Below are 64,173 nucleotides of genomic sequence, written 5' to 3'. Positions count from 1 at the left end.
CCAAGCCTCAGACCATCAAGACAGTCGTAAGCAGGGATTTCAGCCTTGGGCACTGAATAAGGGACAAGAAAGGATAGTGGCCTTGGACACAGTCAGGCCGGATTAGGAAAAACTAGCGCACAGTCAGGTGAAGAGGGCTGGAAGAGCGAGGTTCATCTCCTGACTTGGACCTAGACCTAATGATTCAGCTTCCTCATTGTGAAATGGAACCTATAATAGTAATATTGGCCTGGTGGGTTGAGAGGATAGAAGAGAGCAAACTGGTGAGGTAAGGAGCAAAGCTACATTGCCAGACAAAGAGTTGGTAAAGCAGGCTGATAACCCCTAAGTTCATTCCTCAACACATCTGTTTGGGTGAAACTTGAAAAATACTTGGGGTAGACAAGGCAAAGGTGTTTTTGAGTTCAGGGCATAGGACTTTCCTGGGGTTTTCTCAGGGGCATTCAGCCCCTGGACTGGCCCAGTCCCACACTGACCACAGCATAACCCCTTTTCATCTCTAGCCTCTCAGGAATTCCCTGCCTTCTGCTCTCCTTCCCCCAAAAGAGATCTGGAAGGGGGCAGCATGGGTGTTGACACCCACCCCAGGGAACAAAGACTCAGGGGAACACCCCCTGTGCTCCCAAATGCCAGGTTCACACTAGGCTCTGACACCGGGGAGTGCCTAGAGCTCAATCACCCACAAGGCAAGGAGGTGGGCGCACCTGATAGGCAGCTACTGCCTCAGTCTCCCTCTGCAGCAGCCGACAGCTCTCCCAGCCTAGCTTGGCCCAGGGAAATCAAGTGTGTTTGTGTCCAGGGGGTGGTGGGGGGGTGAGGTGGGGGCCGGTGATCTCGATCTCCAGGGTCGCGGGCTGGAGAAAGAGAAGACCGCAGTCACATCAGCGTCCAGCCTGCCTCACACCCATCCGGATCTCCCTCCTTCCCTAGCCGCGCCTCCACTTCGTCCGCGATGCACACGCCCCGGCGACACGACTCTGGTACACGGGAGCTGACAGGCCCGCCGCCCCGCCCCGCCCCAGGGGAGCCTTTCCGAACCCTGGGGGGGTGGGGAGGAGGTGCCCGCCCCGCCACGTGACGCAGGCCGGGCTATAAAAGACCCGGCTCTATTCCCGGGTCCGGCAGCCACCTGGAGGCTGTACTGGCGCCGACACCTGGTCCTTGGCGCTGGGAGGTGCCTTCTACCGCCCTTCCCCGCGGCAAGCTCCCTCCAGGAAAGCCCATTTCATGGATGGCCCCGGGCCACCGAGGTGCTGGGTGTGGGGGTCGTACAAGCACCCGGGCTGCCTCTTCGCCACAACCTTTGAGAGGATTGTGAGGACTGGTACTTGGATGGGGCATGAGAAGTGGGGAAGAAAACAGAAACCTGGAAAAGTAATGACATTGACTTTTGATAAAAAAGTAATACATTTCCATTAGAGCAAATCGGGAAAATAAAGACAAGTTTACAGAGGAAAATGGAAATCTCCCGTAACTGCAGGGCTGTTTTCATCTCCAGGGCAGGTTTTCTGAAAGAGGCGGCAGAGCAGTCTGGGGCCCAGGACCCCTCAATGAGGATCCCCTCGGGGGATCCCAGCCTCCTGACCCAGACTTTACCAGAGTTTGCCAACAACTATCACGCTTGTGAGCAGTGTGGGCAGTGCCCAGAGAGAAGTGGTTGGGCCAGTTCTACTAGCAAAGCCTGAGCAAGGTACCTGCTGAGCCAGTGCCCTCTATCCCTGCTCCCCTAGGGCTGTGAGAAGTCCGGGGGCACCAAGACACCCCTGTCAACCCACCCATCATCCCCACACACACAACACACAGCAAGATCCCCGCCTCTGCTCAGCTGTGCTTTGCTGCTAGAATGCCTTTGCATCAGTGCATAGCTATCTAACAAGACCCCATGCAAATTGTCCCCCTCCAGGAAGCCTCCCAGATGCCTGCCCCTGACCTGCCTCCCAGGTGCCTGTTTTTAATGAGCCCTCCCCCATCCACACCTCAGACTGCTGCCCTACATGAATGCCTTTAAAACTAGGAAACCAGGTGCTAAATGAGCTGTCCAAAAGTCCATCCAATGGGATTGCCCTGCCACAAGGCATCCCAGTGGGGACCTCAGGCACCTCACCACCCTGACAGACTGCCACATGGTGCGGGGAGCAGAGGTTTCCAAGTGGGAACAACTAGCATGCAGCTTCCTTTCTGACTGGCTGTGTGACCATGAGCAAGTGCCAACCTTCTCTGAGCCTGTTTCTTCATCTGTAAAATCCTCCTCTTCCTCCACATTTGGAGCTGCTCTGAGAATGGTGAAATGTTGAGTGCAAAGGACCCAACTCTGTGCCCAGCACTTGAAACCTACAGCTGAGCTCCTTGTGCCCAATTTCCCCAGAATATGAGTTTTCTTGGCAGAGATGTGCCACCTTCCCCAATACCCAAGAGCCTATAGTGAGCAGAGGCAGAAGGTGGCAGGGGAGGAGCGTCCCCAAGGAACTAAGTCTCACCCTCAGGCTATTGCCCACTCCACCACCTTCACAAGCCTGGTTCCTGCCACTGCCCACAGGCTTCTGTGGGCACAGGCTGTGGCCATCTTGACCACAGTGGCTAGGCAGAAGGCCAGTCTGCAAGGCAGGCCTGGGCAGCAGGAATGGTGAGCTCTTGAGGAGAAAAACACAGCCAGTGCTCAGGCCAGCCCCTCAGGGATTGTGGGCACTGGGCAGTCATCCCAGGGCAATGGGGGGAGAAAAGGAAGAGGCTGGAGTTTCTGGATAGGAGGTGGCATTTGGCTTAAGGGCTAGGGCACATATTCTGTGTTCTCAGATGGGCCCCAAGTAGGACCTTTTGCAACCCCACTCTAGAAGGAGTGGGTAAGGAGCCAGGCCAGGTGAATCCAGCTACACCAGGCTTTCCATGGTCAGTGCTGGTACTGAGGCTTCAGCTTCAAGTTCCAGGCCCAGGATCTAGGACCCTGCTTGGGCACTTGCAAAGGAGATAAACTAGACTTTCAAGTTGGTCTCCAGTTTCACAAACTGGATGCCTGGGAAGTTCATGCTGATATCTGCTCTAGTTCCATCATGTTGCAGAGAAGCTCTGCTGGTCTGTCCTTCGGAAGGAAGTTGTTTTCTTATGTGGGGGCCACTCCTAAATTTGGGGGCACCTTTCTGGAGGGAAAACCAGAAGCTTGAACAGGGAATGTAGGGAAAATGCAAGTGGGTTTGTGTGCTGGGCCTTAGGGGCTACAGTGGGAATATTCTGTGAACTCTGGCTCATGTGTGTGCACCTGGGTGTCAGCTGGTGTGTATGCATGGGGTGGGTGGGTGGGGAGGGAAGTAGCTGGTGGGAAGGGAGTGGTGGAAACACCAAGTCTTCACTCTTATTCCCTGACCCCTTTCCTTCCATGTCATCCACATGAAGCCATTAAATACTAAATTCCACTGACTTCAGGGAAGCCACCAATAACCCCAGAGTTTGAGAAGGGGCAGAAAACAAACCATAGCCATTGGAAGTGCTGTATGGATATACATGGCACAGCCATGGTGCAAAGGAAGAAAAGAAAAAAAATGAAACACTCTTCCCTCTTAGCTCCAAGAGAGAGGGAAGGGAGAAAGGATTCCCCACCCAGGACTGGTTGCAATTGGACCTGCACTGGGTAGGCTTCTGTCCTGTCCCCCATGTTCAAATTCTATATGCTCAATGGTCCCCACCCCAGCCAGGCCCCAACTCCCTATGGAAGCTTATACAGGTTACTCTACACCTCACTTCCCCATTATGATTCATTCATTTGTCCCCACTACCACCACCCTGACATAGGCCAGTATCTCTGTCATCTGCAGTCTTCTCTACTCACGACCCCATCTCACCACCTCCAACAATTCTTTCTTCTCACAGCAGACATGTAATCCTACAGAAGGGTCAAGGACTGCTTACTCCCCCACCCTGCAGCTGACTATGGATCTCAGGGTAAAGGACAAAGTCTGGATGTGGCCACCAGGCCCAGTTTGGTTTAGCCCCTGCCTCCCCTCCCCTTCCCAGTCCCCCAGCTCCAGTTAGAGGAACTTCTTAAAGTTCCTACTAGACTGTATGCTACAATTTCTCACCCCTGGGCCTCTGCCCATGCCATTCCCTTTGCTTGGTATACCATGCTACCTAACTTTTCAGTCTTCAGGTAGGTCCTAGCTCAGTTACCACTTCCTCTAAGAAGACTTTACTGGTCCCATGTACCAGGTTAGGTAGAGCTCAGACATCAGGGCAGAGTGAGCCCAGAGAAACAACACCACCTGGCACTTGGAGGATGATACTTACACTTCCTCAACCACCCCTGTCCAGCTGCAGTCTCCAGGTCTCTAGGGAAGAGAAAGCGGGATTACTAGGAGCAAGTGCATGCAGGGCACAGCCAGGGGAACTCCAGGACTGGGGTTGTCTGAATGCTCCACATCTCCTAGCTGAGCCTTAGTTCTGAGGACACTTAGCAACGGAGGACAGGCCTGGTGTTCTGGGTGGACCTGAATGCACTCAAGTGAGGAAACTAGTATCAGGGGTGGGGACTGTGGCAGAATCGAGGTTACACAAGTCTCAAGCAACAGGCCTGAATAGATAACTGGGCAAGCGCATTAAGGCTGGGGTCTCATCCTGCCATGACTCTCATTTGCTGCAGCATCCTGGCAGGTCCCTGCCCTTTGAGGCCTCATCAGCTCCAACCTCATAAGAGAAGTGACAGGAGGGACATATTAAGTTATCATTAGGATAATACTGGCTCCTTCCAGAGATAGACTGAGCTGTTACTAACAGCTTTTTCAATTAATACTTGCAAAGTAAGGGCAGCCCCAACTTATAGGTACAGAAACCAAAACTCATAGAGGCAAAGTCACTGCCCAAGGCAACTTGGCCAATTAAGTGCCAGAATCAGGCCCCAGATCTGTGTGAGGTTGAAACTCTAGGCTTTCAGGAGGAAGACCTGGTAGCTTCAGAGGCAGTGGCACCTGAACCCCAGCTTGCCAGCTTGCCCTCCTAGATCAGCCTTCCTTGGCTGTGTGACCTCAGACAGGTAGCTCAGCTTCTCTGACACATGACGGAAGGATGCTGAGAGACCCAGCTCTCTGTCTCTCTCCTCTGTGGTCACAAGGATTAACTAATGATTGTGGGGAAGGAGAAGGAGGAGGATCTGTGTCTTCCCACATAGTTTATCTTTCCCTCCTTCCCAGGTACACATGAGGATCCCATGGGTTTATGGATAGGATTGGTTCACAAAGGATGAATAAGGAAGGATGCTGTGGTAAGGGCTGACTGCTACCCACTAGTCAGTTCTGACAGGTCATGGTCAAGATGACTTCTCAGGAAGCCAGAACAGTGGCAGATATTTTATAATACCTGCTTGGGCCAGGCCTAGGTGGCAGCCTGGACTTTGGCCCCTGTCCCTGCCATGGAGAGGATGGAGTCTGGCATATGTGAAAACATCTGGCAGGGACACTGGACTGGAGCCTTCCTGCTGCCACATGCCTGGTGACTGTCCTCAGGGTCCCTTCTTACCTCCCACATGTTTGTGGGGCTCCCAGCCCACTAGGCAGCTCAGGACTCCTAGCACCCTCAGAGTTAGACACAGCATTAGTGAAAGAGCCTATCTTTATAGGTTGTGTTGGTGGCCTATCTCTGGAGGCCTGGTCTGAGCTCAGGAGTTCTCTGGGGCCCTTGGGGGATGGCCTTCTTGCAGGGAGCTCAGCTACTCAGCTGCATGACCTTGGGCATGTCACTTCCTCTCTCTGGCTTCAACTCCCTTATCTGCAAATGGGGCTGTTAGCAGCCCTCAGAGAATATGATATGTAAACAAAAAGAGAGGTCTAGGCTGGATCAGAGTGAGCTCTCAACAGGTTATTGTTATTTCTGTTATGTGATTTAATTTTGTTTTTATCGGGGTGCATTTTGGGATGAGACAGGGAATTCTATATGGCCTGAAAACCTCTGCCTAAACTAACACTCTTAGAAGCTTAATGCAAACCATCAAACTCCTCATTGTATAGTCAGAAACCTAAGGTCCCAAGAGGCAGCAACTTGCTCAGGTTGCCAGCAACAGACTCAACTGAGCCAAGAACTTCTTCCCTTCCTGTAATCGTTATACAAATACCTACTGTGTGCTAGACCTTGTACTAAATCTGAAAAAGCAGGGAGGCGCCACAGCAGGGAGCCCTGGCCCAGGCCAGGAAAAATTCCTCTTTGGTTCCTGGGGGGTGGCAGAGAAAGTTGTCCAGGCAGAAGGAGCAACCTCAGCAAAGACTCAGACTGATGAGCTTGCTATGTCCAAGGCCAATTCTAGGGAACAGCCAGAGAACCTGAGGGCCTCATAAAGAGTCACATTCTCCATGGCCCTGGATGCCATGCAAATGCCTGGACCTGCATTTGGGCCTGTGTTGAAGATAATGGGAAATGAAGCTTTGGAAAAGGGTGTTTTCCAAGTAAACACTGGAGGGAAGATTAGGAGGACAGCTATTCTAGGTAGGGGAAAGGGCAAGCTCAGTGACCAGAAAACAGAAAGTGCAACACTTTTAAATAAGCAGAAAAATAAAGCTGTGACTCTTATTATTCTTATGAAATGTTTCCTGGGTCCAGTAGGGCCAATAAGGCAGGAACCAGAGTACCCTAATCCCCTTCTGGGAATGGTTCAGACCTGCAGGGCCAGAGGACGCAGATACTTGCACCTGCCCATATGCTCAACTTCCCTCCCCCAAGGCTGTGCCTGAGGCTGATGACGGCTGCTCCACTTGCCCACGTCAGAGGGCACGCATGAGTATGAGTCCAGAGACTTCACCAATCTTTGCCCTCTAACCTTTGCTCTGTGACCTCCCAACTTAAGGCTGGGCCAGTGGGACTCTGACCAGAAGACTCATAGAGAGGTGTGGATGTGGGTAGGAGTTTCTTTGGCTACCTCACTGATCCTTTCCTTCACGGTGGATCTCTGAGTTTCCTGGTGCCATGGTTCTAGTGTGTGCCCTTCAGCCCTTGAGGTTGAGCCTTTAGGCCCTGTTTGTCTTTGCTCCTTCCCTTGATGTGGAGTCACCCCCATGGGATCCATGTCCTTCCTCCTGATAGCTCCCGGTGACGATGCACACATGGCCTCCATTCTATAAGCACTAGGTACTAAGCACTGTAGATGCACAGTGAAGACCAGCTTTCCTGTGGTGTCACCTTGTGCCCACAGACAGTGCTCAGCAGCATTCATCAACTGTACATCTGCTGGCTTCCCCAGCACCCTAGGTCTCTACATGGCTAAGATCTGGGAGCCTCGACTGCTTGGAAGTCAGTCTAGCTGGGGTTGCCCTGGGCCTCACAGAGCTCCCTGCTCTGCACTGCACAGCAGAGCTGGCAGGGCCTGCCCTGGAAGCCCCTGCTGGGAATACAGAGACCCACCCACCCCCCAACTTTGCCAGGGGAAGTCTAGTGTTAATAGGTGGAGATGGGCCCCAAAGAATCAGGGGCAGCCTCACATGACTAAGGCAGATCCGCCTGTATTAATGCCCAATAGTATCCATCAGCACACAAACATATGCAATGTTCTTTCCTCCACCCAGAGCCCGACTCCCAGAGTAACACCCAACCCTGCATCAAGATGGGGGATTTTGGGGTAGAAAGTCACTATTACTTCCTTCTTCATCAGCCTGATAGTCACTTACATGATCAAGTGTTCAAGGAAGCATATGTGCATGCATTCTTGTGTGTGAGAGGCCCTGTGTCAGGGCAGCAGGGTGGGAGAGTGCAAGGGAAATCAGGTTCAAGCAAGCAAGGGTGTGTGGCCTCCAGAGATGGTTCAGGCTCAGGGACTGTCCTTGAGGCACCCTCATCCCAGTCCAGTGCACATCTTATGCATGTATAAGACCAAGGTCTGGATGGTCGGGGAGAGAGGAAAGATAGACAGAGGCGAGGAGGACAAGGAGAGTCCACTGTGAGTCCCCTGGTTCCTCCCATCTGCTCCACATTTCCAGCTCCACACTGTATGCCCAGAGATGATCCTCACCAGCTTTTCCAGCTGCCCCAGGCTCCCCAGAGCAACCTCTGCCCCCCAAATCTGGGCAGAAGTGGGTCTATGGAGACCAAAGAATCCTGAACCCTTGGGTCCTGCACTTAGAGGTTGAACTTCTTGGAAAGGCCTCCTCTCCAAAGAAGTCAACCTTTATCTGTGTCTGGCAGCAGCATGGGGCTTCAAGCTGCCCAAGGGCACTGTCTGAGCATCAAAATAAAACCTGACAATTGCTGCTCCCACCCAGTACTGCAGAGCTCTGCTAGAAGGTAATTATAGGTGGCCTGGGATGGCCAACTCTGCCCACAGGCCAGAACTCAGGAAGCACAGGGGCCACAGGGCTGCAGGGAGTCCCTTCTTACTCCACCATAGGCCTTTAGAATCCCAAGTCCCCGGCTCCGGGACTGTCCACCAGCCTACACACATACCAATCTTGGAAGGGGCCCCCTGGGAGTCTGGGTGGAATTTGCACTCTGCAGCGGATGTGGAGAGTGTGAAGTTGGTCTCAGGTTAGAAACACAATAAGAACAGTAATTCCAGGCCCCACATATCAAGTGCCTACTATCTAATAAGCCCTGAGCTAACACTTGACCTTCATTAACTCGTAAATTTCCCATCAAGTTCTTACAGTGTGGTACCATCATTAACCCTACTTTACAGGAGAGAAGCCTGAGGCCCGGGGAGGCTAAATGACACACCCATGGCCACATCTTTGGGAAAGCCAATCTGAGACTCAAACTGCTCTGAATTCCAGAGTTCATAGCCACTAGGCTGCCCCAAAAGCCACAGGAACATGGGCAGGGCAGTTGCTAACTGGCCTGGGTAGTCAGACAAGTGATGGATGTAGAGTTATAGGCAGCCGGCAGGAGGAGAGCATTTCCCTTCTGGAGGCTTGTTCCCCAACTGCAGGCCCAGTCTGTGGGGCCCTGGTGTGTGTCCAGGAGACAGCGAGAGGTTGGGGAAACAAGTCACATAGTCAGCATACAGAGTCTGGCTGCTATCTTCCCCGGCAACTGCCCAGATTCTCTCAGCCTGCAGGGAACATGTCCCCTTTCCCTGCATGCTCTGGCCCACATGAGATTCTCCTTTCTCCAGCTTGGGAAGCTGTGCAAAGACAGGGATCTACACAGAAGCTCCACTCAGGACCCCTCTGTGACCCTCACACTGTCCAGGGTCCAATGGGATGCCTGAGTCTGCTGGGTATGGAAGCCTTGAGTCCAGCTTCCTGCGTGCAAAGTCCCAGTGCCTGAGGCCTTGACAATATTAATCTGTGGAATTTGCCTCGGAAAACTAGCTCCTGCCTGCCCTTGTCCCTGGGCTCAGGGTTTCAGTCCACACCGCCAGGAAGTTCTTATGGGCATTTAACTTCTCACTTGCTGTCATTCGGTGCCATTCTCTTTTCCCTATTTCCCTCTGGCTCTTGCAGATACCGTAGTAAAGAGCCCACATGTTCATATTTCTTATCTCTACAAGCAGTAACTCCAAATGACTTCTGCACTGACCTAGTTATTAACAGTGAGCCTATACCCTTTGTTTAGTCCCTATTCTGTGCTCAGGGCTGAGGAGAGGTAAAAAGAGTGGGTAGCGACTTCTGCGGTGGGACACTGTACCCACTTCTGGGCTTTGGCAGCTATTGCTAATTGATCACAGTGTTTCTTGCTGAGCAGGAGGGATACAGCTCAGAATTCTCAATGTAAGTCCAGACACTGGGTGGAACTGACACATCAGTGGAAACCCATTTAGCCTCCTCTTTGTAGCCCACCTCCTGCTGAGGATTGAGGCCAGAGCTTCTTGTGCAAAGCTGTCCATGTCCTGTGCAACCTTGCACTGCCCCTGTCCTGATTTCTTTGTCCTCCTTCTCAACACCTGACACAGGATGGGGAGAAAATAGACAGGATCATCTGTCTTCGCATCTCAGGTTCCTAAAAGGCTGCGACGGCCTGGTTAGGGACTTGGCCCCAAAGGGTCAAGGTGACTTTGGATGGAAGGCATCTGGGCTGCTGTACCTTAGCCTCTTCTAGGGTCTCAGGAGGGACCTGAGACCCTCTCCAGGTGCACGTCTTCTCAGAGCTGATCGCAGGTCCTTTCTCCTGGGCACTTGCTCCCAAAGTGCTCAGTGTACATTCCTTCCTAGGCTAAGATCCTGACTGCTTCCTTGCTTTTGGCAGCCACAAACATGAGAATGAGCACTGCTTGCCAGAGCCAATGTCAGGGGTTATGTAGGCCTCCCTGAGCAGAAACAAAGGGTCCCTGACTCAAGGAGCATGAGGCCCCAGAGATCTCAGTGTATTCCCAGATGGATTATTGAGAAAGTATTAATTAGACTTGGCATCAGACAGGCAGGAGGTCAGTCGTAGCACTGCCACTCAGGGCTCAGTTTTCTTGCCTGTAATAACATTAGATCACCTGCCTCACAAACCTATTTAACAAGATAATTTATTCCACCCATCAACAATATTCACTGAACACCTACTATATACCAAGCTCTACATTCAGCTCCAGGGATTGTCTTGATGTTGACAATCAGAGAGAAAGCTGACAAGTCACCAGGAAATGATTGCACAGGGACCAGATGGGTGAAGCCTGAGCACTGTGAGAGCCAGAAGAACCCGGACCCCACCCAGGAAATCAGAGGGCTTCCTGGAGGAGGTGACACCTGAAGGAGGATGAATTAGCCAGGCTTAGGGAGAGAGGAGTTGCAGGAAGAGGGAACAACCTGAGGAAAGGCTAAGCAGTGAAGAGAGTATATATGAAAGTGCCCAGCACTGGACCTCAGTGTTTGCTTAAAAAATACAAGGCAGGAGAGGGCCTAGACAGACTAACAGAGGTGCTGAATGTGGGACAGATGAACTGGGTCGTGTGTGTCCAGGGAGCTGCATTATTTACTGTCCCAGCTATAAAATATTTACACAGTCTTCCTGATGATTATGGTGTTTGCTTTCCAACCTCCAGGCTCCTGGCAGGTAAACTATGTGCCCTGCAGCTCACCCTGGAAGGAGACCTGAGGCACCAATTCCAAGCACCTAACTGGGCCAGGAGGAGTACTCTGGTCCAACAGGCCCAGTCATTGGTAATCTCTGAGCTCTTCTAATGAGATGTGAAGTCCCTAACCTAGTCCCCAGGGCAAAGCTAGGAATCCAAGGTGACAGATGTCCAGACTGTGGGGAGAGCCAGATTCAGACAGGGCCCCAGTGCTCACTGGCTGTGTGGTTAAGCAAGGTGCTGGACCTCTCAGCCTGCTTTCTCCCCTATGAAAATAGTAGTAGAGTATTTTGAGGAGTGAAGAGAGATCACATGGCATAGGGTTTAAGCTCAGTGACATTAAATGTCTGCAAAGTGTAATATTAGGACAACCTGTCAACTGTTGCACACCTCAATTCTTATGAAGTGATTCAACAATGTTTAACATGGGAAGTGGATACATTTTAACTTGCTCAGGTTGAGAGCATAGGGCCTGCAGAAACCTTAGAAGGGCCTAGTCTCGGCCTCCCTGGGAGGGAGAGACTCCTCTGCTCTGCACCTCTCTGGAATCTTTCTAGAATTTTTTTTGTGATATTTCAAGAAAAAGGCCTAGTTGTCTGTTCACTTCTGGAAAGGAAAAAACAAGGAAGAGCCCTGGAAGTGAAAGGAAGGTGGTGTGAGGGGCTCAAGTGAACCTCTTACCAGGCCAGGTGGACCCTCCTATTCCTCTGAGGGGAGATGACCCTCATTCAGGCAGAGGTTAGAGGCCCTGTCAGCTGGAATCACTTCTGGCCCTGTGGGTGAGAGGTTGGGGCCCATGGCTGATGGGCTCTCAGACTCAAAGATTGGTCTGTAGGTAAAAGTGGGCACAGGACCAGATGCCTTCAGCCTGGGACAGTAGAATGTATAGAACATCAGATGGGCAGGGACAATGAGGCCAGCAGATTCCTGAGAGGCACTTCCTATGAATGTGGCCTATATGTGGATAAGAAATCAGCCCACACACAGGATTTTTTTCCAGGGCCCTCTATCAGCCTGACTGACCCTTCCTTTGCATAGATGGGCACACTAAGGTCAGAGAGAGAGGAGGGATCAGAAGCCACACAGGATCAGAATTGTCTTTTCTCTTCAAGTCTTAGATTCATGGATTTTCAGATAGCAAGGGTCCTCAGCCGTGGCGTACAGAAGGGTAATGCCTACCCCCCATCCCCGAACTATTTGCCTGGAATCATTCCTGGCCCTTCCTCTACTCTGATCTTTATGTATGGAAGAGGGGCCAACTTCTTTGAACTGCATTTCCCATGCTTCTGTGACTTGGTTTAGGCTTTGAGAATACTAGGGGAGAGGTGATGGGAGATAGGCAGAGAGACACTTTAGGCAGTGTTGCCAGCAGTGGCTTCATCTCCTCTGTGACCTCAGATTCTCCTGGACAGGTCCAATGAGGCTTTAGTTTCTTCTGGATGACCCCCAAGTATTGGTCAGTATAGTTTGGTAAGAATTAACGAATGAGGTCCCTTAGTACTACATTCTCAGACAGCTCTCCATAAAGCAGAGGGAAACTGGCACAGAGGTAGAGTGAATAAGACAGATCTCCGAAGGGACAGGGAGTTAGGAAGCAGAAGATGGAGTGCCATAGGCAAGCCTTTTGACACTGGACAAATGGCCTCACCTCTCTGGACTTCAGGATCTAATAGGAAAAGAGAAGCCATACTAGGTATTTCCAATAGAGGGAATTGAAGGTAAGGAAATTAACCTGTATTCTCTTACCTGGAGAGGCTATTCAGGGAATGAAAAGGCAGCCTAGAGAGTGGCACCAGCAGGAAGCCACCCCTCTTCACCAGGAGGGAGAGAATAAAGGGTCAAAGGAGGAAGGAGTGGTATGAACATGCCTCCCCTGGAGGGCCTCTCCCCCTCCCCCAGAACCCAGCAGCCTGGTGGATTTTCCCCACCGTATTTCTCAACTGGGTGTTTGTGGCAGCAACTTCCCCATTGAGTGCACTTCCCTTGTGTCTGCAGCTCTGGGTGCACAGCTGTCTGGAGAAGCTGCTGCTTCCTCCACTTGGTTTGTCTGTGGGCTAGAGAGGTCGGAGCGTGTGCATCACCCCTCTAGTGATGGAGGGAGAGGGGGAACGGGGGCCTGCAGGGCCTTGGAGAGAGAGCTGACTGATACTCTCCAACCAAGGCTCTAGATACCCAGGAAGCTGAAATCGCCAAACAGATTTCTAGACTCCAAATAGCACCAGCCTCTACTGAGGAGAGAAGCTTTTGAGGCCAACGCTTAACCAACCAGTGGACCCACAAACCTTTGCTGAGAACCTTGGTTTTATCTGACTTCAAACCTGTTAGGTGGGAAATATAATAAAACACCATTTTACAGATGGGAAAGTTGAAGCCCTGTGGGGTAAGTCACTTGCCCAGGGTCCCTACACTAAGATGGGTTTGGGCAGTTTTACATTTATTTCCTCACAGCCCTGTGGCGTGGATGTGGAAAATCTTTGGCGCTCACCATTTCAGCGTTAGGGGTTTCATGTGTTTGTGAGTGATCTCAAAGGCTGGGGATTTTCTGTCAGTTGCTAATACAAAGCCTGTATGGAATTAGCTTTAGGACATCCTTTTCCCCCCAACACTAACACTGCTGAGATGTGAATTTGAACCCTGCATAAGTCAAGCTGGTGGTGGGAGGAGTTACTGACTTGGAGGCTTAAATGAAGTGAAGTAGACTGAGCTCTTCACCAGCACCTGTGGGAAGGTTGGGGGCTATCAAGCTTTGGGGTCAGGTTACCCCCCACCCCTGCTGTTGTCTGACCTTGAGCCAATGCCTTCACCTCCTTAGCTGTAAGATGAGATAGAAGACTGCAATCATGCAGGTAAAGATCCTAATTCTCTTGGCACTCTGTAGAGGCTGTTAGGATAGTGATGTCAATCATGTCCCTTGCAAATGGTGACATAATTCAGGGCATGTGGTAGGTCACGAGGCCTGAGTTGGGAGGAGTGCCAAAGGCAGTCAGGGTAATCCAGGGCAGCCAGGAGGGTCCACTCCTTCAGATGGACGTTCTGAGCCTCAGGGAAGTCTCTGCCAAGCTGCAGCTGTATGAAGCAGACTCAGCCACCCGGAGCAGGAAGTCAGTGAAAAGTGAAAGGCAGGCAGGCAGAAGGGACTGAGATGTATGCTCAGGGGTTCTGACCTTTGGGGGTCACGAAAGCCTCAGTGAAAATGTCAGCCCTGATCCTTCCCAGAGGTGTGATTTTGTGTAAGTTACTTGAACAGGACCTCACGTCCCTCATCTATAAAACAGGGGAGACATCCACTCCCATCCCTTAAGGTATGTTGAGGAGGTGAACTATAATAATACACCTGAAAAGTACCTGGTATGTGCCTACACCTGCCAAGCACTTAACTAATGGCAGTAGTTACTATTATTTAACATCATTTAACAGTAGTTACTATTATTTTACTGAAGGTTGGGCCAGAGCTTCAGGGCATGAGTGAAGGGAGGCGGCTCCTTCATAGCCTCAACAGTGATTTCTGGGCTCCAGTCACCTCGAAGCCTACTTGCATCCCAGCTTGGCCCTCTCTGAGGGAGAATTCCTCTAGTTTTCACAGGGAGAAGGTTTTTCTTTTTGTCAGAATGGATTGGGGGACATGTGGCATTTTTTGCCAGCTCCACATGTTCCTACAAGGTTTCATAGGAAATGGGTCTGGATATCCAGCCCTGAGGAGCTGATGCCCCCGGTGCAGCCTGAGATATATAATCCTGACCTCGAAGTCTCCTGTGAAGACTGCAATCATGTAGGTAAAGATCCTAATTCTCTTGGCACTCTGTAGAGGCTGTTAGGACAGCGATGTCAATCATGTCCCTTGCAAATGGACACTCTGCGAAGGTTCTCCCTGCTGACCCTGTGAAAGTAGGCCTTGGGATCGTATCACCCTGCCTTCTTGACTTCACAGCACTTATCAGGATCTGGGGTTATCTTATCAACTTGGTTATTGGTTTACAGCCTACTTCTCTACACTGGGAGGAGAGTGTTTTGAGGCAGGGGGTCCTTGTCTGTATCCTAGAGTCCAGTTTTGTGAAGAGCACTTCATAGGTATTCATAAATATTTGCAGAATGAATATATGCTGAACAGGAAGGCAGAAGTTTTACCTTCATGGAAGGCACAAAAGAGCACTGACAGTGATGCAGGAGACCTGCGTCCCAAGCCTAGCTCTGTACCCAACAGCTATGTGACCCTGGGTCCCAGACTTCCCACATGTGCCATGAAGTCTTCAGATGATGAGTTCCAAGACCTCATGGTTCCAACATTCTATGCCCCGGGGGAAGGTTCTGACACATTGCAACTCTAGGAAGACTACTCAGCCACTGCATAGCAGGAAGTCCCCACAATGAATGCAACCAGGTCTGTTTTGAAATATGTTCTTATTGGCTGCATCTGAGCCATGAGTAAACTAAGCCTAGAGAATTCTCCCTTCCCTCAGAGCTGCTTTTCTTAGCATGTGACTTAGGGTCCCCAGCACAGGAGCACATGCAAACACGCACATTCATGTACACACTCACACACTCAATTTGCATGGATATACTGCTACACCTGCACACACGCACTTCTATACCCTTGCTCATAGGTGCACACCACACAACACAGGTGAACACTCACACCGAGGTACTCATGTACATTTCACATTCACATACACATTCACATTCGCACACTCTCACATATACACAGCTGCTTACCATACATACACTCACATGAACACATGCAGTCACACTCATTGCACATGGTCATGTATGCATTCACCTGTACCCACAAATGCTTATAGTCACACACTCATACTAGCACATGCTCACACACTTTCGCCTTATATACAAATGTACCAACAATCTTTTGCACACATGTTCATACACTCAACCTGCCTACGCACACTCAGAAATGTACATTCTCACAATATAGTCACATAATCACTTACCCACTCACATACTCATACATGCACACCCATACACATTCTCACATTTACTATCACAGATGCTCATGCATGAAGTCTTGCACAAACTCATTTAGTCACATACACTCATACACCCTTCTGTTGCACAAGCCCAGGTCCCACCCATCTGGCAGCTTGCCCCTCCAGAGTCAACTAGGCCTGGCCTCATCTAATGGCTGCTTTCTGCTCTCTTTGCCATATTGGTTCTATTTATTTTCTTAGCTTCAATGAACATATTTGGAGAAGAATCTATTTTTGCCTATCTGGAAACATATTTCCCCTCAGCTGTGAGACTGGCACATCAGTGGGAAGGCTGCTGGCAGCCATGGGGTGGGGTGGAAGAGTGGAGGATAGAAACCAGAGAGCCAGAGCTCTGTGGGCTTTGGAGCCACAAAGGTCTGGGTGCAAATGTCAGCTCTGCGCCTTACTTACATAACTTATCTTATGTAAGTTACTTCAACAAGATTCACTACCCTCATCTACAAAGTAGGAGTGACATCCAAGCCTATTTCATAAGGTATGTCAAGGAGGCTAAGTGTAAAAATACACCTGAAAAGCACCTGGCATGCGTCCACACCTGCCAAAGGCTTCCTGGGACTTTTTGGCCACCAAAGCAGGGGTTGCTGCCCCTGAAATCCTTTTCAAGTACTGCTGAACTCAGAGTAGTTGCTCCCCACCAGAGGTAGGTATGGCTGGGAGAGTCTATAGATCATCTCATCCCTCTCAGTTTTCAAATGACAAAAAAATAAATAAAGAAAAGTAACATGAGTTATATTTAGTGAACATTTCCTCTGCACCAACCTATGTTAAGCTCTCTGCATGCATCACTTCATTTCAGCCTCATAACCATCTTGAGAGATTGTGCTGTTATTCTCCCATTTCACAGATCAGAAAACTGAGGCTCAGAGGGGTCAAGGGACCTTCATATTGTACACATCACTGGGGGAAGAGTGTGGCCCTTTGTCTTCTGATTATTCGGACCCCTGCAGCCTCGCTATCTCCAGCACTCACCCTGCAGAACTGCCTGGAGATGACTGGGGTGGTGTGGCTGGCCCTGGCTATGGTAGTGTCTTTAAAGTGGGACTCCTGCACCCCTATGTTTATAGCAGCACAATTTGTGATAGCTAAGCTTTGGAAACAACCCAAAAATAGAAGATGTGGTACACATACACCATGGAATATTACTCAGCATTCAAAAAAGATAAACACATGCAATTTGCAGCAACATGGATGGAGCTGGAAGGGATCATGCTCAGCGAAATAAGCCAGAAAGAAAAAGAAAAATACCAGATGGTCTCACTCATAGCAGGAATCTAGAAAACCTAAATAAGGGACCAGGAAAAAGAATAACTATAAGAAAGAAAAAAATCAAAATCAACAAACAACTATGAACCAGAGACACACTTGGGGGGGGGGTGCGTGGGGAAAGGAGGGATTGGGGTCAAAATCAGGGGGTTGCAATTGTATGGGGAATAGAAAAATAAAAAAATAAAATAAAAAAGAAGGTATTATCTTGAGAGTGAATGCATTACACAAATAATTATAGAATAAAGAAGAATGCCATAAATCTTAAAAAAAATTAAAAAATAAAGTGGGACTCCTGGAGAGTAAATATGTAGGGGATGCCCTCTTGGTGCTCTGGGTGGCTGCCACACCCTGTCAGTTTCTGGCTGCCAGATTTTAATCACACATTGGCGTCAGGGTGGTACAGAAGTAAGTAGGCTGGGCAGACCCCTGGAAGGCTGCACTGCACGGACAGCCTCTAAAACCCGAGGCCTTTGTCCAGTGCCTCCACCCTTTTTTGGCTCAATGTCCCTTCCTTCAGACACATGCTCCAGGATGACAGCTCTGGGAGGCAGAACAGGGCACATTTTCATGCCCCAAGTAGAGCCCATGTGCCTCTGCATCCCTTCTCAGTACTCAGTATGTCAGCACACAGTAGGTGCTCAGTAAATGTGAGCTAAAAATGAAAAGAATCAAAAACAGGCAAAGGAACTGAATAGATAAGTCTCCAAAAAAATATACAAGTGGCTAACAAGCACATGAAAAGATGCTCAACATCATTAGTCATTAGGGAGATACAAATCAAAACCATAGTGAGATACAAATCAAAACTATAGCGAGATACCATTTCACACCCACTGGGACAGCTGTCATCAAAAAGAGGGACAATAATAAGTAGCGGTGAGAATGCAAAGAAATTAGAATCTTCATATATTGCTGGTGGGGATCTTCATATATTGCTGGTAAATTGGTACTGCTACTGTGCAAGACAGCCTGGTTGGCAGTTCCTCAAATGGTTTAACATAGAGTTGCCACAAAACCCAGCAATCCCTCTTTTAGGTACATACCCAGGAAAACTGAAAAAATGTCCACACAAAAATATATTCATAGCATTATTCATAATAGGCAAAAATAGTGAAAACAACCCAAAAATCCATCAGCTTCTAAATGGATAAACAAAATGGGCCATAACCATAATACCCATACCATGGAACACACTCAGCAATAAAAAGGGATGGGGGCCTCCCCGGTGGCACAGTGGTTAAGCGCTGAGTTGCGAAGCTGCCTGCAGCCTCTGCAGCACTGGGTCAAGCCTCTGCAGCACCGGTTCGATCCCCCGCCGCCGGGGAGGGTCCCACATGGCACGCAGACCTCTCCTGCAGCCCGCTGCTCCCCTCAGCAGTGTATCTTGGTCCTTCTGCCTGTTCTGTTCCTGCTCTGGCTCTGGTGAATTCTCTCACCCTCCTGCACTTCTGACTGTACCCCGTGCTTGTATAAATAAATAAATAAATAAATAAATAAATAAATCTTTAAAAAAAAAAAAAAGAAAGAAAAAGGGATGAAGTATTGACACAAACCACATCACAGATTACTCCAAAACGTTGTGCTAAGTGAAAGAACCCACAGGCAAAAGGCTAATTCTGTATGATTCCACTTATATGAAATATCCAGAATAGGCAAATCCAAAGAGACACAAATATTAGTGGTTGCCAGGAGCTGAGGAGGGGAAGGGGAGTGCCTCTAATAAGTATGGGGTGTCTTTTGGGAATGATGAAAATGCTCTGGAATTACATGGCGGTGGTGGTTCAATTCTGTGAATGGACGAACACTCCCTAAGTGGCACACTTTAAAAGTGCTGAATTTTATGTCACAGAATTACTTTTTTAAAGTGTATTTTAATATGTTTAAATGTATCTAACAAAAAGGTAAAAAGAATGGGAGTGAGAGGTAGAGGTCCAGAAATACTAAATGCTTTTCCATGGTCACAGGGAGAAATGTCAGAAAATATAATGAAAATATAATGAAAGAAAATATAATGAAAATGACATGTAACTCCTATTTGTGCTTGGCATTGTGACTGCATTATCTCACTTGATTTTCCATAGTTCATCTGGCAGGTATTGGTGTTATCTTCATCTGTAAAATGGGGATACTAACTCACAAGATTATTATATAATTAGAAGCCCACCTTATAAGATTGATGAGAGGATTAACTGAGGAGCTATATGGAGAGTGGGGGCTTGACTCCAAGAAAAGACTCTCAATAGTAATTGTTATTACAGTTGTGGGGGTCATGGACCCATAAGCAGAGAGCCTGAAGGCCAGCCCCCTGAGCAGCACCCTTATTTGTGATGAGGCATTTTCCCTGCTGGGTGTCAGCCACATGTAGATTTGCATGCATATTCCCACACAAGGCATGCACCATGTGTGATCTTACAATCATGCTTTCATACCCACACTCACATATAAACTCACAAACATGTATCGATTCATGTGCATGGACACATGCACCCACACATAGACTTTACTCATCAGAAAGCACACCCTTGCAAATAGGACTGCTTACACATACAAGTGCATACTCATTTTCACCCCACACATGTGAATACATGGCCTGAATTTGTACTCATTCACACATGCTTGCCCATGTGTGAGAAGAACTCGCTCTTCTTCTCAGGCCCACCAGCTCAGCACTGGCCACAGTCCAGTGGCAGAACTTCTGCACTTTGGCACGGGCAAAGCTAATTCCTGGGTTCTCCTATGGATTCAGCAAGTCCCCTGATTTGAACCTGTGGCCCATTCATGCTCACATCTGTTCCCCGTGCCTAGCACAGAGAGGTGGCTCTGGAATCTAGGCTGCAGTGAAGTGAACCAAGCTGAGGTGTGCACATAGAGGGTCACTCTCTTATTTCTGCACAAATCAATGCCTACTAACTCCCAAATCATGGGTAGGCCCCAGGACCCGAGGCCATGCTGTATACCCTTCCTGACACAGAATAGAATTTCCCCAAGACCCTCACACAGGCACCACTTCCAGCCCCTGCTGCCCTGACCACTGATGCAAGGCCCAATCCCAAGAGCAAGACCCCTTGAGGGTTGGACAAATTGAGGGCAGATCTCAGAACTTGCTTTGTTGCCTTAAGCAGACACTCTCCCAGTCCACAGGAGGCAGCTTCTCCAAGGTGCCTGAAGGTCTGCTTTTAGGCAGTGCTTCTCAGGGATTGGTCCACTGTATCAGAACCATACAGAGTGCTGGTTAATGCATATTACTAGGTCCCTCAACCTTCCTGCAGCAGAACTGCTGAGGTGGAGCCTAGGAATCAGCATTAACAATAAGCATTCTGGTTTAGTCCTGACTCAGGGTCTACAAGTCACACTGCTTGGGCCTCCCACATGGTGCAAGGGGTTGAGACACAACCTGTGAAGCTGGCCACAGCCACTGCAGCACAAGTTCAATCCCACGAGTTTTGCTCCCCCCAGGGAGCAACACACATGGCGCAGGAGACCTCTTCTGACTTGCCCGCTGCTCCCCTCAGCAGTGTATTTCAGTCAATCTACCTGTTCTGTTCCCCACTCTTATCTCTGGTGAACGCTCTCCTCTTCCTCCCACCCCCGCACCTCTGGCCAGTACCCCAACTCTTGTATGCATAAAAATAAAATAAATCTTTAAAAAATAAATAAATAAAAGTCAGACTGCTAGGTGTAAATTCTGGTACCATTTGCTAGCCTTAGGCAGATCTTTTAACTTTGCTGAGACTCAGTTTCCTGGTCTGTAAAATGTAGATGAAAATGGTACCTGCCTGCTGGGGCTGCTGTAGGAGTAAGGTGAGATCATGAAAGTGGGGTATAAGGAGCAGTGCGGGCTCCACACAAGTGTACCACTAGTAGACAGTGGCATTCTCACACCCAGGGACTTCTGAGTGAGGGGCAGAGTCTTTAGGTTCTTCTGGGCTTCAAAGAAACCTTGGCAGGACAGGGCCCTCGCCCAAGACGCCCTGCCACCTAGTGGCTAGTGTATGGGACCAAGTCTAGAGCTAAACCTCTACCCAGCTGATCCAAGGCCCTCCCTGCCAAAGCTTCCACCCTGCCTCCCCGCCCTCTGGTAGCCTCCTCTCCCTGCCCTGCTGCCCTGGGAGCCTAATTGGATTGGTGTCAACCCTGGCACTCCCTCCAGCTTTGTAATAAAATAGCTGGCTCGGGTCAGTTTTCCCTGGCAGGGAGGCCAATTGGCCCAGAAGGCAGGAGGGAGGGGACAGCCTGGGGAAACAGCTCCTTCAGTGATCACCAATTACAGTCTGTGTTCTCCAGGGATCACTTGCTCCCCAAACCAGGTGAACTCCAGTAAAGAACTCTTATTTGTCTTCCTTCCCTTCCTAGTCTTTCATCCGTGGAGTCAATGGAGATCACCTGGGATTAGCAAATTTTTTATGTAAAAGATTAGGCAGTAAATATTTTCAGCTTGTCATAGCTACATAGTAGCTGTAGACAATATGCAAACAAATGGGTGGATGTGACTGTGTTTTGATAAAACTTTATAGACGCTGGAATTTGAATTTCATGTAATTTTCATGTGCCATGAAATATTCTTCTCTTGATTTTCCTCCCCAATTATTTAAAAATATGAAAACTCTTCTTAGTTGCAGGCCATACAATAGTCGACAGTATGCTAAATGACTGTATGCAGGGCCTCCCTGATGATGCAAGGGGTTAAGATGCAACTTATGAAGCTGTCCGCAGCCACTGTAGCATGAGTTCGATCCCGGCCAGGGAACAACCCACATGGCGTAGCAGACCTATTCTGTCTCACCTGTTGCTCCCTTCAGCAGTGTACTTTGGTCAATCTGCCTGTTCTGTTCCCCACTCTGTCTCTGGTGAATCCTCTCACCCCCCACACCTCTGGCCTGTACCCCAGCTCTTCTATGCATTAATAAATAAATCTTTAAAAAAAAAAAAAAAGGACTGCATGCAGCTCAGCCCTCCGCACAAGACCACAGAGTGTGCCATGCCCAGTTCGTGCCAATACCTCTTACAGAGGGGAGGTCTTTGGAGAGGCTCAGCATGGAAGTGGGGGAAGCTCAACCACTGCAGCAGCCTTGCTAAAGTCCACCCCCCCCCCAATGTGACCTAAGTTCTCTGGGATTCAGATATGGGAATTCTTAGGTCTCCTTCTGGACCAGAAACTTTTTGAGGGCAGGTACATTACTCTTCATCCATTTGGAGTCAGAAAGGACCTGGATTCAAGTACCAGCTTGACCACTCCCTAGCTGAATGGTCTTGGGTAAATTACTTAACATCTCTGGGCCTCAGTTTCCTCATCTGTACTACTGACTTCCAGGGCCATTGAAAGGATTAATACCTCCCTGTACAGTGCTCAGACAGGTCCCTGATGGAGTCAGTGGTCAGTGCTCCTTGACTTTCATCACAGTTTCTTCTCCCCAACCCACCCCAGCCCCCAACATGACTATGAGCACAAAGCGCCTGTTGAGTCTCTCCTTGCTAAGTGCTAACATCCAGACTGAGAGAAAAAGGCCCCTGATGTCTTTCCCAGAGACCCCTGGGTGTACCCTGGACTCCTGAGAGACCTTGCCCTTTGGACTTAGCTTGGAGCAATTCTCCTTTGGTTTCTTTGTCCCCAGGGAAATGATTCCCTTGTCCCTCCCAGACCAGCCCACCTGGATGGCCAGGATTAGGAATGTGTGGACATGAAAAGCACTTGACTGGTTTTGCTACAGGGAAGCTACAGAGGAGATAGCTGCTTGGCTGGGGATAAGGGAGCAGGAAAATACCTTGCCCGGCAGCACAAGATCCAGGGAGTTTGGCAGGCTGCCCAGGTCAAGGCCTTGGGCATCCCCTCATTCAGCTGAATACCTTGACCCTCCAGCACTTTGCTCTCCTCTCCAGTTACATTCATCTCCCAGGTGGGTGCCCAGTTTGCACTGCATTCCATAACAGCATGCCTCCTTCCCCTCCAAGAGCCTCTTACCTTACTTGGTTTCATTCTTTCAAAGCACTCATTGCTATGTGAAAAATATTGTTTGTTAGTTTTTTTCTTTCTTTCTTCTCCATTCAACTAGAATTTGAGCCCCTTGAAGGTCAAACTTTTGTCTGCCTTAATCCTTATGACTGCTCCCACAGGGCAGATGGACAGATGTTATCTCCTATTTAATAGGTGAACGTACAGAGGCCACCTGGTTGGTAAGTAAGCAGCAGAATGAGGATTTAGGACAGGTCTGTCTGGCAGAAAGTTCACATTCTGAGCCCCTGCTGGATGACAGAGCTTGGTGAATCTGGCAAGATGGGGGATGGGAGGGGTGGTAGCACACAGGCCTTGAGCTCCTTAGTTTGATTCCAGCAGCAGTAACCAGACAGGAGGCATTTATGAGAGTCCTAGGAATATTCTCTGTCACTGCTGTAGAAGCAAAACAAGGTGGGTTGTATTCCTGAATTCTTGGAGTTCAAGGACTGCTTAAACAGAGGCACTTACTCTAGTCTCTTCACAGCAAAGCAGACTTTGTTAAGATCTATAAAGGGTTACAAAGTGCTTTAGAGATGCAGTCTTAGCCTGGGCTACTGTAACAGAATACCTCAAACAGGGTGGCTAAAACAACAAAATTTACTTCTCACAGTTCTGGAGCCTGTGAAGTCCAAGATCAAGTGTGGGCTGATTCTGTTCCTAATGAGAGCCCTCTTCCTTCTTTGCAGACAGCTGTCTTCTTGTTATATCCTCACATGGTAGAAAATTCCCCTCTCTCCTCCCTTCTTATATGGGTGGAAATCCCATTCATAAAGCTTCCACTTTCATGATTTAATCACTTCCCAAATACTCCACTTCCAAATACCATCACATTGGAGACTGGGGTTTCACCATCTGAATTTGGAGAGGACACATTTAGTCCATAGCAGGTACTGACTGTTGTAACTCAGAAGTCAGGAGAGAGTGGCCTGGGACAACATAGGGAGTACCATCAGGGATGGCACTTTGGTGGGAGGAGCAAAGTTCAATGAGAAAGGGTCTGTTTGAGGGATGGTAAGAGCTCCCAAAGGCTAGAGGCTAGACTTTGTTGGAAAAGGACAATGATGGAATGATAGGTGGTTGAGAAGATTGGCAGGGATCAAATCACAGAGGACCTAAAAGAGATTGAGAAAAATTGGGCTTCCTCTGTCTGCACAGTAGATAATAAAAACACCAACAGAACAGCTGATTATATATATTGGGCGTTTTATGGCAAATTTAAGATAAAGAGCCTGGGGTTCACACCACCCAGGTATACATTGTGTAGATTTGAACAAGTCACTTCATAACTCCGAGTCTTATCTTTGACAATAGGACTCGATTCTCAGCCTGAGGATTACACAAAGCCACACGTGAAAAATGCGGTCTTTAACGTTTTAACCCTAGTTTTCCCTCTGTAAAATGGGGACAATTCCTGCCAGCCTAACTCAGGGATCTCCGTCTGCGGTTTTGTAAGTGAAAGTCAAACGGTAAGAATCTTGAGTTAACGAATGAGTTCTTTAGCTTTTTTGGCAGATGAGGCCAAGATAGTTATTATTTCCTGGTTTTTAGGCTGAGGCCTCAGAAAGGGCTTCGGTTACTTTAACTGCGTTTCTTCGTTCTGGTCACAGTGTTTAACTTATTTGGGATAGGGAGGGACGGGCCCAGAAGATAACAAAGAAAGGGAATGTAGTGGCGCTGGGACACTGACGTAACCCACCGGCCCCACTTAAAGCGGTTGCCCCGCCTCTGCTGTGCAAGATCGCCAATCAGGAAGCGAACATCCAAGTGACGTAATCTTCTCGCGACAAAGTCAGAGGGCGGTGGCGTTTCCTGGTGACTGAGACCCGGTGCCGAGACTATGGGCAGCCAAGAGGTTCTGGGCCAGGCGGCCCGGCTTGCCTCCTCTGGTCTGCTCCTGCAGGTACTCTCTGCCCGGCAGGCTCCAGTCCGTCTGACAACCGGGATTTGCGGGGAGGTGGCCCTGGGGCCCCGGAGAACCCGCCCTGGGCCTGACCCACTTCTGGCCTGGACCCCCACCACGGAGGGGTTCAACAGGAAGCGGTGGTGGCGAAGAGGGCATGCCGGAACCCCAAGTTGGGAGCTAGCGTTCGGTGTCCCGACTAGGAAACTGCAAACCACTTTCTTTCTGAGCATTGTAATTGCCATATGGCAGTTAAGACATGGTTAGATCAGGTGACAGGGGTGCCTTTGGTGCTTTAGAATCTGATCTTTTTTACGGCGAGTTCATTTTCTCCGTATCCACCCCGGACCCTCAAACGCCTTTAAATTCTGACTTCAGAGGGATGATATGCTATAGCCAGGAACCAGATACCTGGACTTAGGCAGTCCGAGATTGGCTTCCTGGTTCTACCATGTGCTTGCTGCATGACCTGGGACAAGCAACTTCACCTAGACTTCAGTTCCTCATTAATTAAATGGGGATGATAATATTATCTAGCTCATGATGTTATGGTGAGGCTATATTGGGGTCATCGAGATAATTGCACTTACCACAGTACCTGACTCTTAGTGTACACTTAGTAAATGTTAACTGCATCTTCCTTCTGGCTATGTGACTTGGACAAATCACCTCCCCTTCTTGTCCTGGTTTGCATCATCTGTCAGATATAGTACATGCCAGTTGGTCCAAACAGCAGCTAAAGAGTCTTTTAACCCTCGGAACTGGTCATTCTTAGTCAAGTGTTTTAATTCTTCTGTGTCTCACTCCTGAGCCATTCAACCCATCTTCACAGATGTCCTCTATCTGCCCTCGCCTTTAATTTAGTGTTTTCATGGAAGTTAGGAGAAGGAACCAGAAGGGATTAGGCTTAAGTTTGGACCTTGTCACCTGTTAGAGACCGAACTTGGAAAAGTTGCTTGACTTCTCAGCATAAGTTTCTTCATCTTAAATGAGAACAATAGTACAACCCCACAAGGTTATTAGAAAAATTAGATGAAATGCCAGTTAAGTGCCTAGCACATTATATGTACTCAATGCTTTTTTTTTGGTATTTTTATTTTGGTAATAAAGGTTTTTATTATTGTAATAAAGATTTTTTTAAAGATTTTTCTTTTGTGGGGATGAAATGAGATAATCTATGTAAAGTTTGTAGACAAGCTTTCCACAAGATTTGTGCTTTACAGACATTCACCTAGACCTTAATTAGGTAAACCCTAATTTACTTTTTTTATCTTTTTTTTCCTATTTCATGTTAATCAAATAACTGCTTGAATTCAGTGCTTTACCTACATTATTGATTGACCTTTGATAATAACATTACTCTGGTTTCATAAAAAAACAAGTCATAGTAGAAAACACAATGGACTAGGCTGCTCATAAGATCAAGATAGGTCATTTTGTTGCTGTGTGATATAGAGCAAATCACTTTGCTCTGAGTTGTCCTTGCTTCCTGTGCATTTATTTGGTTGCTTTTAAGGATCAAGTCATTAACAGATGTGAAAGAGTTATTTCTGAACTATAAAGTCCTTTGCAAAGTTAAATGAAGACTGCTGCTCCACTGTGTGAACAAATATAGGCATTCCTTATTTACTGCTTTTTATTGCTCTTTGCAGATACTGCATTGTTTGTATTTTACAAATTGAAGGTTGTGGCAACCCTGTGTCAAGTAGGTCTCTTGATGCCATTTTTTCCCAATAGAATGTGCTCACTTTGTGTCTCTGTCACATTTTGGTAATTCTCACAAAATTTAAAACATTATTATATCTGTTATAGTGAGCTGTGATCAGTGATCTTTCATGTTACTGTTGTAACCTTCTGCCAGTAAAAAGATTATGACTTGCTGAAGACTCATGATGGTTAGCATGTTTTGTCAATAAAGTATTTTTAAATTAAGGTATGTACATTGCAGTTTTGTTTTTAGATGTAATGCTATTGCCTGCCTAATGCACTACAGTATAGTATAAACATAACTTTTTTTTTAAAGATTTATTTATTTATGCATACAAGAGCTGGGGTACAGGCCAGAGATGCGGGGTTGGCGGTAAGAGGATTCACGCAGAGACAGAGTGGGGAACAGAACAGGCAGACTGACTGAAATACACTGCTGAGGGGAGCAGCGGGCAAGACAGGAGAGGTCTGCTTCGCCATGTGGGTTGCTCCCTGGCCGGCCGGGGATCGAACTCATGCTGCAGCGGCTGCGAATTGCTTCATAGTGTGGTATTTAACCCCTTGCGCCACCAGGGAGGCCCCTAAACATAACTTTTATATGTATGGGAAACTAAAATATTTGTTTGACTGGCTTTATTGCAATATTCACTTTTTTGCAGTGGTCTGGAACCCAGGTTTGCCTAATAGTGGGTAGCATTAGCAACCTAGAGCTTCATTAGCTCAAATCTTTGTTCACACAAATTAGGAGATATGAATTTAGCCTGAGTCAGAAGTCAGTACATTTCTTAGACAGTGATAACTTAGAAGTTAACATAAGTGTGTGCATGTGATTTTGTAAAAATAGCCATCATCTTTAGGATTCTTTAGTGTTTAAATTCAGGCCTGTATCCTTTCTCAGATCACAGTGCCCACACTTGAAGTAGCGCTGCAGATACATTGTGTTCTGCAAGAATTTGAGAGCTTACTCAGTCTTAACTCTGAACCACCTACAGTGAAAGTATTAATGCCTTTTATGTATATGCATCTTTCAAAAGTGCTTTTACCTTCAGTCTCATTTGATCATTTTTATCAATTGTATGAAATAAGTAATCTCATTTGATAGAGGAGGAAATGGAGGCTTATAAAAATTAGAGCATAATAGACCTCATAGTTAAATGGTGAGTTGAGACCCTCAGCTGAGTGCTTTTTCCATTAAGGGCTCCATGAGTTAAACTTCCAGCTTCTAAGATGGAGGACAGAATTTGGTGTGTATGTGTGTATGTATTTGTATGTTTCTAAAGAGAGCTACAGAACTTTCATCAGACTCTCCATAGGTCACTTTTGAAACCAAAAAGGTTAAGATTGTGATACCTTGGTTTTGGAGAACCCAAAACTGCTCCGTGACACTCCTGGACAGTGCTAAACTATACCCTCCTTTTACAGTCATGCATTTTTCCCCCCGGAGATTTTCAGTCCAAAGTAGTCCATTGGAATACTTTGATTGAATCTTCCAGACTGCAGCTATTCATGGATAATTTTGAGAGTGCTTGACGTAGAATGATTTGTCATATGCTCTGGAGTGCGCTAAAGTTACACCTTGGTGCTGCTAGAATGCAGGTGGAGATGAGGCTTGCACCCCAGCCAGCATCCCCATTTAGCAACTTCATTTATCTGCAACCCATTCTTCTCTGTCTCATGGGAAGAATGCTTTGCTCATTTGGTTTTCTTGAATTGATGGGTTTGGAAGTCTCATGATACAGCCCTTTCAAATGGCAATAGCTGGACTCTGTCTTCATTTCCCCCTAGTTTACATTATCTCATTACCGCATTTGTTGAAAAGGTATTGCAGCTCCTCTCTAGAAATTGGTAAATATTCAGTAAACAAATGCGGCCCTTTCTGCTTCCTAGTTGATAAAATTGAAGTTGAAAGAGATTAAATGTCATTATTGTGGTCCCCAGATACTACTAGGGAGAAAAAGAAAGAGAAATTAGACCCTAATTTCTAGTGAGTCCAATAACCCAGCAGATCCTGCTTGCTATATGTGTACCATTTCTGAACAAGCTGAAGGGAGGGGCACTGTGAAGCACTAACTAGAATTCTTTTTGCCTCTTTGGAATGCCTGACGTTAAACTTAAAGAAAATCACTGAATCAATAAGCTAGGGAGACCGCCAAGGGTCTTCCTGGGTTCTTTGACCACTGGACAGGAGTGCTGAGAGACCCTGAGGAATGAAACTGCACAAGAAGTGCAGACAGGTTGAGTGTGTTAGAGAGTCTCACGGGCAGAGCTGCTGTGTGCCATTGCATCTCATTAGGGAGGCAGTCACATTGTTTTCATATCAGCACAGCAAACATTCCTGACATAATTTATTCCTATGCATTTTTCTTTATCTGTAGGTGTTATTTCGATTGATCACCTTTGTCTTGAATGCATTTATTCTTCGCTTCCTGTCAAAGGAAATCGTTGGCATAGTGAATGTAAGGTAAGAAGGGCTGGTGCCTGGCATAGTCCACAGCTCACATCCCTGGTCAGGTTTTCTCCAAATTCTGTACCTGTGTGTCACCCTCAGATTCAAGAAGCAAGGGCCTTTACCAGAAACTGTTGAACAGTGGGCTAAGGGAGGAGTGTGCCGGGTGGGGGAGGATGAGCTGGCGATGCTGCTTTTAATGGACCCATGGAGTGTTTTCCATTAGCAGCCTTCAAATGCACATTTCTCTGTCAGCTGTTCCGGTTTGCCTGCTCTTAGAGCCCAGGAGAGGAGTGGGAGTAATTCATTGCCAGCCCTGTCTCAGGTATAATCCTGTGTTCTTGTCCTGCTGACAGCAAAGGAAGCAAGAATTCTGCAGTTCGTGAGGATGTGCTTCATAATTACAGGGCTGGAACAGCCACCTTCCTTCCCCCTCTGTGACTTTTATAATTGGAAAATGGTGGTGGGGATGAGAGCTTGAGTTCTTGTCATTAGTGCCTTAGTGGCTCTTAGAAAGCTGATTTGCTTTGTCTTTTAGACATGGTTTGTTTTTTACTCTTGTCTCTTCTGTTCAAGTACACCTACACTTACTTTGTATTCACAAACAACACACAAGTATATGGAGGGTTGTGAGTGCTCAGAATAGCTCAGGTATCTCCTCATGTCCTGATAAACAAGACAGTATGTTCCATCACATCAACTTCACACCAAACATATGCACTTGGCTCTGTTCTTGGAGCTCAGTGAGGGACTCACATTTTGATATGCAAAGGAATCATCTGAGAGCTTTGCACTAGGTAAGGTTGAGGAGGGACCCAGGACTCTGCACTTTGGTGCGTTCCTCTGGTGATTTTGAAGTAGGGACCATACTTTTAGAAATACTGTTTTAAAAGGAGGAAGGAAGAGAACCAAATCCTCTTAGGTACTCAGACTTTAAAGCACTTTGGGTCCTTGCCCAGCCCATCTCTCCCAGATTGACAGGTCCTTACTTTTGCAGTCCTTATCTGGTCTTCCTCACCTGCTAAATGTGTGGTTCAAGCTCCTCATTCACAGTGTTGCACAGAATCACTGGATGATCCTTGGACAACCTCAGAGACTGTAGCCCTGGGCAATCCTCACTCTGGTTTTGTCTGCCTGTGAGGAAAGGAAACCTTAGCGCTTCTCACTGAATTGTAGGAAGGGCCACCTTGGTGCTGCCCACCTTGGAGGTGTACAGCAACCTGGACTGTAGCAGCCTTGTAGTGACTGCAGCCGTATTGTCAGCTTCTATTACTAGGGCCATTGGGTCACCAGTTTCTCAGGGTGACCAAGAGGTCCCCTTGCTGTGTGGGGCCACATCTCATGCTGACAGTCACGAGGGCCACCGTGGCAGTTTCTGTAACAGAGTAACATTCAGTAGGCACGTACTTAGATGTCTCTCGTTTGGTTCCAAAGTGTTGTTCAGGTCAATCAGCCTAGTGGGGGGTCCTATAAAAGCCCAACCCCTGCATCACCACCAGTGATTTATGATTGAGACTTTGTTTCTGGCCTGTTGCTGGCAAAAACTTAGCCATTCTCGCTATGAAAAACACTAGAATTTCTATCAATTCTGCTTTTTTCCTTTATAGGCTGACGCTGCTTTACTCCACCACCATATTCCTGGCCAGAGAGGCCTTCCGCAGGGCATGTCTGAGTGGAAGTGCCCAGCGAGACTGGAGTCAAACCCTCAACCTCCTGTGGCTAAGGTGAGCTGTGCTTTGCTAGGAGACTGTTGCACAAAAGCAAGTGTAGTAAGCGTTGCAAGCTAAATGGCTGAGGTGTAGCCTAAAGCTCAGTTCTCTAGTTTTGGTTTTGCAATGGGTTTCTGGAGCCTTGGTTTGGATCAGGAAGGGAGAGCTTCTGTTCAGGAGCAGCTTCTTGGCTAGTTTTCTCTCTGGATGACTGGAAGTTGGGAGGAGGGTTCAGGTAGGGGTTCTGAGCCAGCTTTCTAGCCCTGTTTTATCCAGCGGATTGTTTCCGCTGTTCCTGATAACCACTCTGGTCTCCACTGGGATTGTGCCATCTTTTTATTCCTAATATTCCCCCCTGTAGTATTTTCTGTGCTTTTAGCAACCACTTAGTCTTAGTATTTTTTGAAAGCCTTTTAGGGGTTTCATTATGTATTTCTTCAATTTTGTTATGTTGATTTCAGTTCTGAACTTTTAGAATGTTCTTGAAGACTGAGTACATCAGCTAAAAATTATAATGGCTTTTCTGCAATTAGATTCCTGCAGGGAGCTGGTGGTTGAGGTTTTTTCCCAATGCTGTCTTTGCACAACTCCTTATTGCCTCGTGGAAATGACTATCATAAGGGCTGGTAGGTGTTCATTTTATTAGGGAAATGACTACCATCATTTAGGTCTCTATGGTACACATATAAAGGGATACTGTGCATTGGACTATTGGTTATTTGGGGTGCAAGAACCAGCAATGTACCATCATTCAGTTATTCTAAGTGCAGACATCAGGCACGTACTTTCTGGAATCTGTTTATCAAGTCAGTATAACACAGTGGCTAGGAGTGAGGGCTTTAAAGCTAGGTCAGGAACGGTCCTGCTTCTGCCTTCATTAATGTTCATGACCTTGGCCAAATTATCCATTACCCGTCAGCCTTAGTTTTCTCATCTCTTAAATAGGGATAATAATGGAGGATCATTGAGATAAAGGAGTGAATCATAGTGCCTGGCATGTAGTAAATGCCTTAATACATGATAGCAATGTTTATTATGACTATTTTTTCTGTTACTATTTTAATATATATTTATTTTTATATTTAGTATCTTAAAAAAAACTTTTCTTTCTTTTTTTTTACTTTTCTAGTGTCCCCCTGGGTGTGTTTTGGTCCTTTTTCCTGGGCTGGGTCTGGTTACAGTTGCTCGAGGTGCCTAATTCTAATGTCGTCCCCCATTATGGAACTGGAGTGGTGGTGTTCGGTCTCTCAGCAGTGGTGGAACTTCTGGGAGAGCCCTTCTGGGTCTTGGCACAAGCACATATGTTTGTCAAACTGAAGGTCAGTTTCCCTTCTGCTGTGAATGGCAAATGGGAAGAATAAGGGAAAGAGTGTTTTCAAGAAATGCTTTTATAAAAGAGAATGATTTTTCAAACCTACATCTAAAAAGGTATTTGGAAAGAGGTAACATGGTCAGTTTAGTTCATTCACTTAAGATTTGTCAGATGAAGTGGGCTAAAGTTTACTTCTGCTGTTCTATTAATGAAAAAGTTTTGCTAATCTGGAAATTGTTTATTTTTTTTTTTTTTTTTTTTTTTTTTAAAGAGGCATGTATTTTCATTCATTCATTTATTTGTTTGTTTGTTTATATATGCACTGGGTACAGGCAGAAGCGTGGGAGGGTGAGAGAATTCACCAGAGCCAGAGCGGGGAGCAGAGCAGGCAGAAGGACCTAAGTACACTGCTGAGGGGAGCAGTGGGCGGCAGGAGAGGTCTGTGCGCCATGTGGGACCCTCCTCGGTGGCCGGGATTGAACCGGTGCTGCAGAGGCTGCGGGCAGCTTCGCAACCCAGCGCTCAACCGCTGCGCCACCGGGGAGGCCTAATCTGGAAATTGTTTAAATAATTTAAGAAGGCTACTTTTTCTGACTCTTTCTAATGATTTACTTCATGGTATGCTGATAACTTTTCATCTTTTAAAATATATAATTTGATTTATACAAAAAAGAAGTATAACATCTACATAATCCCTGCAGCATGATAGCAGACTGATGATCAGAGAACCTACCACCCAACCCAAGTAGAACTTCACTGACACTATGTCCAAATATGTGGCTCACCCCCACCCCAGTAACCCCTCTCTATTTGTCATTCCTTGGCTTCTTTAGTTTTGTTTTTTTTTTTTTTAAAGATTTATTTATTTATGTATACAAAGAACTGGGGTGTAAGCCAGAGGTGTGGGGCGTGAGAGGATTCACCAGAGACAGAGTGGGGAGCAGAACAGGCAGATTTACTGAAATACACTGCTGAGGGGAGCAGTGGGTGAGACAGGAGAGGTCTGCTGTGCCATGTGAGTCAGCTCCCTGGCCTGGATCCAACTGGTACTGCAGTGGCTGCTGATAGCTTCATAGTGCTGAGACTTAACCCTTGCGCCAGCAGGGAGGCCCTTTAGCAATGTTTTTAAAGTGCACTGTTCACCACATGTTTGCAGGTGATTGCTGAGAGCCTGTCAGTGATCCTCAAGAGTTTCCTGACAGCTTTTCTTGTGCTATGGTTGCCTCACTGGGGACTCTACATTTTCTCTCTGGCCCAGGTCAGTTATGACTTCTTTTTTTTAAAAGATTTTATTTATTTATACGAGAACTGGGGTACAGGTCAGATGCATGGAAGGGTGAGAGAATTGACCAGAGAAAGAGTGGGGAGCAGAACAGGCAGATGGACCAAAGACACTGCTGAGGAGAGCAGCGGGCGAGGCAGGGGAGGTCTTCCACACCATGTGGGTTTCTCCCTGGCTGGCCGGGAATCAAACCTGCACTGCAGAGGCAGCGGACAGCTTCACAGCTCTGTGCTCAACCTGCTGCACCACCGGGGAGGCCCTCAGTTAGGACTTTTAACTTTCATATAATGTTTCTTCACTTGGTCTTTCTTCTTGTTCCCATTGCTACCCAAATTTCATTTGTAGTATCTTGCATGCAGGATAGGCTGGAAGCTCTAGAAAGATGGTCTTGGCCCTGCTTCTCCACTGGCTGCCTTGTTCATCCTGCTCCATGCCCTTGACACCATTGATGTCTCCACTGGTGACCCTGCTGAGGGCCACATCTCAGTCTCATTGTCAGACATAAAAACTCTTTTAGACATTCTGTGGGCAAGCCAGTATCTAACTGATCTTTGATTGTCTGATAGTCTTATGGAGGAATGAAAAAAAGGCAGTGAGGGGGTGGGGTGGGATTCAAGTTGCATGTGTGTTATTTTTCCTGGATTTCAATTAGTTGTATCAGAATAGGAGGAAACTCTGTCAGGCCTGTTTTAAACTTAGATTAAAATTTCACATAATTCAGAGGGCATGGATCGAGTGTTTTTCAGTTACAGTTTCAGTTTTGGCAGTTTTGACTTCATTCCCATCTTTCATTTCCTTCTAGTTCTGGTTCATATTTCTAGTTCTAATAAAAATATAACTAGCATACAAATGCTAATTTTAAAAATGAAACCTAAGAGCAGATAGTTAGCAGAGCATCTTAAGATACAATGTGGTTTGTAATTGTTCTTAATGTATGGGAAGACAACTTAAAATTCTTAGTAATAATTTATGTGAAAATCTTTCCTGTGCCCTAGGGAAAAACTTCAAATATTTTTGTGAAATACAAAAGCTAGATATAAAATTACAAAATAAAGTATTTCAGGATAGTTATTTGTTAATTATTTTTACATACTTTTTAGATCTGGGATTATAGTTCTCAGCATTCATCAGTGTTTTTGATACACTCTTCTTAATAGGACACAAGGACCATAGTTATTGGTTGTCTCTTCCTGGAAAAGGCACTTTCATTATTATGCCTTTCTGATTATTATAGCTCCCACCCCCGGATATGTCATATGGCATGGGTCAGCAAGGGCAGTTCTGAGTTTATTTGCTTCCTTGTCATAAGACTTCTGAGAGCATTTCTCTCTGGTACATTCTCTGTCTGTGTGAGAGGTCTCAGAGCCAACAGCACCTTATAATAGCAGGTGAGCCCCACCCAAGGCTCTGGGATTCCCCTTTGTCCAGCATCCCTCCAGGGTCACGGCATCATATGTCAAGTTTTTTTTTTTAAAGATTTATTTATTTATTTATACAAGCACTGGGTACAGTCAGAAGCGCGGGAGGGTGAGAGAATTCACCAGAGTCAGGAACAGAACAGGAAGACTGATGAAACACACTACTGAGGGGAGCAGCGGGAGCAGCAGAAGAGGTCTGCGGGCCATATGGGACCCTCACCGGCAGCCGGGATCGAACTGACGCTGCAGAGGCTGCGAGCATCTTCACAGCCCAGCGCTCAACTGCTGCGCCACCGGGGAGGCCCCATATGTCAAATTAAAGGATCACTCTAGAATATACAAAGAACTCTTAAATTTCAACAACAGAAAGACAAACCACCCAATTAAACAGTAGGTAAAGAACTTGAATAGATGTCTCTCCAAAGAAGATATACAAATAAATGATCAATAAGTATGAGAAAAGTTGCTCAACATATCATTAGTCACTAGACAAATGTAGACTAGAACCATAATGAAATATTGCTGCTACTCATTAAAATGACTATCATTATAAAAAATAAATAAATAACAAAATAACAAGTATTAGCAAGGATATGGAGAAATTAGAGCCCTCATATACTGCTGCTAGGAAGGTCAAATTGTGTAGCCCCTGTGGAAGACACTTTGACAGTCCCTTAGGAATTTAAGCATAGAACTGCCATATCTTCCAGCAGTTCTACTCCTGGGTATATAACCAAAAGAATTGAAAACAGGTGTTCAAACAAAAACTTGTACATGGATTTTCATAATAACACTATTAACAATAGCCAAAAAGCAGAAACAACCTAAATATCCATCAACTGATGAATAGACAAATTGTGTGGTATATCTATACAATAAGATATTATCCAGCCATAAAATGAAATACCATTATGTGTGACAGCACAGATGAACTTTGAAAATGTAATACTGAGATATTGAACACCGTGTATTGTATAATTCCACGATTATGTAAAGTCTAGAACAAGTAAGTCCACAGAGACACAAAGCAGATTACTGGTGGCCAGGGAATGGAGAGTGACTGCTTAATGGATATAGTTTCCTTTTGGAATGGTGAAAATGTTTTGGAATCGAAAGTGGTGGAGGTGTTTGTAGAACATTGTGAATACACTAAAAACTACTGAATTGTATGCTTTAAAATGGTTAAAATTGTCCATGTTATGTTAGTGAACCAAGTATTAGAATACTTTGTGAAAACTACCCGCAGGGTCTTACTATTTTCCCTGGCTCTGGTGACTGAGAAGATGAACAGAGGTGGAGAAGGGGGCCTGGAGGAGGCTACTTGTCACAGAGGATGTTGGCCTCAAGTGGTGTGACTCACAGCAGTGCTGCTCTGTTTGAGGCAGGAAAGAAGAAAGATGTGGACGGTGGACTCTGTCCCCAAGCATGCTTGGGTGTGGAGAGCAGAGGAGCCCAAACCTGCTAAACTGAGAGTCCTCTTACTCCTTGCTCTGTGCCTTCATTTCAGGAGCAGCTGGGTGTTTCCAGGTTGGGCATTGTAGGTCCTGTTGTTGAAATTGTGTGCTCTCTGTTCTCAGGGGAAAGATGGTCGAACGGAGTTTGTGAACAGATGTGAATACACCTCTTCAACCTGCACACAAACCTCCAGACTGCTGCTTTTGGCCAGAAGCCATCCTTTTGTCGCAGTGGGGTGGAGGGAGGGGTCCTCATGTCACCACACCCTTTCCTTCTCTATCCTGTAGTAGCTCTTGCCCTGCCCATACACTGGCCAGAGAGGAGGGAGCAAGCAGCTCAGTTCTGCTTTGTAATCATAAGGTCACAGGTTTCCGGGGTTTATGGAAAATCCCCAGTGCTAGATGGCAGTCCCTGGATGTTAGATTAGCCCAGCGGGGACACATGGATCCTCACAGGGTGCTGTTCTAGGTGGAAAAGTCGATCCTTTGGCCAAACATGAATCTTTTGAGATCATATCTGACACTTTGGTGGTGACTGTACTAATAAATATCTGTCATGGAAATTCTGTTCTGCCTGCCCTGAAGAACTTCTGTGCTCCCGTCAGATGAAGTATGTACAATACTTTCCCCAGAGATGCTACAGTGGAGCTGGCCTTAAAAAGTGCTGCTGTTTTCCAGAGGGTGAGGTGTTGCTGAATAGAAGGTGCAGTTAATTAAAACAATTCTATTTCTTGATTGGCCTTGGAGGTCAAATTTATAGGCAAGTATTAATTATGCCTATATTAAAACAGTGTAATTTACCATACAACCCAGCAATTCCACTGCTAGGAATCTACCCAAAGAACACTAATTCAAAAGGAAATACTAATTTAAAAGGAAACCTGCCCTCCTAGGCTTTTTGCAGCACTATTTAATAATAACCCAGATAGGGAAACAACCTAAATGCCCCCAAAACAGCTGAGTGGATCAAGAAGATGTACTTTTCGTCACGCTCCCTTGCTTGCACTCACGCGCGCACATACATTCTTTCTTTCTCTCCCCCTTTCTATCTATCTAAAAAAAAAATTAACAACAAAGAAGATATGGTACATATATACAGTGGAATGCTACTCAGTGTTCAAAAAAAGATAAGCATGTTATTTGTGGTAACATGAATGGACCTGGAAGGGATTATGCTAAGCAAAATAAACCAGAAGGAGAAAGAAAAATACCGGATGGTTTCACTTATATGTGGAATATAGAGAAACCAAATAAAGGGTCAGACAATGACAAACTTTAAAACTAACCCTTGAAAACTGACCATAGATCTGAGGCATCCAGGAGGGCAGAGGAAAGAATGAGAGGGATGAGGAGAGCACAGGGGACCGTGGTAGAGGACTCTAGGTGCTTTGGTGGTGGGAGAGCTAGTGACTACACATGAGGGGAGAAATCCTATAATGTCCAAAAATTTAAGATGTAAAACTGTACTTCATTTAAAAAAAAGTATATTTCAAAACTTTTTTTTTTTTTTTTTGCAGCTTTTCTATACTGCAGTTCTTGTGCTTTGCTATGTTATTTATTTCACAAAGTTACTGGGTTCTTCACAGTCAGCCAAGCAGCAGACTCTTCCTGTCTCCAGAATGATGGATCTGTTACCCAGTGTTACAAGAGGTAGAGTAAGTAATGAATTTTCTGTCATCACTTTAATCACAGACACTGGTTATCTTTGAGGGTAAAGAGCTATAACTTCATTGTCGTAATAGTAAAGATCATTTGATAGTTCCTATTTACAGAGTACTTCCTGTGTGTTTCTAAATCTTGGCACTATTGACACCTGGGACTGGATAACTGTTGTGGGGGCTGCCCTATATATTACCGGATGTTTAGTTGAATTCCCTGTCTTTATCTATTGGGCGCCACTCCTAGTTGTGACAACCAAAAATATCTCTAGACACTGCCACATGGTCTTGTGGAAGGAGGAGGGGCAAAATTGCCCCAGTTGAGAACCATTGTGCTAGGCCCAAATGCTTTACTTACTGCTTATTATGACAACTCTGAGGCTGATGTTCTCATGATTCCTGCTTTAGGGTTGAGAAACAGGTTTAGGGACTAAATACCTGCCCTGGGTGAGGGTCAGAGTGAGAACAGGAGCCTGGAGTGGCTTAAGTCCCAGTAGAGTACAGGCTCCAACCACTGTGCTCCTCTCTCAATTCTGCTGTGTCTCTTAGTTTCCCCAGGTTGACCTCTAGTACAGGCAGTCCAGAGTGCTGACAGAGCAGGGTTGAACCCCACATGGTTCCTTGATCTAGTGCCAGGCCAGACTTTCAGGTGATCCACTTTCCCATCAAGACCTCTGAAGACTCCAGATGCTGATATGTACAGTGAGGCATAATCTTTTTCTACTCAACTCGTCAATGTCAGTGACTTTTATTTCCTGGCTCTTGTGGGGTCAGGGCCATGTCATGGGCTCTGGAGTCGTACTCATGATCATATGCCCCGGCGCCTGTCAGATACTTTGGGAACTGCTCCCTTGGGTGCTGACCTGCTTTCCCTTTGCTCAGACTTGCTTGCTGGCAGGATGTGGTGCACTTACTTGAGGTAAGGCCTCAGTTGGACTTCTCCTTATTTATCTTTTGTGATTACTTGGGGGAAAAAATGTAAAATATTTGGGACCTCATTCTCAGAATTACAGAATCCTGTTATATAACTTTTCAAGAAAAACCAACTATTACATAACAAAGCCAGGTATGTCCTCATTTGTTAGATAAGAGTTCTCTGATCAACTAGATCTTACCTTTAGCTTACATCAGCATGACAATTTTTGGATACCATTGTGCTGCATCTGCCAGCTTAGAGGAGAATTCAGGATTGTTTCCCTTAACTGCAGTTTCTGCCACCTGCCCATAGATTGGGTCTGAGAATATAGAAAGGTCTCCTGAGTACTTTCAGTGACCACCTGTACCAAGGATGGTCAGCTTTTCATACTGGGCCAGCCTCCATGCCCGAGCAGTATTTTGGAAAGGAGCTCAAGGGTCATTAATACAGGCAATAAGAGAGTAGGGCCTTCCCGGTGGCGCAGCGGGTTGAGAGCTGCACTGTGAAGCTGTCCGCAGCCTCTGCAGCATGAGTTTGATCCTTGGCTAGCCAGGGAGAAACCCACATGGCGTGGCAGACCTCTCCTGCCTCACCCACTGCTCCCCTCAGCAATGTCTTTGGTCCGTCTGCCTGTTCTGCTCCCCGCTCTCTCTGGTGAATTCTCTCACCCTCCCACGCCTCTAACCTGTACCCCAGTTCTTGTATAAATAAATATTTTTAAAAAATGTACTGCACAAAAGAAGAGAAAGGGTAAGTCTGTCAAGTGTGTATTTAACCTGTGATGGACACAGAATGTTTCCTTATGGGTCAAATGAAGATACTAAGAATACCTTCCTCCTAAGCTGGAAGTGAGAGGCAGATGAGATGGGCCCTGTAAGGTGCTTAATGCTGTTGCCTAGCACAAGTGTGTCCATAAGTGACAGCAGAGACCATCCTCTCCATCACCCTGCTCCTCTGAGAGCAGGAATAGCTCCACTGGACCCTCCTAGCGAAGCAGATTCTGATGGTATTGGAGTGAGAGCCCCAAAGTACCCATGCTCATACTATGGATAGGAAGGTGATTGCTGGGCTTCAGGGATCTTCTGTGGATTTGGGAGGCAGCAGATACAGACATGAAACTTGTAGAACTCTCTCCAAACCTCATGACTCTCATTTTTAGAGTGAGATTGTTGCTCTAATGACCTGTGAGGCCCCTCTCAAGACTTGTGAAAGTATTCGAACTTTGACAAGGAACCCTTTATAACAACTGCCATTAACTGGGAGCTTGCCCTATGATGCCACTAAAGCACCTTACATGGTTTTTGTTTTGAATTCTCATAGTAACCCAATGAGATAAATACCATTGTCTCCATTTTGCAGAAGAGAAAACTGAGGCTCTGAGGAGTTAAGTGACTCACCAGAGGTCACATAGCTGGTTTGGATCCACTGCTATCTGTGGACTAACCTTAATCTAAGTGTTTAGCCTCTATGCGCTGTTGCTTTCCAAATGAAACTGACTTATGTTCAAGGTAGTTATTTATTTACTTAAGGATCAAGATTTTCCAGACAGGACAATTTGCTAGGAAATATGTATATATTTACTTGTTAAGTAAAAAGAAGAGAGAGAGTGGGCCTCCCCGGTGGCACAGCGGTTGAGCGCTGGGTTGCGAAGCTGCTCGCGGCCTCTGCAGCACTGGTTCGATCCCCGGCCTCCGGGCGAGGGTCCCACATGGCGCGCAGACCTCTCCTGCCGCCCGCTGCTCCCCTCAGCAGTGTACCTCTTCAAGTCTGCCTGTTCTGTTCCCCACTCTGGCTCTGGTGAATTCTGTCACCCTCCTGCGCTTCTGACTGTACCCAGAGCTTGTATAAATAAATAAACAAACAAACAAATAAATAAATAAATATTTTTAAAAAAAATTAAAAAAAAAAGAAGAGAGAGAGAGAGAAAGAGAGAGAGATGATTGTGAATATAGTACATGACTCTACCACCAGCAACATGCCTAGCGATTCTTCGAGCAGATTTCTGCCTGTGGGGACTGCCTCATATGAAACTGCTCAGACCATTCCATTCAAAATCAGTTTGAGCAAATTGTGAAATTTCTTTCCTAGTCTTCTAGAATCTCATCTTCTTTAAAGATACTTATCTTTTAAGATACTTAAATTAGTGATACCTCACATAATGACTGCCTTTTAACGTTTTTATATGCTTGCTACTTCTGAGTGATTTCAGATGAGAGGTTTACTAATAATTAAGTAAAGCTGAGAAGTGTTGAGGTCAGTGGAAGGTGGAAATGTGAGCATGGATAAAACTGGGCAGGTTGATAGCCCTGGAGGAAGAGGGAGGGGAAGGTTTGCCATATGGGATATAAAGGTGAGGGAGGCCAGGGACAGGTATTCCCTGGTGGCTATTCCATGTGGTAAGAATGTGAAGAATGCAGCTGGTTGGGGCATCCAGATACCGAAGAGTTTGGGAAGTGGAAGAGTGGGTAAAGTACAATGAGCTTCCCAGTTATGATTCCAGACCTTGCCTGGAGATACTGTCCATCACCTCATCACCTTTTGCCACCCAAGCCTCAGTTTCCCCATCCATACAGTGAGGCAGTGGAATGGTTTGTTGGTCAGGGGATGCCAGAGAAAGTCACAGCTCAGAGGTACCAACCCAGCTCTTGTGACATAGGCCTCTCCTGACTGCCCAAGTGACAAATACATTCTGAACAGAATGGTAAAAGCCCAAAGAAACAGCTTCTTCTTTGCTACCACTTGACAGATACCGCTGAGAGAAAACCCAATCTCTGTTCTGACTTCCTGCCTCTATTTCCTTAATGAGCATTTTTTTTTTTAAGATTTATTTATTTTATTTATCTAAGCACTGGGTAGTCAGAAGCGCGGGAGGGTGAGAGAATTCACCAGAGCCAGAGCAGGGAACAGAACAGGCAGTCTGACGAAATACACTGCTGAGGGGAGCAGGGGGTGGCAGGAGAGGTCCGCACGCCATGTGGGACCCTCGCCCAGCGGCAAAGGATCGAACCGGCGCTGCAGAAGCTGGGGGCAGCTTCGCAACCCAGCACTCGACCGCTGCGCCACCGGGGAGGCCCCTTAATGAGCATTTTAAAGATATTAAGCAGGGCCTCCCCGGTGGCGCAGCGGTTGAGCGCTGGGTTGCGAAGCTGCCCGCGACCTCTGCGGTGCCGGTTCGATCCCCAGCTGCTCCCCGGCCACCGGAGGAGGGTCCCACATGGCGCGCAGACCTCTCCCGCCGCCCGCTGCTTCCCTCAGCAGTGTGCTTCGGTCCTTCTGCCTGCTCTGCTCCCTGCTCTGGCTCTGGTGAATTCTCTCACCCTCCCGCGCTTCTGACTGTACCCAGTGCATGTATAAACAAACAAATAAATAAATAAAACATGCCTCTATTAAAAAAAAAAACCTATAAAAAAAAGTTTTCAAAAAATTAATTAAAAAAAAATAAAGATATTAAGCAATGTGGCCATTCCTTCTGAACCACAGGTCCATTTGAATGAAGGTCATTAGGAGAAAGGAATCCTAAAGTTTTAGATCAGATTTACTATCACGATTTCATTCTCCTTAAAAAAAATTTTTTTTAAAAGAGCCTCTGCAGGCACCAGAGGAGGGTCCCACATTCTCAAACTTCATTATTCTGCCTGTTCTACTCTCCGCTCTGGCTCTGGTGACTGCGCCTCTGACTGTACCCAGTGCTTGTATAAATAAATAAATAAATCTTAAGAGCTCAGGCATCTTCTCAAACCCATTTACTGCCTACACACAAGTAAGCTTCACAAGAACCTCATGTAGCAACTGTGACTGTTTTGTTTGAAAAGAGCCCTTCTGGATCTCTCCACCCACAAAATCAGGCCTGGCAAGGTTGTGGGGCTTAGAGTGAAATAGTGCTTCTGAGCCCACTGCTCCCCGATGCTGTGGTCACAGTGCCCCCTAGCGGTAGTAGGTTGTCTGGCACTCTGTTAGGGGAAGATTTAGTCCGGCCTAGAGCTACCCTGGGACGTCTGTTTAGGATCCAGTGGTGTCCTGAAGGCAGTGTAGTTTGGGAAAATCCAAGCCTGTCCTTCCTATATCTAGAAGATAGATTCTTAGATCAAGGCATGAGTGCCCTTGCTTTCAAGGGGTACTCTAGATTTGCCCTGTGTTAAATAGTAGCCAGCAACCACATGTGGCTATAAAGCGTTTGAAATATGAGCTGTAAGTGCTAAATACACACTGGGTTTCAAAGACTTAAATTGGAGAAATAATGTAAAATGCCTCTAATATTTTTTACGTTGATTACATGGTGAACTTATAATATTTTGGTTAAATAAAATGTACTAAAATTAATTTTACCTGTTTTTACTCTTCACTGCTAGAAATATATGTGGCCTGCATTCTTTTTCTCCTGGATGGCATTGTTCTATACAGATAGGCTTTGGGCATGTGTAACTGGGACCTGCCCTTCGGCCAACTTCCACAGCTAAAGCTGACCTTTTGCAGAGGTGAAGTGGACGTGGCCTTTTTGCTTTACCCCTTTCCTCTCAAAGTGCCACTGAAATTCCACCTTTCAAAGATCATCATTTTTTAGTTAATCAGAACTTTTCAAAGTGAACCTAACTCCTAGACAGAACATTCTGAATATTTTTTTAAAGCCTTTATTTATTTATTTTTAAAGATTTATTTATTTATTTATACAAGCACTGGGTACAGTCAAAAGCGCCGGAGGGTGAGAGAATTCACCAGAGCCAGAGCGGGGAACAGAACAGACAGACTGACAAAGTACAGTGCTGAGTGGAGCAGCGGGCGGCAGGAGAGGTCTGCGTGCCATGTGGGACCCTCTTCCGGTGGTCGGGGAGCAGCCGGGAATCAAACCAGCATTGCGGAGGCTGCGGGCAGCTTCGCAACCCAGTGCTCAACCTCTGCGCCACCAGGGAGGCCCCATTCTGAATATTCTTGACAGAGTAGGTCTCTGGGAAAGATCTGGGAGGAGGTAGAAAAGAAGTCACTTCCAGCTAGCTGCTGTGCTCCTCCATTTTGTGGTCAGCTCACTGTCTTCCAAGCACTCTTACAGATTGACCTCTGCCTCAGCACTGACTTCCCTCACACCCTCCTCGCCCTTAGGAAATAGGTAGTTTGGTGCCCCCTTAGGAGTTTTGGAAGAACTATATCAGAAGATTTTTTTCTCTTTCTTCTGTCATAATAATTCTGAATTTCACTAATCTGGGATGGATGAGTTGTCTTTTTTCTATTTTTTTTAAAAGATATATTTATTTATGCATAGAAGAGCTGGGGCACAGGCTGGAGATACAGGATAGGGGTTGAGAAGGTCTACCAAAGACAGAGTAGGGAACAGAACAGGCAGATTGACTGAAATACACTGCTGAGGGGAGCAGCGGGTGAGACAGGAGAGGTCTGCTGCGCCATGTGGGTTTCTCCCTGGCCAGCCGGGGATCGAACTCATGCTACAGAGGCTGCATATTGCTTCATAATGCGGTACTTAACCCCTTGCGCCACAGGGAGGCCCTCTTTTTTTTTTTTTTTAATATACAAGCAAAGTGTGTACATACAGCATTTACACAATGGCCAAATATGGCATTAAAATGGGAGTCCATGGGCCTCCCCGGTGGCGCAGTGGTTGAGCGCTGGGTTGCGAAGCTGCCTGCGGCCTCTGCGGCACTGGTTCGATTCCCGGCTGCTCCCCGGCCACCGGAAGAGGGTCCCACATGGCGCGCAGGCCTCTCCTGCCGCCCGCTGCTCCCCTCAGCAGTGTACTTCGGTCTTTCTGCCTGCTCTGCTCCCTGCTCTGGCTCTGGTGAATTCTCTTACCCTCCCGCGCTTCTGACTGTACCCAGTGCATGTATAAACAAACAAACAAATAAATAAATAAATAAAAACATGCCTCTATTAAAAAAAATAAATAAAAAAAATAAAATGGGAGTCCATGAAGCAGGTTTTGTTGTGTAGTCTGGCATATATCAGACATTTTTTTTTAATAATAAATTTTATTTTTATATTCCCCATACAATTGCAACCCCCCATTCTGACCCAATCCCTCCCCTCCCGCCCCCCGCTCCCCAAAGAGTGTCTCTGGTTCATAGTTTTTTGTTGATTTTGATTTTTACTTTCTTATAGTTATTCATTTTCCTGGTCCCTTATTTAAGTTTTCTAGATTCCTGCTATGAGTGAGACCATCCGGTATTTTTCTTTTTCTTTCTGGCTTATTTCGCTGAGCATGATCCCTTCCAGCGCCATCCATGTTGCTGCAAATTGCATGTGTTTATCTTTTTTGAATGCTGAGTAATATTCCATGGTGTATATGTACCACAACTTCTTGATCCAGTCATCTATTTTTGGGCATATGGGCTGTTTCCAAAGCTTAGCTATTGTAAACAGTGCTGCTATAAACATAGGGGTGCAGGTGCTCTTTGGAATTGATGTTTCTGTGTTCTTTGGGTAAATACCTAGGAGTGCAATTGCTGAATCATATGGAATCTCTATGTTTAGTAGGTCCAGAAATCTCCACACAGCTCTCCGTATTGGTTGGACCGGTTTGCACTCCCACCAGCAGTGCAGGAGAGTTCCTTTTTCTCCACACCCTCGCCAACATTTGTTGTTGCTAGTTTTTTTAATATGTGCCATTCTCACTCGTGTAAGATGGAATCTCATGGTAGTTTTGATTTGCATTTCCCTGATTACAAGTGATGTTGAACATTTTTTCATATGCCTGTTGGCCATTTGCATTTCCTCTTCAGAGAAGTTTCTTTTTAGCTCTTCTGCCCATTTTTTGACTGGATTATTTTCTTTGTTGTTGTTGAGTCTCACAGACATACAGACCAATGGAATCGAATAGAAAATCCAGAAATAAACCCACAGATTTATGGTCAGCTAATATTTGACAAAGGAGCAAAGACTATGCATTGGAGCAAAGAAAGTTTGTTCAGTAAATGGTGCTGGGAAAACTGGGTCGCTACATGCAAAAGAATGAAGCTTGACCACTACCTCACACCATACACAAAAATCAACTCAAAATGGATTAAAGAACTAGACATAAGACCTGAAACCATAAAATACATAGAAGGAAATATAGGCGAAACACTACGTGATATTCACATCAAAGACATCTTTACAGACACATCACCCAAAGCAGTGATAGTGAAGGCAAAGATAAACAGCTGGGACTACATCAAATTAAAGAGCTTCTGCACAGCAAAAGAGACAATAACAAAAACAAAGAGAAACCCCACCGACTGGGAGAACATTTTTGCACACAACACTAATGATAAAGGACTGATCACAAAAATCTGCAAAGAGCTGATATCAGACATTTTTTAAGGAAAAAACTGACTGCTAGCTGTCTTTGTTAGATGTGGTCAGCTTCCTGTCCTGCTTTCCCTGGACAGCGCAGTTCTTCAGGAATCCTGGTGAATGGAGCTTAGGCAGGCCCTTTATAGAGATGCTCTTCCACCTAGAGCCTTTGTATTCATGTTTAGGAATGTATGTTCTTTGCCAGTACTCGTCAGATGCTTTCTATGCTTAACATTAAATGAAAAATTACTCAGTGCTATCCAAGTTGATATTTAGGAACCAAAATGAATTTGCCTCTTATGTAGCATTACTGTATTCTTAGACTTGCAGTAACTGGGAGTTTTTGTTTTGTTTTCTTTTCTAGGCTTTTGTAAATTGGAAAGAGGCTAAATTAACTTGGAGTTTTTTCAAACAGTCTTTCTTGAAACAGATTCTGACAGAAGGTAAGTAAAAGGTCACTCAGCCGTGAGAAAACTGTAGCATAAGGCAAGCATGTGGAGTCACAATGGCCTGTTACCTAGATCCAGGCTACCTGTTGTCTCAAGGCTCTCAGCAGAGGAGCCTCAGCAATGAGAGCTTTTTATATAAGGACAGGGAAGCTAACATTTATTTAGCTTGCCGCTTTATTTAAGTAGTCTAATTTAAATCTCTCCAAAGCCTTGTAAGAAAAATATTGTCTCAGAGGAAACTGCAGGTCAGTGAGGTTATATAACTTCTGCAGGCTCTTACAGTAATGAGGAACAGCTTCCTCTGAGTCCAACTTTAACCCAAGAAACCCCAAATTATATATATATCATTTAATGAAATGTATTATAAAACTATTGTGTTGAGGGCCTCCGGTGGCGCAGCGGTTGAGCGCTGGGTTGTGAAGCTGCCCGCAGCCTCTGCAGCGCCGGTTCGATCCCCAGCTGCTCCCACCGGAGGAGGGTCCTACATGGCGCGCAGACCTCTCCTGCGCCCGCTGCTCCCCTCAGCAGTGTACTTCGGTCCTTCTGCCTGTTCTGCTCCCCGCTCTGGCTCTGGTGAATTCTCTCACCCTCCTGTGCTTCACTGTACCAGTGCTTGTATAAATAAATAAATAAATAAATAAATAAAATAAATCTTAAAAAAAAAAAAAAGTATTGTGTTGATTACAGAGAATTTAGAAAAGGGAGAAGCTATCCATAATCTTGTTATCATGTGCTAAATTTTTCTACATTAACTTGTTTTTTTTGGTCCTTTCTGTTTTCATTTTATACATAGATATATTTCAGTGTTCTTTTTTTTTTTTTTTTTTTGCTTTTTCTAAGAGCCAGGTTTCCATTCTTTTATTTTGTTAAACACCAATAAAATTCAACTTTTTAAAAAAAATCTATTGAAGTAACATTGACTTATATAGGTTTCAGGGATATAGGATTATAGTTTGCCATCTGAGCTTGCCATCTGAGCCTTAAATGTCTTAGGTCCTTTCCTTGAATAGTGACAGAGCTCTTGATGCAGAGGGCCAGGAGAGAGCTGAAAGTCCATTCATAGCACATATGAATATGTTAGTTTTTTCACACCCAGCTTTAGTTCAAAGAATGATATTTGAGGCTTCTGTAAGCTGCTGAAGGTAGTAGCTTTTCTCTATATGTAATTTTCATATGTCTATACATCTATCTACTACTGAACACATTTTAAAATCTTTTCAAAATTATCTTTTAATTTTAAAAATAATAGAATCCCATTATAAAAATTTTGGAAAACAGAAAAAAGTTCCCTCTAATTCCAGCATTCCAATACAACCATCGTTGTTATCATGTTATTTTCTTCCCCCACATCTTTATTTTAACTCCCCCAGGCCTCTCTGTCCCCATTTGTGAGACTTAACCTCTTATACCACCAGAGAGACCCTTAGATTCTTTTTACCTAAAAATTACAGCTCTAGGGTTTCCCTGGTGGTGCAGGGGATTAAGAGGCAACCTATGAAGCTATCCAAAGCCACTGCAGCACAAGTTTGATCCCCAGACAGGGAGCTACCCACATGGTGCACCAGGCCTCTCCTGACTCATCTGCTGTTCCTCTCAGCAGTGTATTTCAGTCAATCTACCTGTTCTGTTCCTCACTCTGTCTCTGGTCAATCCTCTAACCCCCCTGCACCTCTGGCCTATACCCCAGTTCTTGTATGCATAAATGAATCTTTAAAAATATTGTAGCTCTAAACGAGTTGAAATCATTCATTATAGTAGCAAAAATGTATATGCTATTTACCTTCTGCTCCCACATTCCTGAACACTGTGGTAGAAGCTGAGAATACACAGATGAGTCACAGGTCATGGTCTCAAGGAGCTCTTTCTCTAACCAAAGACACATTTGTGTGGTTAACTCTGATGCAGGATGTACTTAGAAAAACTGCACTCACCAGAGTCTCTTGAGTGCCATCTCATTTCCTGGAACTCTGCTAGGAAAGCAGGGACACAGAGACCTGGTTCTTGCCCTTGGGAGCTTATAGAATGTAGGAAGGTGAGGCCTGTTGTGCCAGAAGAGAGGGACTTCCCAATTAAAAAAACCATTCTAGATGGTAAGATTGACAAGAGCTGAGACTGGGAGTATGACCAGGCTCAGTCTGACCCTTTACCAGGCAATAAAACCTGGTATTGAAGGGTGACAGTGTGGTAAAGGAAGATGGGGGTGAGGTTGGTGAAGGAAGACCAAAATGAGAGCTTGCAGTTAGTTTGTAAAAGACACATATGCAGAACTAAGGAACTGAGCTTTTTTTAAACAATAAAGAGCCATTCAAAGGTGAGAAAACAGGGATTGACTTAAGATTGTACTTGCAAAAGCAGCAACAATTAGCAGCAAGGATGGACAGAAACAGTGCAGAGATACTGGTGGGAGTAAATGTAGTTTTGTGAGCTAGCTCCTGCAGGGGTCCCTGCCCAGATGCAGTGGCTGTGGAATTGCACAGAGGTAAGGACTAAAGAGAGACTTGAGAGAGCATCACTGCTTCTAGTGTATTAATAATGCATTCCTTTTTGGGCAAAGGGAGGTGAGAATTTCCCCTGTAGGGCAGTAGGCAATCTTCAGTGCTCCCTCACCATAGTGGTCAATGCTTTCCACTCACGGATAAGAAAATTCATGGAATCGGGGGTGGGGCTCTGGATTGGTGTCATTGCCTTGAAGGCATTTGACTGTCTTAGATTTGAATCATGAACTTGGTCTCCAGAGCCTTACCAGCCTCCTTAGAATTTTCTCCAGTCTGGAAGGAACCTTTGATGAGTCTGTGCATATAATTGTGGAATTTATATTTCACAGACTTTAATTATCTGACCTCCCTTAAAATTTAGGGCAATCATTTTCATTATTAACATTTTAGTGATCTCCCCATACTTTTTTTTTTAACTTATTAGACTGGTTTTATTAAATAATTTTGCTTTTAACTTTTTTGGAGATTTTCTGTCAACAAAGCCCCCAGCACATTCCAAATTATTATTTTGAGATTGTTTTAAATCAACATTAGATCAAGGATCTTTATAACTGATTACCTAATTTTTCTCCTGTGGGCATATTTACCAACTAGAAAAGTTGACAGGCAGTAAAAGGAAACAGGAAAATAATATGCATTTGAAATGCTAATTATTTGTACTTTTCCATTTTTAGGTGAGAGATATGTGATGACATTTTTGAATGTGTTAAATTTTGGCGATCAAGGTAAGATGGAATTTTGTAGTGTTTCAAATAAAGGTAAATACTGTTAGTAGATACCTTTATTTAGTAGTTAGTAGAGGAAAGTAATACCTTCCTCTGCAGTTTGATACATTTAATGAAAAAATGAACCCAAAGATTATTTAAAAATGAAGACTATAAAATAAAGAGTCCAAAAGATTGAAAAATGTAGGTCTTTGTAAATACACAGAGTGTACTGACTCTCTATTCACATGTGACTTTGGTGGCATGTGTGACTGTTGAAATCCCCTGCCTTACCCTGCTTCCTGTGTAGCTCTGCTGCTCATTTTAGGGTGAGGGGTGCTGAGCAAAGAGAAAAGGAAACTTATCATCACAATCACAAAGATGTACTTCATGCTTGTTTGACTAGATAGACCTCAATATTATTTTATACAGTTATTTTTTACTTTAATCCCAAAATAGTAGAAAGAAGAGCATGAGAAAATCAACTTGGCTTGAATGACTTTTGTTTTAAAAAGTGCTAGTGATAGAAAGGGTCTGAATTTGACTGTATCCTTGTCTGTATCCTGGTTGATATCGCAGATGGTTTTGCAAGCTATTCAGGGAAACAGAGTGAAGGGTACTTGGACTCTCTTAATTTTCCAAATGAACCAAATTTATGATTATCTCAAAAAGTTTAATTTTAAAATTAGGGAAAAATTATAGTGTGAAAATTCAAATAGAAAACGTGTAAGATTGTTCATCCATTCTTTATGTTTTGTAGGTGTATATGATATAGTGAATAATCTTGGCTCCCTTGTGGCCAGATTAATTTTCCAACCAATAGAGGAGAGTTTTTATATATTCTTTGCTAAGGTGCTGGAGAGAGAAAAGGAGGCTACACTTCAGAAGCAGGTAATCTTGGTTCTCATGTCACTGTCTCAAGTAAATTCCCTCTCTAAATGTAAGGTGAACAGACAGAAATGTGGATCTGCCAATTTCCTTCCATTTAAAGCTAAAATTTTCTTCTAGTATTCATTCTTTTATCATGTTCTGAATGATGACAGGACCCAGAGCCCACTTCTTTCATGGCCTTCTCCTTTGGTTGGCCCTGCCTTCTCATCTCTCTTCTTCTTTGTGACCTTATTCTTGATCCTGTCCTCTCAAAACTCTGCTTGTCCCTAGTGCAGCACAGACCCCCTCCCAATGGCATAGGAATGATCTAGTGAATAATAATTTTCAGAACCAAAAGTGAGTCAAAGCATGCTGAGACTGGAACAAAGCTAACCTTAGGCATGGGGAGGGAAGGACGTGGTCACTTTTCTTTCACTCACCACACTAGTTGTTTAAGCTTCATAAGAACTGTGAAGTGCTCAGAGCTACTTTCGCTCTATAAATCTACATACTCTGGTTGGTAAATACAAAAGAAGAGATTTTAATCCAGGATTTATTACATTGTGGAAACTTCACTTTTTCCAAAACCATTGAAAATATCTGACTTATCTTAAGATGAAAGCAAGCTAGGTCAACTTCTTATATGTTTTAGAAGACATTTTGCAAAATATAATTTAAGGCACTATTTTTCAAAATAAGCTAATATGGTTCTCAGTCTGATTTAGGACTTTTCCTAAGTGTATATTGACAGCAACATCAGAATTTTGAGGTATTTGTCAAGAGAAGCACAATGATAGAGAGAGCTAAAAACTCGCTGTCCATTTAAAAATAAATATCAGAGGTGAACGTGAGTGTCCTTCCCCACACTACCTAAGGAGACACACATTGTCTTGTGCTAATTCGTTTGCTAATTGACAGAAACAAACATAGGCTAGAGAAAAACAGTGATGGCCCTCACTAGTTGAAAGACTGATGTGTGAAACAGCAAAGGGAGAAGGCAAGATGTGAAGATTTTCTTTAGCTCATGATTTATCCAACTTCCTTCCATCCCCCTTCTCTACCTCCCCCCAGGAGGACATTGCTGTGGCGGCAGCGGTTTTGGAGTCCCTGCTTAAGCTGGCCCTGCTAGCTGGCCTGACTATCACCGTTTTTGGCTTTGCCTATTCTCAGCTGGCTTTGGATATCTATGGCGGAACCATGCTTAGCTCAGGATCAGGTATGCATAAGAGTTTTGCCAGATTTGCTCTAATTTCCAACAGAAATAGGAGAGTCTTAGGAAATTCAAGAGCTGTGCACACACAGTTGATATCTGTGTGAATACAGGGAAAAGTGGAGGCAGCTTGGCTGTGAGATGATTCCCTTTAGATGTAGCTTAGGGTGCATCCAGGGACTTTGCCACCAGGTTCATCAGTTCTCCAACCTCACACGGAGAAATTGGTATAAAGCCTTGGCTTTCCTCTCAGGCCTAGAATGTGTTTTGCCAAGCATTTTCCTGTGTTCCCTCTGGGGTGAGGGAGAAAGGCAGAGAGTGGGCTCTAATGAGTCTCCCCTTGGTACTAAAAACATCTGAAAACAGTCAATGCCACATAAATCTCAGGGGCTGGTGCATAAAAGCCTCTGAAGGATAACCCAGAGCCATTTGGAGAAAATAAAATTGGTTTTGGCAAATAAAATGGATATTTAATCCAGTGACTCTTGCTTTTTGAAGGAGAAAAGTATTGAATGAGTCCAACTCGAAATGCCTGGTGTCGAGGCTACTGAGCATCTCCCAGCACTCACTTGGTAGGCCCCGGGGACTTCAGCTTCCATTGTACTGGGATATAAGCTCACAGTCCATTTGCAATGTTTCAGCTTGGGTTTAGCAAAGATGTTTTTAATTCCTCAGTTACTTGACAAGAACCCTGAAGTCTTTCTGCTGCCCCACCTCACTGCAGAGGGCTTTGTCAAATGCCATTTTAAAGCTCACTGATGTTTTAGTCTCCACTCTAATGGGCCCAAACTTTTGTTATTAGGGAGGGAAGGGCCAAGTTTCTACACTAGAACAAAGGTGATTATGTTGGGAGAAGTACCTGCTGTGAAACCAATGGAGTGGTTTGTAGCTTCCTGGGGCTTGTGCTGTGAGAAGTACATTTCCATCAGGCTGCTGCAGAGAGACTTCATTAGGAAACCATTAGCAAGTTAGTTTGCAGAGACAGGGGACTCGAATATTTCACAGCTGCTTTGCCCCTTTAGAAAGGTAATCAACAAACATCAGCCTTTAATGTACTGGGGTCACAGGACACTGCCATGAGGACAGGCTGTCCATCACTATAGGGTTCTCCTGGTGGAATAACTCATCATAGTCAATCCACAAACAAACTTGTAATTGTGTCATCTTTTTACCCAAGTGAAAGGTGTCAGCTTTGAGCACTGATAATAGAGTTATCAACTACAAGGGTTGGTGTTAGTTGATTTCTAAGATAATGAGTTCTGTATCTAGTGGTTTATGTCATTGTCATTAATTTTTTTTCAATTTTTTTATTTATGGAATGGTGTATGCCGGAGGTGAGGGGGGTGAGAGGATCCACCAGAGACAGAGTGGGAAGCAGAACAGACAGATCTACTGAAATACCTGCTGAGGGGAGTAGTGGGTGAGATAGGAGAGGTCTGCTGCACCATGTGGGTAGCTCCCTGGCCAGGGATCGAACTCAGGCCTCAGTGGCTGGCAGTAGCCTGATAGCTCAAGAATTTACCCCTGAGCCACTAGGGTCACCCTCATCATTAATTTTATTTTATTTATTTTTTTAAGATTTATTTATTTTTATACAAGAGCTGGGGTATAGGTCAGAGGTGCGGGAGGGTGAGAGGATTCACCAGAGACAGAGTGGGAAGCAGAACAGGCAGACGGACCGAAATACACTGCGGAGGGGAGCAGCAGGCACGACAGGAGAGGTCTGCTGAGCCATGTGGGATTCTCGCTGGCCGGCCAGGATCGAACCCACACTGCAGAGGCTGTGGGCAGCTTCACAGTGCTGCGCTCAACCCACTGCGCCACTGGGGAGGCCCCCTCATCATTAATTTTAGACTCAAAAAGATGCGCTCTCAATCTCATCTTTAGAGAGAGTAGAGTCTTGAGAACGATCTGGTTTCTCAGTTTCTGAAAATAGCATGTGGATCAGTGTACCCGATCAGGGCTTTGGGACCATTGTGACCTCTTGCCTGGGCCAGGGTTCCATTGGGGACACCACCCCAGCAGTGTTTTCTAGCATTTGTCTCCTCATTATGGCTGCCTCTCATTTTGACCATACTTTGAGCTCTCTCTAAGGTCTTCTGTGGCTACCTGGGATGGTTTATGTGTGTCTGCTTTTGCCCAGTTGCATATTGGTCTTTGTCCCCAACTGTGAAGTGAACTTTCCCGTGACCTGAATTGGCCTCTGACACACCCTCCTCCCCTATGCTGGTATTTCCAAATGTGGGGCTTGAACACAGCACACACAGGCTTTCGTGTGGAGCATTATGGTTTTGCTTTATATTGTTTGGATTAACACTGAATTCAATTTAGGGGCCTTGTAAGTGCTCTAGAGATTTTCTCAAGATCTTTCTCAAGCCTAGCTTTTCCATCCTTCAGAAAAACAGTCACTGAACTTCCTTGAGATTTCTCACTTTTATCTCTTAGTTTTCTCTCTTACCCCTTTCCTTTGCTTTTTAAAATCAGCTTTTCTCCTCTTTCCTTTTACATTAGTTTCCTAGGACTATAATAACAGTGTATCACAAACTTGACAGCTTGAAATTCATAGAAATTCACTATCTCACAGTTCTGGATGCCAGAGGTCTAAATCAAGGTGTCAGCTGGGCCGTGCTCCCTCTGACAGCTCTAGAGGAAGATGCATCCTTGTCTCTTTCAGCCTCTGTTGTCTGCCAGGGGTCCTTGGCTTCTAGGTGCATTACCCCAGTCTCTTGACTGTCTTCTCCCTGTATGTCTCCACATCGTTTTCCTCTATAAGAGTCTTCTCCATGTTCAAAATTCCTCCCCTCTTTTTAAAAATAAGGACACCAGTCATAATGAGAAATTTAACTTGAGTCTCTCTGTAAAGACCCTATTTCCAAATGAGATCATTTTCTAAGGTTCTGGAGATGAAGATTTTAACATACTATTTGGAGGGATATAATTCAACCTGTGATACCCCTCAAGTCAGTCCATAATTTAAGGTTCCTTCCTTGGATTCCCCAATTTCAAACTCTTTCCCCCAAATTGACTCAAAACCCTTCCCCTGAAATCACTATTTGATGCAGGAGTTTGTGTTTTCTGTTTATTTTTTATTTATTTATTTATTTTGAGTTTGTGTTTTTTATGTCTCAAAGCAGCTCACTAGCCACTTCACATAGACTCACATACATCATTAGCTTTTAGTTACCAAGTGAGCGGTGCAGTTACGAGAGGTGCCCCATTCCTCTCTGCCTTATAGAGGAGGGAGGGAAGTGCAAAGCACACTGGGCCTAGCCTCAGACCATCCCAGGGCACATCCTGGTCCCTGCGCCCTCTACTGGGATTGTCCTTCAGCTGGGGTGGGGGACAGAGGTCTCTGCAGTACCACACAATAAAATGTGGGCCCCAAGGGAGAGCCACGGAAAACTTTTTTATTGAGCATCAGGGCTGCTGCCCTGTTAATATCCCTCTTGTACTTTTGACTGCAGTAAAACTGTTTGGTCCCCTTGGCATAGGCATGTTTCATATTAAGCAGCTTTAATAACCATGAACTTAAGTTCAGATTCTGGTACTTAGTCCCCCCACCCTTTTCTTTCAGTGGTTAAGGTTTTTCTGAATTGAGGTCTAATTTACATAAAGTAAAATTCTGTACTCCTAAAAGTACAATTTAATGAGTTTTGACAAATATGTGCACCCATGTACCCGGCATCAAATTAAGATATAGAACATTTCCATTACCCATTACCACAGAGAGGTCCCTCAGGACCCTTTCTAGTCAGCTGAACTCAGAGGCGACCACTGTTCTGATTTCTATCACCATAGACCAGTATTGCTTTTAAAAAGAATTTCAGGGCCTCCCTGGTGGCGCAGCGGTTGAGCGCTGGGTTGCGAAGCTGCCCACAGCCTCTGCGGCGCCGGTTCGATCCCTGGCTGCTCCCTGGCCATTGGAGGAGGGTCCCGCATGGCGCGCAGACCTCTCCTGCCCCCGCTGCTCCCCTCAGCAGTGTACTTCGGTCCTTCTGCCTGCTCTGCTCCCCGCTCTGGCTCTGGTGAATTCTCTCACCCTTCCGCGCTTCTGACTGTACCCAGTGCTTGTATAAATAAATAAATAAATCTTTAAAAAAAAAAAATTCATGTAAATAAAACCATACGTTAGGTATACTTTTGTGATTGGCTTTTTTTTTTTCTCTCTCTCTCTCTATTTTTTTCCTCTTTTTTTTTTTCCTTTTTTTTTTTTCTTTTTTTTTTTTTTCTCTCTCTCTTTTTTTTTTTTTTTTGGTGGGACCCTCGCCAGCGGCTGGGGGCAGCCTGGCAGTCCAGCGCTCAACCGCTGCGCCACCAGGGGAGGCACTTGTGTTTGGCTTTTTCCTCAGAAGGAAGCTTTTTGAGGTTCAGTCATGTTTTTCTATGGATCAATATAGGTTTTTCTCTTTGATTACTGAGAAGCAGTTCTTTGTACGGATGGCCCACACTTTGTTTCTCTTTCTCCTGTTTGTGGTCGGTTTGGGCTATGAGGAATAAAACTGTGATGGATGTCTTTGCACAAGTGTTTTTATGAGCAAGTGTTGTTGTGTATATTCATTTATGATGGATTTATACACGGGAGTGAAATTGCTGGGTCATAGGTTGTTTGAATATTTATTTTACTAGAAATTGCTTGGCTGCCTCTTGATAAGGGCCCTCTTAAGAGAGGATCCACCCCATCTTTAAGGCTCTCAATCTTCTGTTAGCAGATTTTTTTCAGAGCTATGTAGTTAGCTACAGAACAACATCACTTTGAATTAGAAGAAAACATACGGGCTCTGATTCTTCTTGCAGATTTGTGGGTCTTCTATCGCTCTACTGCTTCTGGACCTGGGGCTTCCCCAAAAGGTCTTTTCTGCAGAAGATGTTCAACTTAGGATCTCAATATGTAGAGTCACAGGTTTCTTTAGGTGGTGAGACTGACAAACCTCTTCCTGCTGACTGAAAAAGTGAGGATTACTTGCTGTGCAGATAACTTTTAGTTGTTAAGCAAGAGGTCTGTACGTTTATTCATAACTGTCCTTTTGTTTTTAGCTATTTATTTTAGTCAGTGCCATGGAATGCTGGGAGTCCTTCCAAATAATTAAGACCATAGGCTCAAGCATGTGTCTGCCCATTGATGATGCCAGCACGGGTCTTGACCCAGTTCTGGTGTTCTCTGCGTGCCCAGCTGAACTGAAGATGCATGGGTATCTCCTGTTTGGGCTCTGGAATCTTGGGTTATTTTCTTGTAGGTCCTGTTTTGCTACGTTCCTATTGTCTCTACGTCCTTCTGCTTGCCATAAATGGAGTGACAGAGTGTTTCATGTTTGCTGCCATGAGCAAAGAGGAGGTTGACAGGTGGGTAACTTTAAAGACACACCTTTAATCAAAATGAAGTAATTTGCAATCTTCATTCTTTCATTCTGGATTTGCATTCACAAAGCCTCTCTTAAGAGGTAACACCTAGGCCACTATTGTGGGGTGCCTACCCCAGGCACAATTCAATTAGTCCTTCCCACCATAGGGCTAGGCAACTGCTCTTTGCCTCTGCTTTGTGGAGGAAGGAATCTATGTCCTGAGGGTTATGTTAGTGCAGGTTTGCAGAGGCAGGCACAAGACAGACTAGCCCTCACTCCTCTACCTCCTTGCCCAGTACTCTAGCTGGTGGTTACCAAGGAGCTTCTTGGAGATTCAGAGTCCTACCCCCGAGAATCTCTCTAACACCTCTCCTCAGAGAAAGGCCCAAATGCACAGACACGTTTCCCATAACTTTTGCATCTGTTGATCCCAGATCAGAACTTTTTTTGTCCCGAAACCTCAGGCAGGAGTTCATAATACCAGTTATGATTTAGAGTCCCCCGTGGGGCTTGTTAGAAATATATATTTCCGTCTTCCTCTCTTTCTTCCACCCTACAGAGCCAGTGGGCTCCCTTGCATGTGCATGTTTTTTAAAAGCTCCACAGTGATTCTTACATGAACTTCTGGTTATGACTTTGGCTCCACCTAGAGTCATCCATCTCTTTGTCCCAAATGCCAAAAAGTACCAAGGTAGTATCTTAAGACATCACTGCAGCATGAGGTTGAGAAGGATAAGGCCAATAGGGAAAAGAACAGAGAGGAAGGTATAGAGGTGAATACAAGAGGTGGTTATAGCAAATGGGGAGAGTGGCCCTTGAGGGCCACTGCTCCTTGAGGCTTTGGGGCCCATGGGTCTCTGTCATGCCTTCAGTGCTGTGAAGGCCCTCTAAGACTGGTTGGGGTAGGAGGGTAAAGGGTAGCTCAAAGAGTTGGGGAGCCCTTCCTATCATTTAGAGTAGCCTCTGTCTGCTTCCCATCTTGGTCTACTTCACTGAGAAGCTTGGTGACTGTTTGCTATCCCATTCATAGGTGAGAACAAGAGTCTGGGGCAGTGCTCTCTCATGACTTTGAAAACAGCCATGAAAGGAACAGTTCTCCATTCAGTCATAGAATCCAAAGAGCTCTAAGCATACAGAGAGCAGAAGGATGGGTGTGTGAGAGTCTAGAAAACACTCGGGGTGATTCACACTTTACTCCCTGTTTATCTTTCAACTTGAAGACTTGGCTACTTATATTGAGTATGTCCACTAACCAAGATTACAGGGTGATTTCCCTTGGGGAGCAGTGATTAGGGACCAGGAGTCAGGTCAGAGTGTTGGCTCACTCCTCGGGCTCTGCTTTGCTTGTCTCCCTCTCCCCAGGTACAATTTCACGATGCTAGCCCTGTCATCTTCATTCCTGGTGTTATCCTATCTCCTAACCCGGTGGTGTGGCAGCGTGGGCTTCATCTTGGCCAACTGCTTTAACATGGGCATTCGGATCACGCAGAGCCTTTTCTTCATCCACCGCTACTACCGAAAGAGCCCCCATAGGCCCCTGGCCGGCCTGTACCTGTCACCGGTCCTCCTGGGGGCATTTGCCCTCAGTGGTGGGATAACTAGTATTTCAGAGGTGAGACAATCTGCAGCCTTTGCACCGCCTGCTTTTGCAAACTGTTCATTGGCCCTCACTCTAGGCACCCCTGCTGGGCTAACTGAGCCAGCTGGGCAAATACATGCCTCCTCTCCCCCGGCCCCCTAAGTCTCTAGGACATCATCTTCTGATTGATGTGACCTGTGCCACCAGTGGGAACAAAATAGACCCTCATATGTAGCTGCCATCCTTTTATCTGACTTGAAACTGGAATGATAGCAGCTATGCCCTCTCTGGGCTGCCCTGGGGAAGGAGGTGCTGACCCCAGGGGCTGACAGTGACAATGGTTTCTTTCCCCAGGTGTTCCTGTGTTGTGAGCAGGGCTGGCCGGCCAGGCTGGCCCACATTGCTGTGGGGGCCCTCTGTTTGGGAGTGACTCTTGGGACGGCATTCTTCACAGAGACCAAACTGATCCACTTTCTTAGAACTCAGTTAGGTGTGTCCAGACTCACTGATAAAACGACGTGACCTCAGGGATGCACTGGGGCCCGTGATGGCTGGACTCGCCGTGGCAGTTTGTGGGTGGAACAAATTTTCTGTGCCAGAGAGCCCTGCTGTGGAGTGAGACCTGCAGTGGAGTGAGACCAATCCAGACAGTTGAAACCTTGGAGAGAACCACAGACCAACACTTACCATCCATTTGAAATTAGGCAGAAACACGAAGGAGGAATTCCATTTTTTAACAGAAGACCAAAAGGTCTTTTAAAATAGTTGTTTTTTTTTTTTCACCATTTTGTTGAAATTGCCATTTTTCTCTTTTATGAATGTATTAATTCCTTTTGGGGCAATCCATCTTAGGAGCTACATGTTGCAACAAACTATATCCTGGATCGTAATAATCACCTGGTTCAGAAAAAGAGTGTATTTTACCCTTCACAGGATTATTTAATTCTGTAAAGAAAGAAGGAGATTTGTTATGCACCAAACATGAACAAAGTTGTGGTTTTTACCATGTTAACACTGTGGTCTGGATTTTCAGAGAAGGAAAAATGTTTTCAATGAAGAATCCAAGAAATGAAAACATGAAGTCTTTCAGATTCCATTTTTCAGAGTTAACCAGGGGATGTCACACTTCCATCTTCACTGCTGTGTTCCCTGGCTTAGCATGCGCTTTCCCAAAGTAGGTGAAAGCTGCCTCCAGATCCCTGGCCTGGCCGCCTGAGACTGATCTAATGTGAGCTACCTTGTCTTCTGAAGGTTGTCTGGCAGCTGGCTGTAACTTCGCACTTGAAGATTGCACAGGTGGCCACTAAAGTAGAATAGATTATCTTTTTCCCTCAAAAAGAATAAGATAAATTCTATATGGCAAGTCTCACTGAGTAAGACCTCTCCCACTGGCCCATGACTTTCAGCACTGGTCCATACACCCAAATTCCAGCCTCAGAACAAGTAGCCAGCCTGGAGGTCTGGTCCTCCAAGCTAGACTGGGGGCCCAGGCTAAGGCTCACCTTCCTGCACCCTGAATATTTCTTTCACTAATGTGTCCATTTCTTTTGGATACGATTGACCATTGGAGGTAGCATATACAGACTGTACCTTGGAAGGAATAGGTCATCTGGCCCCAGTGTCCCCAAACTTTACATCCAAAGAGCAGGTGATTCACTTGGGCAAGTTGGCACATCTTGATCACACAATAGTTTGGCTAAAATGCACACATTTAAATATACTGAGCAGGAGTCAATGCCAAGGGGCGAAGGATCAAGATCCACTAGTGCAGGGAGACTAGTGCCCTGGACACCTTTCTGTGTGTGTATGCATTCTCTCTGTGTGTGATCTAAGGGAAGAATGTTTTGCACTAATTGGGGGAAAGTAGCTAAATGCAAGGTATCACTGAGTAGCCAGAGGCCAAAAGCTTGACCTTGGGCATGCATTTATATGGCAGGATCAGGCTATCTCAGAAAAACCGATTGTCCCCTGGTGTAGGGTGGCATACACAGAAGGCAGTCTACCCTTCCCCCACGTACGTTTTTTTTGTTTGTTTGTTTCTCAACAAACAAACAGGAGTGGGCCTCCAGCCCTCACAAGTTCTTTTCTCTGCTCCACTGACCACTCTTCCCTAGAATGCTATCATGTACCCCATTCCCATTTGACTCCAGACTCAAAACAGAGTCATTACTTATGAGCCTTAGACTCTCCTCAATCCACTCCAGAGCTTTGGAATATGCATGTCTGGGGGACAGGGCTCTCGTTGGGATCAGCTCTTGGACAAATCAAGATTGGCACATCCCATCGTCATTATCAGCCTCAGTGCCCAGGACCAGTTGTGCATATGTCCAGTGTCCAGTCGCTGTTGAGAAAGACCTGCTCTCACTCCAGCAACACTGGACTTACCAGCTCTTCACGAACAGGCCCACCAAGGTTTCTGCTCTGTTCTCCAGCATGGAGAGAGGGTTGGTGTCTGACAGCCAACACTGTCTCCTCCCTCTTCTTACGCTCCACCTGGTGCTGCTGTCAGCACAGGGCTGCCGCATCAGGGCCAGCTCCCCTTGAAAGATGGCCCAGGGATGGCAGCTCCAGTTCTGCTGTGTCCTACTTCCCTTTAATAAGAAGAATAGTCCCTGTGGCTGAGTATTTTCTGGGAGTGGGGGTTTTCCTGTTTCTAGCATCTGCCTCCTGTGCTGTCACTTTGGCAACAGGCCGTATGCAGTCAGAGGACCTCTGCCCCTAACCACTGGTCACCTCCCTGAAGACAGCAGTTGGGTCTGACCACTGCATTCCCTGTGTCCACATGGGTGCTGAGCTGCCTCACTTTACCCAAGAAGGATTGGGGCCTGGGGGAGTCACACTTCCACTTTAAGTACCACTTAAAATATAGTGAGGCAACTTCTCCATGGAAACAAGTCTCTAAAGCACACCCTTTTCGGAAACAAAGATGCTTTTGCTGGTGAGAATAGCAGTATCTCTTCTGTCTGTGCTGCTCTGGCCATACTTATGTGTTGGTGACTTCAGATTTGTCCTGTCAGTTCCTCAGCAGCACCCCTCAGAGCTGGAGCTCTTTTTCTGTCCTGTCCCAGCTGTATATCCCAGCCAGGCACTTCCTTCTATTTAATCATGTATCCACGGTGCTGTTTCATGCCAATCCCCTGATTTTAAAATGAATAAATTATTTTCTTCACATCTTTGTAAAGGTATTTCTTTCGCACACCCTTCTTCCAAAAACTATTAAATTTCGAAAGGAAGGTAGGCAAATAACTTGTGTATGTGAGCCATTTTTTTCCTCATTGGCACATTTCTCCTTACTCTCTCTGGACTGTGATTTCTGACTTTGAAAGCGAGGGCAGGCTCTTGGCCTCTGTGATCTAGTCTCCCAAGTCTGGGCCTGAAAGGCTAGCAGTTTAAAGTCACTGCTCTTCCCTTCCTGCCCAATAAACAGTACACTTTATTGTACTTTCTCTCTGCCATCTTCTCTCTCTGGCCTGGTCCTTGTCTTGGTTATTTTTTATTTTTTTACTTGTTTATGCATATAAGAGCTGGGGTATAGGCCACAGGTGTGTAAGGGGATGAGAGGATTCACCAGAGACAGAGTGGGGAGCAGAACAGGCAGGTCTACTGAAATACACTGCTGAAGGGAGCAGTGGGTGTGACAGGAGAGGTCTGCGCCATGTGGGTCAGCTCCCTGGCCGGGGATCAAATTCATGCTGCAGTGGCTGGTGATAGCTTGATAGTGCTGACTTTAGCCCCTGCACCACCAGGGAGGACTGGTTATTTTTTAAAACTAAGCAGCCATTCATTGACAGGTCAGGATTAAGACCAGGGGCAGGTAGGTCAGTGGATGGTTATAGGCAGTGCACTTTTTAGTGAATCCAAACTAGCCCTTCACCCTTATGACATCTTTTCACTGAGATCAAACTCTGTTGAAATTCAGTTCCCCCAGAGAAGGACTCAGTGACACTCATTCACACTGAGATGCAATATAACCTGTTAGCAATTCTTTCCTGAGCAGCTTTAATGTTGTGGGAGAAAAGGGAATAGAGCTTCCAGTAGCTCCAGGAGAAGGGGCTCAGGTGAGAAGCTCATGTGAGGGATGTCATAAGGCCTCTGGGATGGATAGAATTCAGTTGCAGTGGGGAAATCAGGCAGAATGTGTTCCCTGGCCCAGTCTTGGAGGACCATATCTGAAAATGAGGCCGATCTGAGAAGGAACTAGAAAACAGAAAGCGGGGGGCCATTTTGCAAACTTAAAAATCACTGTTCTTAGGGGAGGCTAGGCCAGACGTAGAGGGGGTGGCCTTTGGCACTGATGGCAATTTGAACAGCACTCCCACCAGGAGCTCAGGTGTGTGAGCCTTTGGGAGCTGACCCATGGGCTTAGAATGCTGCTTGTCCCAGAATCTCAGTAGCCCAATGGAAGAGTTCTGGAAGGCAAACTGGTAGCCATGATGCCTGTGGAGTCTGTCAGAAGGACCAGATTTGGGAGATGAGCTGAGGTATCTTGTCAAGAAATCCCCTAAAAGTTTCTTGAAAACAATAAACCCAGAGACCTCAAAAGAGCAACTGCACAAAAATTCTACTCTGAAATACCATTTTATTTGCGATGATTCCATGAGTCTCCAGGAAGAGACTGAGACTTGAGCATTTGTTCGGAAATGAGGCTTCTGAGCCAATCTAATGCAGATGAAAAATGATGTTTTACTATTATTTATTGTATCTAGGTGAATAGCCTTTAATGTTGAAAATATTTCACTTGCTAATTAACTTTCACGGGAAGCAGAACAAGTGTTTTGAAGAATTTGGGGACAAGGAAGACTCATTGATTTGCTTCATCAATTAACCCCAATTCCCATGGCATAATCAGTCCCACTATTTAGAGTCATTGATTTTTTTAGCCAGAGTAAAATAGAGTATAAGAATAAAATAGGAAAAGTGAGGTCCTAATGTAGTTCAGCTTCCTTTAGGAGCCTGGTATCTTATAAATACTGCTTAATTATCCTCAGATGGGCCCCACATCCCAAAATGCAGCCAATTCTTTGCTTGTTGACTTCTCCAGCCTTCTTGGGCAGAAAGGCTTAAATGGGAAGTGTCAGAGGTGACGTCTAGGGATTAGGGTTTTTCCTTTTATGAAATAGGTCCTGGGCAGAGTAAGTGTACCCAGAACGCTCTTCCAGCCTCTGCAGACTCTAGCTAACATGCTGTTGGAGACCCCTCCCCACAGCTTATCAAACTTGTTAGAGCACA

General features: G+C 45.6%; 1 protein-coding gene across 1 annotated transcript; it reads left to right on the top strand.

The window, feature by feature from the left end:
- The first annotated feature begins 25,008 nt into the window (after nucleotides 1-25,008).
- RFT1 (RFT1 homolog) lies at nucleotides 25,009-63,447 on the top strand. The gene is made up of 13 exons (XM_037530617.2): nucleotides 25,009-25,118; nucleotides 29,201-29,286; nucleotides 30,879-30,995; nucleotides 32,110-32,299; nucleotides 33,449-33,550; nucleotides 37,964-38,101; nucleotides 46,663-46,741; nucleotides 49,917-49,967; nucleotides 50,707-50,837; nucleotides 51,888-52,032; nucleotides 57,261-57,366; nucleotides 58,728-58,977; nucleotides 59,299-63,447. The coding sequence occupies exons 1-13, from the start codon at nucleotides 25,056-25,058 to the stop codon at nucleotides 59,464-59,466; spliced, it is 1,626 nt and encodes a 541-aa protein (XP_037386514.1). The 5' UTR covers nucleotides 25,009-25,055; the 3' UTR covers nucleotides 59,467-63,447.
- Nucleotides 63,448-64,173: the final 726 nt, after the last annotated feature.

This window comes from Talpa occidentalis, unplaced genomic scaffold (genome assembly GCF_014898055.3).
Source record: "Talpa occidentalis isolate TD23 unplaced genomic scaffold, MPIMG_talOcc4v2.1 talOcc4.10, whole genome shotgun sequence".
Classification (NCBI taxonomy): Eukaryota; Metazoa; Chordata; class Mammalia; order Eulipotyphla; family Talpidae; genus Talpa; species Talpa occidentalis.
This window is presented reverse-complemented; position numbering and strand designations above follow the sequence as displayed.

Bases quoted from the DNA above. Each gene is read 5' to 3' on its own strand.
- RFT1 (XM_037530617.2), top strand. From the start codon at position 25,056: ATGGGCAGCCAAGAGGTTCTGGGCCAGGCGGCCCGGCTTGCCTCCTCT. The intron at 25,119-29,200 runs GTACTCTCTGCC...CTTTATCTGTAG, and splicing joins CCTCTGGTCTGCTCCTGCAG to GTGTTATTTCGATTGATCAC. The intron at 52,033-57,260 runs GTATGCATAAGA...ATTTTCTTGTAG, and splicing joins CATGCTTAGCTCAGGATCAG to GTCCTGTTTTGCTACGTTCC.